The 72,089-nt window shown below is 42.0% G+C and overlaps 1 protein-coding gene, 1 long non-coding RNA gene and 1 other non-coding gene across 7 annotated transcripts; 2 read left to right on the top strand and 1 right to left on the bottom strand.

Moving 5' to 3' along the window:
• The first annotated feature begins 38,522 nt into the window (after nucleotides 1-38,522).
• LOC146701241 (uncharacterized) lies at nucleotides 38,523-39,065 on the top strand. The gene is made up of 2 exons (XR_014922367.1): nucleotides 38,523-38,852; nucleotides 38,932-39,065. It is a non-coding gene; the product is annotated as an uncharacterized LOC146701241 (long non-coding RNA).
• Nucleotides 39,066-41,098: 2,033 nt separating this feature from the next.
• On the top strand, nucleotides 41,099-62,986 carry pfkpa (phosphofructokinase, platelet a). 5 transcript variants are annotated; one of them, XM_085467578.1, is made up of 23 exons: nucleotides 41,099-41,370; nucleotides 43,953-44,026; nucleotides 44,831-44,908; nucleotides 46,012-46,201; nucleotides 46,457-46,622; nucleotides 46,882-46,926; nucleotides 47,013-47,121; nucleotides 47,770-47,865; nucleotides 49,042-49,134; nucleotides 50,823-50,948; nucleotides 51,551-51,615; nucleotides 51,865-51,934; nucleotides 52,876-53,022; nucleotides 54,161-54,231; nucleotides 54,445-54,532; nucleotides 55,255-55,407; nucleotides 56,404-56,556; nucleotides 57,961-58,125; nucleotides 59,303-59,364; nucleotides 59,617-59,728; nucleotides 60,052-60,151; nucleotides 61,953-62,058; nucleotides 62,182-62,986. In XM_085467578.1, the coding sequence occupies exons 1-23, from the start codon at nucleotides 41,277-41,279 to the stop codon at nucleotides 62,336-62,338; spliced, it is 2,520 nt and encodes an 839-aa protein (XP_085323704.1). In that variant the 5' UTR covers nucleotides 41,099-41,276; the 3' UTR covers nucleotides 62,339-62,986. The 5 variants fall into 5 exon arrangements, with proteins under 5 accessions (XP_085323704.1, XP_085323701.1, XP_085323703.1 ...); XM_085467575.1 differs by lacking the exon at nucleotides 55,255-55,407; XM_085467577.1 differs by lacking the exon at nucleotides 56,404-56,556.
• Nucleotides 52,199-52,271, bottom strand: trnat-ugu (transfer RNA threonine (anticodon UGU)). Its single transcript has one exon. It is a non-coding gene; the product is annotated as a tRNA-Thr (tRNA).
• Nucleotides 62,987-72,089: the final 9,103 nt, after the last annotated feature.

Here is a 72,089-nt window from a genome sequence, read left to right as displayed (position 1 = left end):
AAACTAGACTCTATAAAATTTAAAATATGCTCATGCACATGTGCATTGCGCACTTAAACTCCCAGAGACCAGCCATTTGGCTTTTCTACCTATAAAACCCGAAAGCAGCTAAATGGCTGGTAGGCTTTTAGCTAAGCTTTAGCTTCAGCCAAGTGGAAGCTAAATTGGCTAGTCATTCATATGTATATTAGGTTGTTACCTGGGAATTCTGGAGGGAGGGGAGTGGGGGTGTGTGATTGAGGGCGTGGGGGAGCTGCTAAAAGCTGTGCACTTCCTTTTGTGTTTCATCTTGATGCATTCTCAATCATCCAGGGAAATAAATCTCCAAAAGTCACCAACTTGGAGTGTTTCAGTTTGCCATCTTAGGGAAAAATCAACACACATGGGTGTATGTCCTTTGTTGCTGAGATTTATTGATAAAAACAGTACAAAAAACCAACCATTTGTACACATATTTACAAATAATTATAAAAAGTGAGTGAGTACATTTCAACATTTTGTTTTGTTGTAAAGGGTGACAGGGCTTGGCTTCCTTTTGGTAGTGGACCATTGATCAGGAAGCCAAGCCCTATATATATGATACAATCTCACTGGACTTAGCCTAATCCTTCATTGCCCTGAAGAATTCTGTGGTGTACGGACCTCCTCTCCAAGGAAAGAAAATGCAGAGAAGACTCACCACTCAGCAGGCCTTGGAAATGATCCTGAGGGAAGTCGACCCTTGTGACTCGGATGGAGAAGACCTAGAAGTTCAGCCGGATTCGGACTCAGAGCTGTCTGATCAGTCTTCCGGTTAGTTTCATTTCATGTTATTTCCTATTTCATTTCAAACAAGTAAGTGGATGTAGTTAGTAAGTAAGATATTTCAGACATTATTCTGATACAGAGGAGGAGATACTGGAATTATAATTAGTATCTATGCATGCATTTGTGATTTTGTTTGACCTTCCCATTTTGCTCACAATTTGAATTTGTTCACACTGCAGATGAGGAGACTGCTTCTCCACCGAAAAAGAGAGCTTGTTTGGGGACTGAGACAGCGAAAGATGGCACAGTGTGGCGTGAAGAACATGTGGGGACCTGTCTCCCTTTCACCCCAATAGAAGCGTACGCTGCAGATGGAGAGCCAACGGCTAAGGCCAGGAGAAGTATCTCGAGCCGCCTTCAGAGCTTCCTGTGTTTCATCACTCTTGACATGCTTCGTAGCATTCAAGAATGGACTATTCAACATGCACAGCAAATGGAGCATGTTCATTGGTTCATGGACCTCCCTGAACTAATGGCATTTATTGCAATTGTCATCTTGCGGGGGGTTACCAGGGTTCCATCTCTAAATGACTGCTGGTCAGCAAACCTGGGAAACCCACAGATAATTGGAACTATGGCACGAAACCGCTTCCAAGACATCATTTCCAGTGTGTGGGGATCATTTGTCACCAACTGCATCACGTGCTACAACCCTGGTCTACATATCACCGTTGATGAACAGCTTTTCCCATCAAAGACTCGGTGCTGTTTCCTGCAATATATTGCAAGTAAACCTGACAAGTTTGGGACACAAACAGACAAATGCAAGAACAATCATGCCACTGTGCGATGTGTTCACTGCAACAGATACACATGTGGTAAATGCAGACTACAGATACCATGGCAGTGCCAGGATTGTGAGTGATTGCTGAAAATGTTGAAATGTACTCACTCACTTTTTATAATTATTTGTAAATATGTGTACAAATGGTTGGTTTTTTGTACTGTTTTTATCAATAAATCTCAGCAACAAAGGACATACACCCATGTGTGTTGATTTCTCCCTAAGATGGCAAACTGAAACACTCCAAGTTGGTGACTTTTGGAGATTTATTTCCCTGGATGATTGAGAATGCATCAAGATGAAACACAAAAGGAAGTGCACAGCTTTTAGCAGCTCCCCCACGCCCTCAATCACACACCCCCACTCCCCTCCCTCCAGAATTCCCAGGTAACAACCTAATATACATATGAATGACTAGCCAATTTAGCTTCCACTTGGCTGAAGCTAAAGCTTAGCTAAAAGCCTACCAGCCATTTAGCTGCTTTCGGGTTTTATAGGTAGAAAGGTAGAAGCCTGGCTTTGCAGGTCTTAACCAAAATGAGCAGTTTCCAAACAGCTCCAGACATAGAAAGCACATTTAGATCAACACGGGGTCTCCAATGATTCTGATGTGGGAACACTTGGTGTACTAATGAGCAAACAGTATGAAATGGGACTGTAACCTAAGAAGTCACGTGTGCAGTACTTGTATTTTGAAGAGACATCATCAACTAGTGGATTCAAGCAACATCCTATGCTTTAGGTGAGTTCGGGGCTCCTAGTTAACCAGACTCTGTGCAGATCCTGCTCCATCACCGAGGCAGTGCTATCACTCTTGATGTGCACCAGCACATCACTCGAGTAAGCAAAATCCCCCGAGACGGGTCTTTTTTCAGCGCTAACATGTGAAATATTGCTTTCCTGGGTGTTCACTCAGGCGAGCAAAAATCATTGCCTCTCTCTGGGTAAGGTTGACAGATGGCCATCCACACTGTGAGAAAAACAAAGGCTTGGATGGCAGAGTGAACAACCAGGTCGGCCCATGTTTTATCCTCCTTCAGTCTGTAAAACGGCCTCCAAGGTTAACCCCAGCTGGCTTTCTTTGGTTTTGTTTAAGAGGAAAAGCACCAAAAACAGCAGGTTGGCCGGACATACTTTTAGTCTTTAGATTAAAGCTCTCTTCCCCGAAGGAAGATAAAAATATTAAACTTTTCTTTCATGTTTCTCATTTAAAAATCCACATGAATACCTTGAAAGATATCTCTGACAGATTCTTACTCTTAATCAGCACGCTTAGAAATTAACAACTTCAAAATGAAATGCAATTTGCATGTGTTTGCTTGTGCAGAATAATCAAATCATGCGGTATTAGGCCACGCATCAAGCACTGGAGACAGTGGTTTTGTTCAGTCTGAGTTAATTGAGCCCCTCTGCCATCTTTTTTAGAACAGTGCCCGACATAACCACTGGTTGTCGACATTCTGACAAGTATCAGATGAATAATTTTAATGCTAATTACAGAGTAGCAGAAATACATTACAAAATCCTTTCATGACAGGCAATGAAGGAAGTTAAAGACGTCTATAAATGTGGTTCGATGGGATATTTTTAAAAGAGGACATGGGAGCAAGTGGATGTGATATATAATGTGTAATCAAGATGAAACTTTCTTTCTTTTAAAAAAAAATTATAATACGTTACAGTTTCTTCTTTAACCCTGAAAGTGTCACTAGTTCTTGGGTACCTGTTGTTTATTGCCTATAACCATTATGGGTCAACGCAACTCCTTAAAAGCGGAATCGGGAATGATTTAAAATGACATGAAAAATCATACAATCGGCCAAATAATGGGAAAGAAAAAAGCTTAAAAAAGGCCATTTATAGATGAGAGGCTGCCTCTCATTTTTTCATTGTTTCCTCAAGTGCAGAAATGTAATCTTGGCTGCAATGATGCTGGGATGCTGATATTATTTTTCATGGACATGATTCATGCTTAGTTTCAGGAATATAAGTTATCGATTTGCTAATCTGCCTGCTGTGATCTCGTCTACATAACTGCAGATGATCTCATTTTCAAACGCTGTGACATGCTGAAGTCTCGAAATGAAATGGAAGATTGATTTAGAGGATGTGATGAAAATCTTGGGCTGATGACTGGAACGTTTCTTCACGTTTTTGCTCTGCCTTGCTCAGTTTTTCCACGACCCCGGTGGCATCAGTAGCATACAGCAGTGCATGACAGTGTTTTGTTATGTTTCTTTGCATTACTTTAAAATAAGACAGCTTTTCTGTCAGCAGCTACAATGTATCTGACAATACTGATCATCTTGCCTTGAACACAATTTATAAATTACTTATATAGAAAGCCCCAGTGAATGATTTGTTTACAGTGACTTCACCAACTAACTATTAGAAATTCATAAATGAATTTCACTTGTGATAACTGCTGCAGTGCAGTGTTTTCTGTAAAGATCCATAAGACAGTGTTTCACAACCTTTTGGAGCCCGGCACATATTTCACATTAGAAAAATCACACGGCACCACATAACAAAAGTGTCACAAGAAGCATATTGATCATTTTCCCCCTGTGCACCAGATATAGTGGAATTGGCTCGGTTTGTCCCCAGTATACCTTTTTTTTGCTTTCTTCTCACCACTACTCATGCTAGAGCCTTCATGTGGGTTGCAATTTTCTCCAGGACTCAGGTCAGACTGACTACTTTTTCTTTTTAAATATTTATATTTTGCTATTACGCGCTGTTGTCTCACACTTGGACTATTATAATTCCTTCTTCGTCTTCTTCTGTTTTACTGACATTTGACGTCCCATTTAATTAGAGCAGGTAGTTGTACTGCCCTCTAGTGGAAGATAATATAATTGTTCTGCCCGTTACTCACGCTTAGAGTACTAATCAGGTGGAACCAGATAATCAAATACCCAGATACCCTTGAATAAGCAAATCTTGATAAACTAAATAACTAAATATCCACCCTGAAATGTTCACTGTGCTGTTTGTACAAACAACGTTAAAAACATTTTTTTTATTCACATAGTGTAGATCAGATCTAGGCATTGAATGGCTTACGGACCACAATCCCTGTGCAGCCCGTGTGAAGTCAAAGGAAAATTAGGCTCCAAGTTAAATAAGTGTATATGGTGCAATTTTCCCATTTCATCCACTAAACATTCAAATAAACTCTCCATCAGAGAATGGCTTACTGTTTTTGATTTGCAATTCTGTGAACTTCTTTCACTTTGGTCCAGCAGCATCAGCCAAACATTCAGTAAAAGATTGATCGTGAGTTCTGGTGGCTGCATAAAGATGACCAACTCTAGCTTGGCAGTGATGGAGACGCTTGGTCGCTTTGATGTGACTCGCAATATGGTGTCAGCAAAATGGACTGGATGGCTGTAAACGGCGGTGTGAGGCTGTAAGTCTGCATATAGACAGGGTCACTTCACCTGGTTACCGAGGGCGAGAAGCTGCTCAGTCAAGCCTGAAAGCGTGTGCGCGCAGGGTGATTCGATCTGCTGAGGCTGCACAGAAGAGGAAAAATTCATTCAGCTGGATAGCTGAAACTTGGAGAATGAGGTGCTCGAAACTCATTCAGGATTAAAAATAACATCGCGGGCTGCCGCAGCGCAGAGGTATCACTGTCCCGCTGGGCGCTTGCATTCACTGCTAACCTCATGTATCTTTTATTCTCGTCGTTGTGCTTCAGTGTCCATCACTCACAGCGGTTTTTCTGGGTGGTCATAACTCATGTAAAGTTTTGTCACAGAAGAAGCCTCCAGTCCTCTGGGATCAAGCTCCATGTTATCCCCCTCAGCATTGATTAGCACTGTGTTACAGTGACACAGACAGAGACAGATAAGAGTCTCCTGGATCTGTCCACCCAATAATACCCACTGCCAAATGAGGGGAGGATGTTAAACCAAACAGGCACAACGTGTTCCGACATCTCTGCGGCTAATGTCAGGAGAAGGCGTTTCGACGACGAGGAAATGAGGAGGTGACCCCGCGAGGCTACGATGCATATTGCTTTGACCCTCCCTTTCGGCCCCGCCATTGTTTTTCAATTAATCGCAGCCACTTTGCGGCAAACGACACTGACAGATGGCAAGGTCTTTGTCTGGGTTCATGAGGGTGCGAGACAGATAGTGCTTACTGGTGGGGAAAAGTGAATTTTGGGGCCAAATGATGCACGCCCCCGAGCAGAGCCGCTGAGGCAGATTTCTAAGTGCTGATCTATTCAAAGTGCAGGGAACCAGGAAATAAGGTGGAGGTGTCTCTACAGGTCTGGAGGATATTACACCACCATGTCAAGGGAGAGTTTTGCATGATGAAGTATCATAGTTAGTCAGTTAGTCTTTTGAACTTTTACTGCAGCACACAGCCATTTGTCAGCATCGCACAATGTCACAAGCCGTGCACACTTCTTAATTTATAAAGCTTGTTCATGCTGACATCAAAATGACCACAGTTACTGTTACTGTAATTACTCTAAACAAGTAAGGTTTCCTCTCAGTGCTGTTTTGCTGCCAACAAGCACTGCTTCCCAATTTTGCCTTCTATGCCTTCTGCCTCTATGTCTGCGATTTAAAAAATAGAAAGTAAATAAGGACGACAAGCTTTTTAAACTCAATACATATGAATAAGGAAATGTCAATGTCATTTTGCATCGTGAGCCACATGCAGCTTACTTGAGTGGGCCGGGGCAGTGAAACTCCCCTTTCCTCTCAGTGTGCAGATGTTTAACTACACATTTAATCCCTGAGATATGTTAATATGAGGAAGAGAAGTGAACAGCATGTCTCGGTTTTTCGACATAATAATAAGAAATGCTGCTGTGGTAACTGACAGAAATCTGCCAGCATTATAAATGATAAACTCCGGCTTCCTCCCACAGTCCAAAGACGTGTTAGGCTACGTCTACACTAATCTGGATAAATTGAAAACGGCGTTTTTGTCTAAAAACGCACAGACTGATATTAATCTTTAATAGGGCTGTCAAAATTGAGAGCAAACAAAACAACTGCTGTATAATGCCCTCCGCTATCTTTGTTTAATTGGTCACATGACTGCATCATATGACTAAAATGCATCATCGTTTCCGAAAGCCTCCGTTTACGCAGTCTACACTATTACGCAAAAATGGCGTTTTCAAATGTATCCGCTTTGGAGAGCGTTTTCAAAAAGCTCAGTTACCCTTGGCCAAAAACGGCGTCTCAGTGTGGACGGAAAACCAAAACGGAGAGAAAAAGATGCGTTTTCATTAGTGTGGACATGGCCTTAGTGGGGATACGCTAATTGGAAACTCTAAATTTCCCATAGGTGTGAATGCTTGAGTCAATGTCAGCGCGAATGGTTGTCTATGTCTATGTGTTAGCCCTCCGACAGACTGGCGACCTGTCCAGGGTGTACCTCGCCTCTCGCCCTAAGACAGCTGTGATAGGTGCCCCCTGCGACCCTGAAAAAGGATAAACAGAAGCGAAAATAAAAAGATTTTATAAATGTTTCCTTTAACTATAAAACCACTGTAAAAATCAAATATTTCTTTAGTATACTGAGAAAAAACAGGAACTTTTCTGTCTTTTACTTAATTACTTAACTTAATTAATTGTTACTTAATTACTTTGGTGTGGTATGAATGGTAACTGTTGAGGAAAAGTTTTAAAACATGCAGTTAATAGTCCAAACTTATTCTCTCTGCCACACTTTTCAAAGACATTCAGTGGGCCAGATTGGAGTCTTTGCCAGGATGATTTCAGTCCCCGGGCCTTATGTTTGACACCCCTCAGCAGAACCATGACTTGCAGTAAATGAAATCCTTTATTTTTAGCTGTTTTTAAAGTTCTCAGTTACCATTAGCCAAATCAAGAGTGAGTGGGCAGTGAAGCTGCTACCATTCATTTAAAACAACAGGTCATCTAAATTTAATGTCCAGACCTCTATAGCAACCAAAAAAGTCATAATATGTCTCTGTTGAGGTCAAAGCTTGTTTCTGCTTCCTTCGAGTATCTAAACAGCAATAAAAAAAACAGTTATTATATCCATGTTAAAGGATTGTTAGACGTAAGAGATGAACGCAGCCACCCCTCTGCCGTGTGAGGACACCACACTCCAACACCACCGCTGAGGCCAGTCGACGACAATCCCTCTCCTTTATGGCCCACTAAAGCGCTGGCAGATGTGCCGTTAAGTAGCTCTCAGCGATTGTTAGTCGAGCCCTAACTTCTCCCTGGTGCTGAGCTATTGATTTTGCATTAGATAAACATGAATCTTGTAAATAAGAGGTGAGTGTGGATCCATTGACCTTAACCATTGTACTGTGTGCGAGAAAAGAGGGAGCTTTGAACATTAGCCAACACAATGAAGGGAGCTTCATTTGAAGCGTAATTATCTTTCCCACTGAAGTGCAGTGAGGGGACAAATGGGAGTGCCAGAGGTGACATAGACTCTCTACTGGTGTGCTGCTGAGGTCAAAGCTTTGAGTGGGGTTAAGACTAGTGGGGTAAAAAATCGAGAGTTATGACTAACAAATCAACTATTTGGATGGAATCAAAGTTACTTTTCAGATGAAGGTACTGATGAATACAAAGAGTCAGTGTGATTGACCTTTACAGTTCAAGAGGCAGAAATTAGCGCTGCGTATGAACATTTTCAATGCATGACAGAACAGCGGTGTTTACCGTTTGCTATTGTCTATAAGCAGAAAGTGGAGCCTGAGCTTTGTTGTATAAATTGTAAATCAATGTCTTTCAGGGACTGGAGCCTCACCGCAAAGTCAATACAAACTGGTAGGGATCCAGTACTTTAAATCTACTGTATGGACATGAAAACAATAGCCAGGTTTCATGGCTCTTGGCTTACTACCACAGATTTTCAACAGCGCTTTAATGATAGCAATAATGTTCTTAACACTGCCAGGACAGGAATTCATTTCAGAAAAGCAGAAAAAATAAAAGTAAAAGCCTCGACGGCGTTTGATCCATCGGTTAGAGCTACTTTCTTCTATAGTGAGGAATTTATGAAAAAGTCTATAACAAGCCTGATTTATGTTTATAGGCTTCTAAACAGACAGGTAGTCAGTGGAGCCCGGGGAGTGCTAAACAGAGGTACATAAAAACAATGGAGAAGGGATTGGATCAGCTCAGCTGAAACACATTTGTCCTGAGGGAAAAAGCCTCTTCGGCAGCGCCGAGCCGGCAGAGACAGTATATCTGGGAAATGGAGTCCTTTGACCGTTTATTAATCAATAAACACATTGGGTTGCATCAAAGCGTGACGCATTTTGGTCTGTTTTTTAATGTCACTGATTAATTTTCGCAGGGTCCTTTGGCGCTGCAGAGGGCTGACAGCTAACAAATTGTGTGCGAGCCCGTGTGTGGTTAAATCTGATGCAGTAAATACTTCACTGCTGTACAGAACAAGCATCAGTGGGCATCGCATTATCAGCTTTTCTATCACTTTCCTCATTACAACGAACAGTTATAACTTTCATTCTGTCTGTGTGGACGATATGCGACACTACCGTACTAGTTTACTCTCCTACGAGCTTCTGGAGCTTGTGGGCTGGTGATATATACATATAAGCATTGTGTTTCTGCCTGAGCCTGTTCACGTTCTACTTAATACACAGACTTTGTATACGTTGTTTGTACTTTCTATATCTGTGGTATTATGTGGGGTGACTGGTCTGCGTATCTCTAAAAGTTAGTTTAGGTTATTCAGATGCCCACATGCAGTGTGTTGTCTCTGCGCATTGACATCCAAAGGCCCTCTATCTCCCAGTCTTTCGGCCGAGGCATGTAAGTTGGAGGCTGGATGAGATTGAAAGTGAAAGCCTTCCAGTTTTATTTAACCCTGTCCCTCTGATTCAATATGAAGCCTGCCTGTGTGCAGATGATAACTGAGAGCAAAAGGTTGACATCAATAGGTCTGACTGACTGTCTGTGCCTGTGTGCGTATGGGCGTACCGCTCTGTCTACATGGATGTTTGGGGGTGTCTGTGACTGTAATTATACATGAGCGTCCGAGTGTGGCCTCGTGGGTGCGCGTGTGCGTGCCAGCTAGCTTGTCTGTCACTGAATGATTAGTGAAACCTGCTACACTAATAATCCTCCTGTAATAGTTTTCTCCGAAGATGGCCCATTTGATTATTGGAATTCATTGGGGCCTTTAATTACATGCACTGAGCATTTCCAGGCTAATTTGTACCTCCGTCTCGTTTAGCATTTCAAAGAGGCAAACTGTTCACAGCAGCTTATTCAACAGCTACTGATGCAACATTCTCGCTGCGGCGATAAATAAAGTTGAAATTCAACAACTGACACTGAGGCAACACATTCAGGGCGCATCAGCGAACACAAAACTTTCTCCTGTTAAACTACGTCCTGATTGAACTGCTGGGTCATTTTAAACCCTCACAGTAGCATTTTATGTTCATAAGTCTGTTTTTTAATTATCCGCCAGTCTCCAACTCCTGAAATATTTTGGCATTAATGTCATAGTCACACCTTCACTGCACTATAAACGCTGCTTTAGTCCACATGTTAGTTTTGGCTATTTTCTGGGAAAAAAAAGAGAAGAATTTTGGTTGTGAACTGTACCTTTTTATGATTTTACTTTTTTACCAGTTATTTTGCCCTGTTGCTTATTTTTGGATGGGTAATATTTATGTATTTATTTTATCAGCAAAAAGAAGCATTCTAGTTTTAAGTCTACATTTTAGCAACGTAAATGAGGACCTTTTCACAAATGTTCTTGTTTTCCAATCAAACAGTTGCACTGACTTCTGTTTTAATAAATGTTTTCTTTTGTAATCATTTTATTATTTTTCTGTACAATTCTAACACTCTTTCCTTTTAGGTATTTCTCGCATGCATTATGTTAAGATAGGTGGGGATTATGTGTGTGTGTGTGTCCCACCGTCTCTATCGTTAATGGTTTAGTCCAGTATTTACTTGAGCTGTGACTTAACCAATTAGCCTATTAACCAATACCAACCTGTTATAATTCAGCTGGTTTGCCTATGAAGATGTGATTGGTGAATCTGAATTTTTTTTCTCTTTCCTGTCCTTTATTTAAGCATAAATTGTATTATGTTTTACTATGACCCTGATGAAGGCCAGTTAATAAAGTTTTTCCTCTTTACTTTTAAGTGTTCCTGGAGTTCCTGCGTTGTTAGTTTCGGCAACTTTCCCAGATTTTTCACTGGCTTTGAATGAAATTTGCCACAATATTCTAGTTCCCAAAAGGTTGATTCTGTTCATCTGGACGTTTTCAGTGGGAGAAATGTTTCGTCGCTCATCCAAGTGTCTTCTTCAGTCTCAGCTTATAGTTGCTAATCTCAGACTTGAGTTTTTCCCCTCTGGCAGAACACAGCAAATGTTTTCAATGGTGGTAACAAAATAAAACGTGGTGTTCTGCAAGAAAGATATTTAGGACTGCTTTTATTTTCAGTATCTACTATATGCTGTTAAAATGACAAAATAATCATGTATGCTGTGGATTCCACTTTGGTTTCATGGATCAATTAGTAGTAGCATACATAGCATTACCGAATGGGTGAAAATGATTGAAATTTAATGCACTTGGATAGCATGGGTGTTCTTGCTAATGCCTCTGCACTCACCTGTCTGTAAATGTGAGGTTATAGGAGGTCACTAAAACTAAATTACTGGCTTTTAAATTCCTGTCTTGCACCGATCATGTTAATTTAATTGTCTCCAAGATTGGAAACATCATTGCTATGTCAAGGAAATTTTCTTCCCATTTCTGTTACAATTGTTCTGTCACATCTGGATTACCGGTTATCTTTAAGGAAGTGTTTGCTGTAAAGCATCAAACAACAAACTCAGAGCAGTGCAGCCATATTGATGCTTCTTTCATCGCCATGTGAGATGCACGAACTGCTATCCTGGCTAACTGTGGCTGGTATGTGAGTGTGGCTTTAAAGTCTTCTGCCGTTCACAGAAGGATACGTCACACTTGTTTGGTGATAAAGTATTATAAACTGATTTTTGTAATGAATAAACATTAGGATGGATTGCTCGTTTTATGACGACAACTGTGCTTTCTTGAACAAGTTACACAAAAAGCTACGCAGAATAAAAAAAGAGGTAAATTCAAGAAGTCACTAAAAGCCTGAGATAAGAAGGTTATTCTTGGGTGAGATGCAACCAAAGCAAACTTACTGGGATCTGATGGGGTCTAATTAGGATTACCACACTGTGCCAGCTAAGAAAAACATGGAGGTGGAGGCTGGTGTGACATGGGATTGACTAATGGCTCCATGAAAAACTTGGCAGAAGAAGAATTTTCTAACATGACAGGGACACTGCAACAATTTTAAATTAGAAGCAAGTAAAATCCATAACTTGGTCAACTACGTCCCTGAGTTTTCTAAAGGGACACATCTGAAGTATCCTAATGTGTAAGGAAGAGCAAGAAAACCCCTCCAGCAAAGAGCAACTCAAAAGAGCCAAGTATGTGAAAAGCATCTCTCCAAAAATACTGATTTACAGAATATTAGCAAATAAACATTTTCTAGCCTTTTCATTTAATGAGAAAAAGTGCATTAAATGGAAAGGCTTTGTGACATTTTAGTGATATTGACTGGTTTTGTAGCACATTGGGAGCATGCATAATTGCGTGTGTGTGTGTGTGTGTGTGTGTGTGTGTGTGTGTGTGTGTGTGTGTGTGTGTGTGTGTGTGTGTGTGAGGAAAAAATGTTGTACTACTTTGTGTTTAGTCATCTGAGCTTTTATATTTTGGCAGAAAGCAACATATGTATTAACATCTTTTTCAGGTCGCCAGTTACATAAACATGTATTTATAATGCGTATAGGAAACTGCTGGTGGGCTGGGATTATGCTCTAGGATAAAGTAGCACAGTCTCACAGCAGAAATGTGTTCATTAACTTGGTCTTGTTGTTGACTGTTTTCTGTATTTTTTGACATATACATTATTTATGTGGGCAGTTCGTGCTCATCGGAATATGTCTTATGGTTTTTATGTCTTTAGTTTTTTCAATCAGGGAACAAAACCAAAGAAATTGTCGCTGTCTCATTTACTTGTTCTCCAGGGACGTGCAGAGGGGGGGGGCTAGAGGGGCTTGAGCACCCGCCCCTTTCCTGATGAGTGCCCAAAGTGCCCTTTTGTTGAGGCAACTTTTAAATTTTTTTTATTTATTTATTTATTTATTTTATGTGTGTGTGCGTGCGGAGTCCTGTCTGTGCCCCTCAACAATAATATTTAACTATTAATCATAGTTTTGCTAAATAAAAGGATCTGGCTTGCATCAGTCACATGATCACATTTAACCAATGATCGCCCTCGACGGCAGAACGCGCTGGTTACGAGCCGGGAACGAGCTCACAAAGAGCACGCGCATTTTTAGCGGTCCGGAGCTGTAGGAGAAACACAAGTTAACTCAGAGACACAGACTGATGCGACAAAACCAGTAAGTAGGTGTACAGCGTACACTGTAGTGTGTAGCACACAGGAGTATTAGCTTATTACGTACACGTTGGTAAGCTGTCTTGGTGCTGTGTGTGCAACAGCGCGACAAACATTACCTGTCCTTTTATTAACTGCACAAGTAGTGCTGGTCATAGCTGCTGGCTACCTGTGTAAGGCTGTCATGGGTCTGTAGCTCTGTCACCGTTTTAGGGAACATATTTAGTTTTAAAGTAAGTTTCTGGGCATTTCCTGCCTTTCTGGAGGGATTATATTTCACTAAAAAACGATCTAATATGCATGTCCACATAATAATTATTATAATTATAATATATTAAAAAACACACGCTGTATTTTAAAGAACATACATTAAGAAGCAGATTATATTAGATTTATATTTTAAATAAGACAAAAGTTGGATTTTACAGCAGTAAAAATACAGTTTAAAAATGTAATAAGCTTTGCCCTGCACAGAGTGGATAGTGAAACAAATGGAATCATCATAAATACATTATTTCATATTTATTACTTCCCCCTCCTCATTGCTTTATTATTGTAGCTCTAGTAATAAATAATAATGTAAGGATGCCCATAGTATATACAGTATTCTGAAGAAGGTCTAAAATGTCACTGTGTGTGCATGTGTGTGTTTTATTTAGCTGGATTTAAAAAAATATTACTCATGATATAACATTGTGCAGACATGGCTGGTAAGGACATGAGGAGGAAACAGTAGGAGCTGTATGAGGCTACTAAAGGCAGTGCTATAACATTTTTCTGTCATCATTTTATTATAGATTAAGTGCAAGAGTTGTTAGGTGTGGATAATTAGATTATAGTTTATTGCAATAGCAAGTTGTGCCTTGTTCTCAGATAGACAGCAAGTGGAGAGTGATATATGAAATGATGGGAAGGAAGGAAGAAGAGAAGCAAAGAGTGATTCACAGGCAGAGCTGAGTTTATGTCACAGTTTTTCGTTGCCTTATGGTTCCAAGCGCTGTCACCAATCTTTGCATTTTGTTATTATCTCATGACACTTGTTTAATCAGCTACCATCTCTCCTGTGGACTTTTTAATGTCTACAGTCTCAGATCAACACAGCCCTGCCCTTCCCATATTAGATTCTTGATGAATGTGTGTTGTTGTTATTCAGCATGGTTCAATGTGCCCCTTTTTAACTTTGAGCACCCGCCCCTTTAAACCTCTCTGCACGTCCCTGTTGTTCTCTAAACCTTGCTAATACAGAGACGTTCCTTCATATCATCCATGATAACCTCACATGGTTGCACTAACTTTTTTTTTTTTCATTTTCATTCTCTTTACTTCAGTTTTCAGTTACTACCTGTCAGGTTTAGGCATCAAAACTTATTTGTTCTAAGCAGCTACTTGGTTGGAGTAGAGGCGATTTTAAACATAATCATCATATGACCAAGTGATCACCAGGTGATGACATTTGCTATGCATGTTTGCCCTACCCTTATCTGTAATGGGCTTGGTAGCACTGGCATAGTTCTTGCATATTGTTTCAATAGACTCACAATGGGTCATTTAAAGTGACACTGGAAATAAGTCTTCTAAAAAATATCCCCAATATTACTGCCTCATCATCACTACTGCCAAGGAACGCTGACTGCAATGCTTTTTCCCTCAGGACAAACATATCTTTGTTAAATATTTGTGGCTTCAAACAGAAGAAAGTCCTGAACCGCTGTTCGGTGGAGCATATTGCACAATTAGGTGATGAGCTTTAAGTGTGGATGTGCAGAACACTACCAATAACATCTCCTCCTGAACATGCTGGCATTAAAGATTTTATCTTTGGAGGTGTTGACGTGGTAAGTGCACTCCTTGACCATCTTGTGCCCCTCAAGCGCTGCTGTGACATTTCTGATCTTACAGTGGAGTTTGAAAAGATGCAAGGCTGGCTTTTCCACCTCGTACTCTCATGCTCCATCATTACTGCTTAGCACACAAGTACAACTCTGGTGTACTCAGTATATTGGGTCTGTGTTGTTGGGCATACACATACACTCGTGTTTTGTTGGTCACCCAACAAAACATGAGAGTGAATTAATTCAAGTCAATTTTATTTATACAGCACCTAATCACAACAACAGTTGCCTCAAGGCGCTTTATATTGTAATATATACAGAGAAAAACCAAACAATCATATGACCCCCCCTAGCCCTTTGGCGACAGTGGGAAGGAAAACCTCCCTTTTAACAGGAAGAAACCTCCGGCAGAACCAGGCTCAGGGAGGGGCGGGGCCATCTGCTGCGACCGGTTGGGGTGAGAGAAGGAAGACAGGATAAAGACCTGCTGTGGAAGAGAGACAGAGATTAATAACAGATATGATTCAATGCAGAGAGGTCTATTAACTCATACTGAGTGAGAAAGGTGAAAAAGACAATGCATCAATGCATCATGGGAATCCCCAGCAGCCTAGACCTGTTGCAGCATAACTAAGAGAGGATTCAGGGTCACCTGATCCAGACCCAACTATATGCTAAACTTATTAAATTAAACTTTTTTAAACAATTTTAAAAACTCTGAGATACCAAAGTAGACCTTTTTATGTTTTAAAAACACCAGTATTTACATGATTTGTTTTTAAACTCATGATAAAATACCACAAATCAAGGTTTCATTATAAATTCATTATAGCTGATATCAATGCAATGAAAATATATCTAGTTGTATTACCTTTTAGTCTGATAAAAGGGAATCAAAAAAAATCTAATAATATTCATCTTTAAACAGACTTACTGAATTTTAATGTTCTCCTGACGAGGACCATGTAACTTAGAAAGAGCTCAAATCAAAAGCTTTTGGACAATCCGAGGAATCAAACAGTCTTTCAAGGGCTTATCCCCTTCATCTGCTCTTGAAGTCTTTCCTTGTTTCTTCATTTCCTCTTTTGCCTTTTTTTTCCAATCACAAAAGCCTCCAAGGTGTATTTTTGTTATTTTTTCCCCACTTTTTTTCTCTAATTGTTGAGCCTCTGCTATTACAGCCACGAATTACTTTTTTTCCTCCCTCCTGAAATGATTCCTTCCTTCCTACACTGATAAGGTGTGGGAGCCTATCTGATGTTGCTTGCTGAGGAAGCATGATTAGATCTAAGCTATAAAGTCACTTTAGTCTTTTCTAAAATAGCCACAAGGCAGAAAGTTCTCTGGGTAGAAAAATGTAATCTGCAGGACAAAACGGTCAAACATTGTTGAGTCTGCCATGATCACTAAAAACGTGGCGATGGCTTTTCTTGAAAAAACATACATGAATGAGAAAATCAAATCACAGTATACCTTTGATTTTTTTTAGATGACAACAGAGGGAACCCTGTGGGGAGGGACGCCTGTTTCGATTGGAGGCATAAAGAGACAGGTATTTTTTCTGTAACAGAAAAACTGTAGAGCATGATTCTGAAAAGTACTTCTCATTATTATTAAGTCTGATTTGCTCCGAAGCACGTCCCTAAACTGTAGGTGTGAAGTTATAATGGAAGTGCCCATGAGAGACCTAAAAAAGTGAAATTTGGTTGACATGCCATGCTTTTGAATGTGTTCCTTTTACCGCTGGTTTTCATGTAGAATTACGTTTTTTATTTAACAAAGCAGTGGATTGTCTTGTAACAGTTCAAGAACCCTAGTGAGACTCAAAAAAAGACGATTTCAAGTCATGTTGAGTATATGCAACCTGAAGAATACGAGAATACAAAATAAAAACATTGTGGTTGAACACAACATTCTGCCTCCATATATTTATCCAGAAATATTTAGCAGGAAAACTTTCTCAGAGCTCAAAGTTCAGCAAAAAGTTTGAACGCTCTTTGCCTCACAGTGCTTGAGTGTGAAAACACAGGCTTGGCTCCAAATAAACTGTTCTCACATGTAAGAGAAAATATTCAGTGTTTGTTGTCTTGCTGATGCCAAAGGTCACAGGAGAATGGCCAGGCTGTTTTGAGCTGATATGAAGACAACAGTAACTCGAGGTTTGCACAAGAACATACTTGAAGAAAAACCTTGAAGAAGATGAGCTCGAGCAGCAGAAGACCACACTGGGTGACACTCCTGTAACTACAAACAGGAGATTTGGGCCGCAGTTTAAGTAGGCACGCCAAAATTGGACAATAAGGGATTGGAACAACTTTCGTCTGGTCTGAGGAGTCTTAATTTCTGCTCCGATATTCAGATGTTAGGATCACATGTGGTGTAACCAAGCAAGGAAACCTTGGAACCATCCTGCCTTGTATCAGCAAATCAGGCTGCTGGTGGTGGTGCAATGGTGTGGGGCTCCAACTGAGGAATGCCCCAGTCTATGTGAGTGACCATCCCTTTATGACCACAGTGTATTAATCTTCTGATGACTTCTTTGAGCAGGGTGGTTTGTTGATGTGTACTCTAATGGCCTCTACAATCACCATATCTCGATCCAATCGTGCACCTTTGAGATCTGGTGGAGTCCCATCATGGATGTAGTGGGTGTGAAGCTATCATATCAACATGAATCAAAATCTCTGAGGAGTTTTTTTCCAGCACTTTGTTGAATCTTTGTCAGGCTGTTCCCAAGGCCAAAGGAGGTCCAACCCGGTCATAGCAAGATGTACCTAATGAAGAGTCCGTGAGTGTACGGAGTGTAAAAACAGGTTTGTGTAGCACTGGTGTTTTTTGTTCTTCACATTAACTTTGGCTAAGTTCCAGCTTGTATTTCTGCGAGTGGACACAATGCTTGCTGTCTTGTGGCCGTGGGGGCAGAGCAGCCAGACTCTGACTCCTGGTTCAAGGTTAATGCCTGTTGGCTCACCTCTGGACACACACTGCTGTGATTGATGCATGCTCAGTCGCTATGCCCGAGGGATTAACACTACCCGAATAACAGCAGCGTTTACATTCAATGACCTCTTGCATCACCTCCCACTCCGGCATGGATTACTGTCACAAACGTTGCCATTGGTGTTTCGTGTCTACCTTTGTTTTTCCTGCAGAATACAAATTTTTAAGAAGATGAGAGAGCTGTAGTACAGATTGTTTTATTGCTAAAAAGAAACAAGGGAGCCTCCTACCTTATAAATAATAATTAGATGTATGCAACTTTTTGTATGAGTAAATTATTTTACTTTGGAACTTGGAACTTCCTAGATTAGGGATTCATGGATACTATGAAATTACATAGTTAGCTTATTTACCAAGGGAAATACTCCAGACACAGTTACCCACAAGGTACTGTGTTATTTTGCCTTATAATGCATGTGAAAAGTAAACTGGACCCTTGGGCGATGGACGCGTGTGTATTGCACCACACGAGAGTCGATCACAGGCCATCTGGTCAGGCCCGGCAACAGCTCTGCCCTAGGCAAACTGTACAAGCAAGTCATTTATAAGTGTCGCAGGTGGTCCCCCGCGTCCTCAAACACTGTAATGAGTAATGAGGGCTCCACCATTGAGGATCTGTCTTCCAGCAGGAGCTGCAAATGCAAGGACACCAAATTCACCAGCAGGTAGGAGTGAGATACTGCAATTTGTGAATATGACCAGCAGGCTATGCATTAATGGACTCTGTGACCTTCATTTATGTGATTTATAATGCATGTCCCAGCAGTTGTTTCTTATTTTATGACAGTGAAAATGTAATATTAAAGAATTGCAGCATTTCGTATGATTTAGTCTTCAACCGTGGCGCCCTTGTGGTTTTTCCTTGGTACACCCTCATTCACACACGAATGTTTCAGCTAAAATAACACCGTAAATGAATTATGTAATACAGTTGATATGATTATTAATAGTGACAGATAGCCTCCTCTGTAGCAGCCACAAAACCGATCTGTGTTAAAAAAAATCCCCCAAAAAACTCCAAAACAAAAAACTAAAGATTCTTCACCCTCATAAACATGAAGCAATCGTTTTTAACAAAAAGCAGTTGACTTATATATTCAAAGATGTATTTATAAAAAATTAAACGTAATTTAATTGATAATAAATTACATTATTTAATCACTCTACAAGACTAACAGTACAACTGTACAAAAGTCTTTATTGTTAGTCAGGAAAATTAGAAATGCGTTAGATGATCGCTTGAAACATACAAACATACATGGAAATACAATATAATAAGGCAAAAAAAAAGAAAAGAAAAATAGTTTGTAAAATTCGAAGAAGCTTGAAAGTGAGTATTTGGTTTGACCACATTTTGTTCTTCAACACAGCCTGGCCTCTTATGCAAGTAGTTCTCCAGGCTTGCTGAAGGACATTCAAAGCTCTTCTTTGAATGTTGGTTGGCTTTTCTTCTGTTCTTTGTCGAGATGATCACACATTCCCTCAATACTGTTAAAGTCCCGGCTCTGGGGAGGCCAACCATTGACTGATAGTCTTCTGTTGTTGAAATATGCTGAAAAAATGAAGCCTTTGCCAATTAGATGCTTTCCAAAGCGTATTACATAGTGTTTTGAAATCTGATGATGCAAAAACACAATTTTATGTCTGTCAAACTGTGTTACTTTTGGTTTTCTTTGGCATTTTTCTGCAGCTTCAGCTGCAGAAATGGAAGCAAATTACGTTTTTGTGACAGGCTGCTCGTAACAAAGTGCCTAAAGACAGGAAGTAAAATGGGTTCTTTGCTAAGTTTTCTGTTAGTTGTTCTTCCTTTGGGTTAAGTGCCTTTTTTATTCTTGAATGATTCATGGGTCAGGTACAAGGACTGGATAGACAATGAGTAAAAGATGCAGTTTCAAGAACTTCACAAAGACCGAAGAACTATTGCTCAAGATCACTTTTAAAAAATCCAAGAAGCTTCTTGCAAGCAAAGTATCATAAACGAATTTAACCATACCCTAACCTGCCCTCACAAAGCCCTATTATTCATTCTATACTCTTCCTCCTAAGTCTTGGGGACTTGAATCATAGCAGACAGAATGAAAACAGCATGAAAAACTCCAATCTGCCTATTACATGATAAAAAAAGCCAGCCAGAACTTGTTTCCTCTGACCTTGAATTCACACCATAGAGGCAGACAAATGTGCAGTTCAATTTAAATAGAACTCCAGTAATTATATCAAGCCAAGCTGTGCACTTGCACTGCAAATAACAAACTTGTTCTGCTCGATGTCACACGTTGTGCATGTGGTGTGAAAAAAAAAAAAAAAAGGTGCCACTCAACAGAATCCAAGGAAAAGAGGTCACAGTGCCACCCACGCTGTTTGACTGACAGCTGTGCAGAAACTCCACAGCATCTTCGGCTGCTTAACTCAGAAGACTGAGCCAAACATCGCGGAAAAAGCCACACGGACATAAAAGCAAATGACTACTTCACTGCTAAATTACCACTCCTAAACTACAGATAAAAGCCCCTTTGTGCCACCGTTGCCACGCAGTGAAGAAAGTTCTGCAGCATAGATCAGAGTAGAGTATGTAACCGGGCAGTGTCCTTCCCTTCTCTGCCACAGTTTCCCACTCTTCTATATCTGAGGACCTAAAGACTGCTGTCCCCGGCCAATAATTGCTGACACACCAAAGCCAACATAGCCCAGTGAGCCTTTAATAGTTTTCATTTTTCTTCCTTACAGGATGGCCTCTAAGGTGCCATCATGAATGATCAGCACACTGCAGCTCCCTGTGCAGGCTGCAGTGCACGCACACACACCCACACACGTATGTGCGCTCCTTCATCTCTCTGATCCTATAGCCATTGCAGGCATCTCTCAGCTCTCTGCCCATTACTCCCTCTGTTTCCTGCTCACCTCTCATCTCCGCCCCGTACAGACAATTTATATAAAAGATTCTCCTGCCCACATCTTTGATCACAGGGCATATTTTCATCACAGGGCCCATTTCGCAACATTAATACTCTCCCTCTTACCAAAACCATCAAAACATTAGTTCATAAACTTTCCAGGCCAGTCCCTAACAGAGAATTTTGGACAAACGTGACGACAGCATGGTGGCTGCTATATCACACTGAGCTGAGCTCCAAAGAATCGACTCTTATTTAATCCAAAGACATCTAATGATGACAAATAATGACTAGAATGAATCACTGGAAATCTGTAAGAGCCTACAAGGGTAAAACGATCAATGTGAGGGGGAGTGTCTGCGAGGAATAGAGCGCTGGTATGTTTGGCCTTGCAGGTCATTAGCAGGGTGGTATGCATGGGTGGTGAACAAGCAGAGCACGAAGTCTCAGCAGAGGCTGACATTTCCCACATCACTGCTCAGTGTCCAGTGTGCAGGCAACCTGCAGCACTTCTGATGTTACTCCTAATATTACTGCAATTCTGAGCCCTTTTATTAGAGTTAGTGCACATGCAGCACGATAAGGGCTTTGAAATACAGCTCAAAATAGAACCTGTTAAGTCCAACAGTTTAGTCCAAGTAATTCTTGGACTGAATGTTGAACTTTTTAAATTTTGTCCAACAGGCATGTGCTGCTTCTCCCCTGCTCGTTTCCATCGCCAGTTCAAAATCTGAAAATTGCCACATTCAGTCACATTCTGTGGGTCTCCGCAGCTTCTCAGTGTATTTTATCAGGTCAAAATCAAAGCCATAAATATCTGCATGAAAACTGAAGAGGCAGTCTACTCAAAATGCCCCTTTCATAGGAGATGTCGATGACAGGTGGATGCCTTTAGCAAAAAGTTCAAACTTGCCATTTCCTTCTGCACAGTGGTAACGATGGAGGGATGCAGGCTGCACCCTGTAGACGCCGAGCCGCTCCACCTGGCCTCCACCGCCCACTCACTGGCCACCAGATAGCGATAGCTGTGGTTGCAAAAAGTCTTCCAATAGAAATCTATGGGAAAATTGCTTTCTGTGTTCACCAATGTAAAGACTTTCCTGCTGAGTTTATGAGCTCAGTCACTCTGTTGTTGCTCAAACTGAAAAAAAAAAGAAAAATATTCTGTTTTAGAAATCTTGACTGGAGGATTATCTTTGGTATTAAACTTTACCCTTATTAGCTAATGAGCTGTCAGCCACAAGTCTTTTATCATCTCATCCGATTGTCTACAACCAGGATGGGAACGGCCAAAATGGTTATCTCGACATTCCAAAACAGGACTTCCTAAGCCAGTGGGTGACGTTACAGTAGCTACATCCGTCTTTTATATTGTCTGTGGTTCCAGCCAACATGCTCTGTAAGTTTCTTTTTCAAAGTTTCCGTTATTTTCTTGGCATGTATTGTGTAGTTTCCATCACACTTCTTTCCCACTGCATTTTTTGAACATTCCCACAACTAATGAAGCATTCCTGCCAACAAGAGTTACATAATGATAAAAAATAAGTGAAACAAAAAAAGCGAGGTTAGTTTGAACCGCCAAAATGACCACGACAGTGCAGCCGCTTAAATTAGACATAAATTAATTATCGAAAAACTCACCAGATCCCAAATGTAGTCAATTCCCAAATTTTAATGTGAACATATCTAATCAAAACGTGTTGCTCATATGATCGTCTGCCGTTTTGTTTTGCTTCATCAGCTTCACTTTGTCTGTTTGTTTCTTTCCTCTGTTGTTATTCGAATCAGAAGAGCTACATGTCGCAGCTTCAGACTCTTAATACCTCTGGCTCACTATCAATCAAACATTCCCAACTGTCAGCTGTGACAAACATTTGATTATTTATGGTGACAATTTGCATCTTGTTTGTCATGATTGCTTTGCATCAATATTTTCCCCTCCAACCCTCCCGGAACACCATAGCCGACACATTCCTCTCCACCCCTCCACCATCAGCTCCACTTCTTCGCCTTTCCGGGGCTTCCTGATCTCGTCCCGCTGCCGCTCCCGGCTCTGCCTGCTCGTGCTCTGGGGCTCTGGCTGTCACACACGGGGAGGCTGGGAGATAAAACTCCAATCTTTTTTTAGCACTCGATGCTGTTTGTTGCTGGTAGGTTTCATGTCTGACTGGACACAACAGGATGTGCTGTGAGTTAGAATCAACACAAATAGGGTGTGTGTGTGTGGGGGGGGAGTGGACACGTTTGAGACAAAAAATGACAGATTACTTTCACATCCTGTGTTTACCTGCTGCAGAAAGAGCTTTAAAAAATCCACAATGGCAGATCATGAAAGCGTCTCATGTTATCTGTCTGGGAATAACATGGGGAATGTGCTCCATCTGGTTGAACTAATAGGACAGGAAGTGACTGCGTTCTTACATCAGGGAGAATACTGGGGCGTTTCATGCTGGAGCACATACTCCTCCGTGATTGATCACTCTGCTTATAATTTCCTAATTTCCAATCCACTGGGGGACTTAACTGGAAGTAGCCATTTTTCCTGAGCACCGACCAGCTTCCTTTTATTTCCGCACAGGGCTAAATGGGAAGAATCTTCCAGCCCATTAAGCAGACTTTCTGTGTCATAAAAGTTTGGTGGCAGAGTCTCTCTCTCTCTCTCTCTGTCGTGCTCTCTCTCTCAGCAGCAGCATGGAACAGTCTGTTTGATCTGCAGGCTGCAGGTTAATAGAAATCAGCTTGTTCATCAGCAATAGTGGATTGAACTTAACCACCCACCTCCGCCCTGTCAATTCACATTTGGAAAAAACCCACTAACACTGGCCCTAGTCTCATTTCCCTCTGTCAGGTACTAAGTATCTCACTAAAATGCTTTTCATGAAGAAAATTACAATGACTTGCACTTGATTCTTACAGAACAGAGAGCTGAAATCTTGGAAACACCACCCAGGTGGTTTAAACCCTGAAAACACGCTGTGATGCTCATATGCTGATATTACATTGCCATCACAATAATTCTCCCTTTAGAAAACCCCCAAAAGAAGTGCAAAGTTGTTACATGCATGCCTAAATGCTAACAACATGACACTTCCTGTTGGGTTTATTATTATGGATTTTCACTTTGTGAAACATCCTGCAAAAACAAACTAAGCTATGCTATTTTTGTTTTATTCAAATTTGAAATGAAAAAACTGTTCAGTAGTTATGTGCAGAATAAACAGGTTAGCTTGCATTAATGTGGTGAATTCACAGTAAAGGTCTGTGTTGGACTGATACAGAGTGGCTGTGGTGGTCAGTGTTAGGTTACATCAAGTGTAGCAGAGATTAATTATACTGTTAGTGTCGTGTTAGCTGTGAAACATCTGCTGAAATCCACAAAAAGTAGCAGGTCAGCTGATCACAGCATGTACACTAACCTACAGAAGCTCACATTACAAATGATTGTGAGCTGTTAGTATTTTCCTCACGTTAAGCCACTACAACAGATCTTCGTGTTCCCCCACTTGCCGCATTTCACTTTAACCCCTGACTCTTCTCATTTTTCTGTTTAGGTGTGGAGGTAAAGTCGCCCTCTGCCATGTAGGCAACACAAAATCATTATTTTTAATTCTCTTTTACTGCATGTCTCCTAAATGAAAGGTTCAAGGTGAGCACATTCATTACAGTTAGAATTTAGACGTGAATAACATGTGTATTCTCATGTACTGATATTATTTTTGTTTTACATTAATATAGTAGACGGTCCAGTTACCTGTGCATAAAAATAGATGGAAGAATTGTCCTTCAAGGAGATACTCTTTACTTTCTTGCTTTGAGTACATTTAATAGTCTGTACTTTTTCACTTTTACTTACTAAGAAGTTGATTCAGTACTTCAATTTTGTATTTTTTGTATCCTTACTTCTGCTTAACTACAGTTGTCTGTACTTTTGCCACCTCTGTGTGTTACAAGCACAAACAATGGGCAAGTTCGAGTTTGATAAGGCCCTCGTTGTGATGCCTAGATAACTGTGTCAGGGCATCTCCAAAACTGCAGCTCTTGTGCGGTGTTCCTGGTCTGCAGCGGTTAGTATCTATCAAACGTGGTCCAAGGTGGGAACAGTGATGAAGCAGTGACAGGATCGAGGCTCACTGATGCACGTGGGGGAGTAAAGGCTGCTGTGTGGTTCAATCCAACAAACAAGTTCCTGTTAATAACAAGTCAACATAGTGACGGACAATAACAACTTAATCCTGGTTCTGATAGAAAGTTGTCAGAATCAGAGTTACCCATTGTTTGTTTGGTTTTTTGGGGGCCGTGTGTGTGCATCACTTACCTGGGAGTCACCTGGCACCAGGATACACTATGAGAAGAAGGCAAGCAAGCATGGTCAGAGTGATGCTTTGGACAATGTTCTACTGGGAAACATTCATGTGGATGTTACTTTGACACGTACCACCTATGTAAGCGTTTTTGCTGATCATGTACACCCTTTTTTGGGAACAGTATCAGCTCATGTCTGCGGTCTCTTTTAGAAGGATAATGCACCTGCCTTAAAGCAAAAAAGGCTCATGAATGGTTTGAGGAGCACAACAATAAGTCTGAGGTGTTGACTTGGCCTCCAAATTCCCCAGATATCAATCCAATCAAGCATCTGTGGGATGTGCTGGACAAACACGTCCAATCCATGGAGGCCCCACCTCACAACTTACAAGATTTAAAGGATCTGTTGCTAACATCTTGGTGCAGATACCCCAGCACACCTTCAGGGGTCTAGTGGAGTCCATGCCTCAGTGTATCAGGTCTGCAAAAGTGGGAGCAACACAACATTAGGCAGGTGATCACAATGTTATTCCTGATCGGTGTAAACCTTTGGTTCTATCCGTACCTTTGCTTCTTGGAGAAGAAGCTGGAATGGTGGCAGCTCAGGTGGTTCTCTGTATATTGTGACAATTTTTCACTGTATTAACTGCAGACCGAACTGCACAGGCTGGATTTCTGCCCATTTTTGCAGTCCAACAGTTTGACAGTTATTTTACTCCTCACAACAAACACAACACACAACAGCTGGCAAGCTTGAAGGAAAACATGAATCTGCTCCACTGAGCTCTGTGGACGCGTTTTCTTCTGCTCCTTCAGTCTCTTTAAATACTAACTGGTCACTTGGACTGAGGGTGTCTGTTTGTTTGATGATCTTATCACCAAGGTACACCAGAAACAGAATTTGCATTGGAAATCTATTAAGTGGTGACTTTTTAACAGAGGAAGTCAGTATCACAAAATACTTTATTTAGAATTAGGCTGCTCAATCTGACTTTGTGTTTATATTGCGGTAACAGTAAGGTTGTTTTGCACAGTATTTTATATAATCCTCGCATAAAGCTGAAGTCTAATTTGCTGTTTTCCTTTGAGTGATGCTGATTTTACTGTCAGCACTTATTGTCGAACCTTGTCTTTGTACGGCACACAAATAACTGCAGGAGTATTTTTGCTGCAGGATTTTCATTAAGCTCCAGGTGGTGACGGTCAGGGGGTTTAGCTCGTGGGTTAGTATTTTTAACACACCGTGTCAATCACATGTCAGAATTTGGACTTTAGGAAATGTTTTATCAAGAATGGTTGAAATAAAACTCAAGAAAGAAACTAAAACAATGTAAATCTTGCATGAGTGTCATGATGCAACAGGTGCAACAGCCCCTCACAGATTTAACTTAACTAACAGCATGATTCTTTTAATCAATAACAAGCACTCCAGTGTGTTTTCACTGCAATAGCCATTATTGTTACCTGGAGATACAGCTGCAAAATGCCGTTTTTGTGACCAAATTAAATCAACTTGTGAGTAAAAAAGATAATTAAAAAAAACTCCAGGCTGCTGATAGTTTCAGCTTTCTTACATTATCTTTGTTGGTGTTTTAAGAACTCAAAATGACCAATATGAGTGTTTAGTTAAAGGTCTTGTTGGTACAGGCCAATATGCTATCTTATCTTTGCAGCACTTCAAGGTCCTGAATTGAGCTTTAGGGTTACTGTTAATTGGATGAAGCCAGGCTAGCTGTTTCCTAATGCTAATCCTTCTTGGTTCAAGCTTATTGAGAACTGTATCAATCTTTTCCTCTAACTCTGTCAAGACACCAAACAATTGTCTATCCAAAAAATACGCTTAGATTTGATGTATACTTACACAAGCAGACAACGATACCCAAAAAGCTCTGTGTACAGAGCCAGTAGTAACACGTGTCATCCCTGATTTATGTAGCTACGCTTCTTCTGCTTGTTTAAAGACTCTTGACTCACTATTGTACTCACAGCATTTGCAGGTAGCAGTCAGGTCTTCTGCTTCCCTGTTTGACATTAAACACAAACTTGATGTCACTCATTTGAATGTCCCAGAATCTAATCTGTGCAGCTAGTCATGGAAATACCTTTTTTTAAACCCATCTTGGATGCAGGTTCACTTTATCTGGGTGTTTTACAGCTCTCACTGCTCCTAAACGTCACCATTAGTCAGAGACAAAACATGTTGGCAAAGAGACCAGACTTTAACTTATTGCTTTAATCTGTCTGTTGACGGAGGGATGGAGCAATGATGGGTTGGTTCAGGCTCTAAGGACAAAAAGGGAGTCGAAAGAATGGGAGGATACAAACGGTAGAACAGTTGCCAACCTTAACACCATTAGCTGATTAAATGAAATAAATGGAGAGATGATTTTTAGGATGCGAGAGGGGGGGAGAGTCCCACTGTATGTTTGCATGTTATAATCAGGTGTTGATTACAGACTTAGCTACTGATTGAGAGACTTCAATCAGCAGACTAAATACATCACCATACGCAGTCAGGTGAGGGATCTTTCAATCATCATTTAATCATTAATTAATGGTGATGAGAAAAAGATGCGACTCCACAAAATCCTCTTTTAGTTACCGGGTGAAAACAAAAGGACTGTGAACTTTTAACAAGGTTAAAATACATACAGCCAGGGTTTGGGATTTGTTATTCAGCAGCCTTCATTTTTCTGTTTAAGGTGTGTATTTTTGAGTACATACGCAAGCTCCTAAATCAAACATGGCCAAATTGGTGAAGGAGGGGGAACGTGTTTGTTTAACAGTGTAAATTCACTTTGAATAGAACTGGGATCATGAAGAATCCCGAGGCCACAGAATGAACTGCTTTGTAGGAAAGTGAGTACATCTCTTACCTCAGATATTTCCTTATGTACCATCCTGTCCTTTCTAAGCTTGTATCACAGCTTAGAAAGGACGGGGTGTTGTCTCTGAGGACAAGTAGCCCATTGTAACTGGGCTCCTGCACAGTGGAAGGAATTCATAATCAAAGTCTTAAATCTTTCAATCTCACTGGCCCGGGGGTCACAGGAGCGTCACCTCACAGGCCTCATACAGGTCTACACACCGCCATGTCACATGATTTCACCTTTAATAGCGTATCATGTTTATGTTTAGTGGTAATCAGTTAAGTATACAGTTGGTTCAAGCAGGCAACAGTCCCATCAGATCAGCTGATCTCAGGCAGTGGCTCAGCTCTACACCATTCATTTGACTCTCTCACATAAACTGTTTAAGCCGTTTGAGCCTGCCTGCTGTTGCTGTGCAACTCCAAGCCACTTTGCAACCCGTCTCCTTTTGTCTTGAATTTGATTTCATCAGTGTTGTGTTTGTTGGGATTGGTAGGTGCTCTGTTTTGTGCTGGTCCCACCTTACACAACCCAAGAGTCCGGTCCTGGGACACCGCCGCCGTGTCAAACATAAATTAGTGCAGATGGAAACATCAGTCTGCTTTTGAATATGATTGTCCTCATCGTCCGGTCAAAATTTTATTGGATAAGTAATTTACTTCTGCATACTTATTTATTTAATTTTGTTTAAAGAACTTATGTTGGTTAGGTGGGCTGCTGGGGCACTTCTGGAAGTCCATGTCACTGTCCAATCCGTACAGAAAGAGCCAATTGTTTTATGAATGTTCAGAAAATGTGGCTAGTTCCTTTAGTTTTTTTAATCAAAATGATGTATTTGTAGGGCCTCCAGCTCGCACTGGAACGGTTCGCAGCCGAGTGTGAAGCAGCGGGAATGAGGATCAGCACCTCCAAATCTGAGGCCATGGTTCTCAGCCGGAAAAGGGTGGAGTGCCCACTCCGGGTCGGGGATGAATTCCTGCCCCAAGTGGAGGAGTTCAAGTATCTCGGGATCTTGTTCGCGAGTGATGGGAGAAGGGAGCCGGAGATCGACAGACGGATTGGGGCTGCAGCTGCAGTAATGCGGACGCTGCACCGGTCCGTCGTGGTGAAGAGGGAGCTGAGTGTAAAAGCGAAGCTCTCAATTTACCGGTCGATCTACGTCCCTACCCCCACCTATGGCCACGAGCTGTGTGTAGTGACCGAAAGAACGAGATCGCGGATACAAGCGGCAGAAATGAGCTTCCTCCGAAGGGTGGCTGGCCTCTCCCTTAGAGATAGGGTGAGAAGTTCGGCCATCCGGGAGGGGCTCAGAGTAGAGCTGCTGCTGCTCCACATCGAAAGGAGCCAACTGAGGTGGTTCGGGCATCTGACAAGGATGCCTCCTGGGCGCCTCCTGGGTGAGGTGTTCCAGGCATGTCCCACCGGGAGGAGGCCCCGGGGTAGACCCAGGACACGCTGGAGAGATTATATCTCTCGGCTGGCCTGGGAACGCCTTGGTATTCCCCCGGACAAGCTGGAGGAGGTGGCTGGGGAGAGGCAGGTCTGGGCCTCTTTGCTTAGGCTGCTGCCCCCGCGACCCGGCCCCGAACAAAGCGGATGAAGATGGATGGATGGATGGATGGATGGATGGATGGAAAATGATGTATTTAATCCTAAAAAAATATAATTTTCAGATGTGGGTATAAAAGCAAGAAGGGTTCAGGGAATTCAGTAAATCTGAGTTTTAAACAAGTTTTTTTTTTTTAAAGATTTCTAGATTATTTGTGTTTTCTTGTTTTTAATACATTTTTTAAGCAGTGGTTATTATAACAATACTAAGAAATGTTTATAGCATTGTATTCAAACCCTAACAAGCAATGGAAATATCCTAATTCTATCAGCATAATATCCAGACTGCTTTGAGAGGATGAGAGGCAACTGTAACTCAGATAATCATGTGTTGTGAAAAGAAACCGTGTGGTCCAATCATCTCAATATGAGCCAGCAGTGTTTCCAGCAGCTCGTTAAATCTGTGCCATGAAGAATTAAGGCACTTCTGAAGCCAAAGGAGGGTCCAGCCTAGTACTTGCAGGTGTACTTATTAAAGTGTCTGATGAATGCATGTTTTTATCATGAAAGTTATGGAATTAGATTCAACTGTGAAGCTCAAACTTAAATTGAACCTACCATTTTTCAAATTTGATTGGTACTTGCTGCACTTGAAGCCTAACTGTTGTAAAGATAAAATGTACAAACTTATTTAATGTGGAAATCATGATACAGATTAAAAAAACAACACATGAAGATAATAAATTGGTTAAGGACTTTACACACCTGTAAATTATAAGAGTTTCCTGCAGCAGTAAACTTTTTTCGGGTTTTGCCAACAACAGAACTCTTGCACTGATGAAATTTATTCATATAATAACGCCCTGGAAAGTCTGAAGTGTAAAATAATAGCCAGAAAATTTAAATCTTTTGAAACAAAGAGTTTATTGAACCTTGTGAAAAATTAAAGAAAGGAAATTACATTTGTACAATTTTGCTACATGTATTTCAAAGAACAGCACTGATAGCACAGCTGATTTCACATTTACTCACTAACCCTGTAATCAAGCCCAGATGCTTTGAGGTTACTGTATCATATTTTTGAGAAACAATTGAAAACGTCTGCCGTCTGAAGTGCTGAGAACCAAGCAAACACAAAAGCTCCTCTTTAATCTTAGGCTGCAGCACCACCAAAGAGTAACATAAGCTGTGAAAGAAGCATATTTTCTATATGTGCACACGTTTGATACAATTCAACCACACAAACACAAGAGGCACACTGTGGAGCTGACAAATGGTCCATATGCTTTCTGGGTCAGTGCGAAACACCGAGGCATATGCTTGTGAATACTCTTGTTGGATTGCATTTGAGAAATTAGATTTTGTTAAACAACATTATACAGCTGGAAAATTCCACTACAGCAGAACTTCAAACATGAAATCTAGTCTTAAATGATACCAGTAACCAGCTGTGTAAATATGATTTTCAAAAAGGCACTAATTGATACAGGAGTGTCTGCGGTTACAGTGAGAGGTGCACGACAATAGCATGCTTGTTTGGTTCGTGGATATGAGCGGTGAAATGCGTGCGGTTGGGTGACAGTGACATGTTGCAGGGAAGCAGACAGGAACACCAGGTGCTGACAACCAGAGAACTGTGATTGTTCCAGAAGCTTCTCCAACAAGAAGTCACGGCAGATGCTAGTGATGACAGAGCGCTCCTGGAGCGCAGTGACAGACTTCAGTGCACGTCAAGACCCAGCTGCAGCACACTGCACTCGACATTGTGTCTGCAAGCTGTGCTGCTCCGCGCCACGCAAGCATAAATCTGTGCTGATCGACCCGGCTCGGTCCTCAGGGAGAACTTTTTTTGTACTTTAAGATCTCTTACAGAAATGTTTCAGCATATAGGCAATGCTCTTATTTTAAATGTTAGTCTTTTTTTTTTTATCATGTAGGCAAAACCCTTTATTTCTATCCATTCCTTCTCTATGACCATGCAAGCATGCAACTGTCTAATGTTAAACTTTGTACACAGATCACTTTCCGTAGGCCATAAACATTCAAGTCATACAAATATAAGGAATATAGTTCAGCTGCATTCATTTTTAATTAGTTTGTTCTCTGTGTTGGGTATTTTTATATAATATTTTTAAGCGTGTTGTATTTAAGAAGGATAAGTTACATGAACTTAACATATTGTTGTGCGCCAAACTTATGACAGAAACACATAATTTTAAGAAAAACCACACAACACCACAGGTTAGTAAATATTATTGATTCGATTCAGTTCAGTTTTATTTCTAAAGTGTGAAATCACAACTCAAGCAAAGTCTGTCCAGCACAACACAACAGAGACGGAAACTTAATGTCAGCTTTTGCCTCTTTTTCAATGTCACATTGACATGGTTTGTTTGAATTGTAAGAAAAATAACCACACTGTACTTAAGATACTAAGACTGCAGTTCTCGATAAAGCAGATTTGATGTCGTCGTTCCAGTTTGGTCTATTTCTTGAAACAAGATGATTCATCTTTTACAAATAACACAGGAGCTTAAAAACAAATGCATGAAAACTAGAAAATGTTTGTTTTGTGTGAGATATGACTCAAAACGATATGTTTTCAAGACTTTTTCACTTCCTACACTGCACTGAAATGTTACTGTGTAGCTGATTGTGTCCCTTTTTCAAGTGTGATGATATTTTGACTAGAATTTAGAAAAATATGATTTATTTAGGCAAAATTTTGAGGTTTTGCATCTACATTAATAGAGAGAAAATCTCAACAACTCATCAGACAACTCTCTATGTGCAGCATTTGGTGAGAGTGGGAAGGAAAAACATCCTTTTAACAAGAAGAAATTAGGCAGAATTAGGCTCAGGGAGGGGCGGCCATGTTTCGACTGTATGTTGTTCATCTCACATATAAACATACCCTCAAGAACCAAAGTCTAAACACAACATGACTGAAATAATGATCACAGTCTTGAGTCAAATACGTGTGATAAAAAGTAAAAAGGCAAAAGTATTATATTTCGTATGGATAGCTCAAGTTTCAGAAACTAGTATAAGTTAATCAAATCCACAAATTTAAATAAAGTAATTATATTGTTTGCATGTGCAGAGCAATTTCATGTTAGAGACCAAACCAACCTCTGAGAATCAGTGCCATCTATTACCTTTTCAGCAGGGATGTACTACTCTCTAGTGGCTGCCTAGCATCATTGCAGCCATGCAGAAGCATGTAGGCACTCGAACAGTCACAGCTGCTGTGCTTTTTTGTATACTTTCCCTTCATTTGTCAAATCTCTCAAGCTTTAATGCCAAAACTATATTTTCAAATATTTCTTTGAGCTCTACAGACAAGTGTGTCCAGCTCTAATTTCAGTTTTTCTTGCCAGTACAATGGAAATATTGAGATTTTCTTAAAATAGAGGCAAACACAGAATGAGCTTTCTGCGTATTTTGCTTCAGCTGGATTCGAAGGAAACGACCTCACACTCGGCACCAGGCTGCTCTGTCCATTATGTGTCCTAATAGCTTGCTCAATGGTGCAGTCCATTATGTGGGTTGACTGGTCAACCAAGACACACGCCATTAGCCCGAGCAAATGTTGCCTTGCAATGCTACACAAACCATACCTTATTTGTATCACATTAGCTCTTTGATGTGGCATGGCGCATTATATCAACAGCTGCAATTTATCAAACAATTTTGGCACTGGATTTGCCTCACTAGCGGCAGCAGCAACTGTAGCCGCTACACCACCACCAGCAGCCATCTTCAATTCTTTCCCCTCTTTCCTCTATGAGAAGCTGCTGCAGCAAATAAATTAAACATGTGTCATTGAGCATGCTAAATGGCTTGCAACACATAATCATCTAAATAATTATGAGGCTGCCATTAAAGTGAGCTAGATGGATGACACATGAGGCGTTATGGAAAAACTGGAGGTAATGGTGCAAGATTTGATACGGCAGAAAGAGGAGATGGTGGGAGGATTTGGGGGAAAAAGAAAAAAGGAAATGCAGTTTTCTGTGTGATTCCTTCAGTCGCTCTTTTTCTTCTTGCCCTTAAAAATCCCAGACTCGGAGCTCTGAGGGACAATGGGGTGATTAGCCCAATCAGAAAAAGCAGTGAGGGATTGTGGGTAGGCGCCGCTCACAGTCGTCTTTTTGTCCTCCCACATTTCATTAATCAGCAACCTGAGGCCCCCCGAAATCAGTTCAGCAGATTGGCAGCTCACTCATTTGTTCCCATGTGGCAATTAGAAAGGGAAAGAAATCAGTTCACCACCTTTACGCTATTACCTAACATTATAAACCATCTCTTTGTATTCTTTTTGTTACTTTCACGTCTTCTTCTTTTTTTATCCTGCTGCAAATGTGTGCTGATGCCAAACGTGACCTCTATTAACCCCAGATCAGGTATTTTTTTAATACATGTGGTGGTAACAATATTGTCAATTGATTTCTTTTTAGAAGAAGAAATAATCAGCATGGTTAAGTACTGCTCGTATACTGTATGTTAGAAAATCAGCTGTGAAATAGGCTGCCATTAGGCATCTCAGTACAATATCTTAATGAGTCTCATGCATCAGCCTAAATGATGCATCACGTCACCAGACAAGGACGACAAGCACAATCATATTCCCCTCTTAGAGGATATCGTTCATGGCTCTCTACTTTCAACAGACCATTAGCTCACAATGTCTGTCCGGTGTGCTTTACATGATCCTGTTTTAAAGTAGAAACAAGCCTTTCAAACGAAGAAGAGAAGAAACACAAACAGCATCCGTGTTGCATGTGTCTGTTAAAGGCATCCTTGCCACATCATAAAAGCAGGAAGTGCATGACTGCTTTATATAGGGATGCAATAAGCTGAATTCATTAGTGGCAGAACTGTTTTAACACTTTCAATTTCAACCCGTATTATGTCATTTCCTGATGTACTGCATACGGTAAAAGCTTTGGTGTCGACCAAGCACAAATTAGAACCAAATCAACCAGATTAGTTTTGCATATTACTATTACTACTACTGTAACTATTACTATTACTATGTAAATAATGTAAATAAAGCAAGAAAACAATTCTGGGAACTTGGACAGTCACTAGCTTCTCTCCCCAGACGAATGTCTAAGGAGGGACCTAACCATGACTTTTTAGTGCCAATGACAGGATCCAATAATATTTAAATAAGAAAAAAAGTCCAGCAAATGGTTTAAACCAGCGGTCCCCAACCCCCGGGCCACGGACCGGCACCAGTCCGTGAGCTGTTTGGCACCGGGCCACGAGAGTTGAGGCTCGGGTTTGAAATTTATGATTTTCAGGGTTTTTATGGTTAACTCGGTTTTCCTGGGTCTTTTCCTGTGTTGTAGTCGTGTGTCTTATTTTGAAAGAAATATTTATGCGTTACCATAGCAACCAGAGAGCATTAAGGGGGCAAGAGGAGGACGTTACTCTTAATGTTGTTGGAACATTTCAGGAGGACGCTGCTAATAAAGTTACACAATTACACAGTGAATGTGTGTTTATTATTATATTTACAAAACACCACAGTTTCTGTCTTGGTCCTATCGTTTTATTTTGTTGTATTTATCCGCGACACTTTAAAGGCCGGTCCGTGAAAATATTGTCTGACATTAAACTGTGGTGCAAAAAAGGTTGGGGACTGCTAATTAAAACGGTTTAATGAAGTGAATTTTGCAGTGAAACTAATCGTATATTTTTAAATTTTTTAAATAAAAAAAACAACAATGAACTCTTTCCATGGAGGCAGTGCAGTTTTGGAGACTGCAGTTCGCCTCTTGGGATGGAAATAGATTGAGCTCTGTCTCTTTGGGTCACAACATCTGCTAAAACCTCATTCCAACAAAAAGGACCAATCTGAATGACAACCTGCAGCCAATATACAAACAATCAATGCGAGCCTATATTGCACAAACCTGTTCTAAATTGGCACTGGATTTCCCTGGGGATCCGTGTGGCAATAAGGGATGAGGTTTGTGGTGTAAAATTACAAGGAGGAAATGTAATTTGACAGAGAGTGAGTTTCTGTGTGAGGGACAGACGACTGCTGAGTAGGTGTAGTGGTGTCATGAGTGACTGCTGCTGGGGGGGATTACCGGATAGTCCCGTTAAATTGTATATTATTGCACATTTTAATTGGTCCAGACTGGAAACATCTCAGACACCAGTAGACATTTCACAGTGATTTGTCAAAGTGATATTCATGGTCTCCTGAAGATGACACCACGTACTGTCTGTAATGTTTATGGTAGCTTTATGCTAATAAAGAGAAACAGAATATCATCCAAAAATTCTGAAAAAAGTTATAAATATATATTATAAATGTAAATATAGAAGTTACAAGACTGCAAGAGGCTTGGTGAGAAGGCGACAACTGCTGGTGCGATTATTCAGAAATGAAAGAAATGAGCATCAGTCGCCTCCTGGGGTGAGGATGAGCTTAGGAAAGCTAGTGGATCAGCCCAAAACTACATGGGAGGAGCCTGGGATCATGGTAACGCTATGTCATAACAAATTCCTCTGCTCAATAAGGCACATGTACAGGCCTGCCTTAAGTTTTCCAGTGAACTTTAAAATGATTCAGAGAAAGTGCTGTGATCAGAGGAAACTAAAGTTGAGCTTTGCGCCAGTAACTCGATCCACCATGTTTGGAAGAAGAGGAATTCTGAGTATGACCAAAGAACACATTCCACATAGTCAAGCATGTGGGTGGAAACATTATGCTTTAAGGCTTTAAGGGTACACTGTGTGCTTGCGCGTGTGTAACAGTCTACATCGACTCTACAGCAACTGCTTTTTGTACCATGTAGCATGGTTGCCAATCTAAAGTGGCCACTTGCAGCTTTTTGTATGGTGGGCATTTTCCAGCTGTGTGTGTCTGCCTGGTTTTCAGCGATTTAGAAATTCTTCAGTTATACGAGCTATAATCTGATCAGCAAGAAGAAATGTGGAGGATCAGCATTAGTTGTGACTGAAAAGTGCTGTCTTCTTGAACCTGTTAGTGCAAGGGAACCCTTCTGTGGCCTGAATACTGTAGTGCTAGCTGATGAAAAGCATCCATATTACTCAGTGAGGCAGCGTGTCACTGAATCTGTCTGAATCAACACACTGTAAAATTCCTCTATCAGCTGATGCAGAGGTCAATAAAATGACTGGGCTGAGCTGAATGGATGTGGATAATTAATGGTTCCAGAGCTGAACACTTTCTCTAACATCTGTTTGAACTCTACCAACACAAGGACAGGTGCAAAATACATTTGACCTCAAAACACAATACCTTTATTTACGTTACATGTAATCTCACTATTGTATCGAATTAGATTATAGACTGAGTTCTTGACTTGTTATCTTATCTTATCATTCTGAGCATAACATGTTACCATCAAATTCAATTGGGCCAAGATCATTAGCGTGTCATGTTTCAGACAATTTCTTGTCTATGAATTTAGTTTTTAAACATCTCTGTGTTCCACACCCAAATAAATAGCGCATTTTTACATTTCTGTGTTATGTTTATTAATATGTAAAAATAAAAATGTCTTTTGGCTCTCTCTCCCCGTGCCCATGCAGGAAATAAATAAGTCAATCAAGAGTAAATCTGTGGTTAACCACAACTTCCTCTTTGGTGTCGTAACCCCCCGGTGTCTGGTTGCTGCTCTTGGAAGTAGAAAATGAACTGGTAATACAAGAATCACTTTTTTTCAGCACAGAATACACAGAAGTGTAATGGCTGCTACGCAACAATGATAAGAAAACACAAGAAACTACAAATAGATGTAAAATTCTACATTTTAAAAAGAAAAATGAAAAATCCAACTTCTTTCAATTCTTTCATTTCTCTTGCTTTTCTACAAGTCCCGTCTCCCAACACTTGCAGTGACGTTTTAAAAGCAGTCTTTTCCTACAGTCTGAGGAGTTTTACCTGCAGGCTGCCTCTGACAAACCAGACGTGGACACATTTATGTCTCTTCGGCTCAGTTTACTCAACCATTCTCTTTCCATTCACTATCAATTCGCTTACATGCTTCTGGGATGAAGCTAACAGACTTTAATGGACAGCCCCGGTTTTCCTGTGGGAGTGAGTAACTTAAGTCCGCACATGTACGGAAAACAACACCAATGGCAGCTTGCCTGCCAGCAGGCCTTTCTTTAGGCTGCTCACATGCACGACTGATAATGCTGGTGTTTCTCACGCTTTTCCAAGAGATTAGCGTAATTGAAATCTTGGAAATTCTACATGTCACTTAACGCCCTAATGGATACTTACAGTAGGCTGTACTCATGTTACCTCGCACACAATATGATGTGCTGGAGAAATGAAAACGACAACATTTGTTGTGTGTAAGAGTTGCACTTATTTGTTACACAAATTAAGCTCTTTGTCGTCGTCTGCTTCATGCTACAGCTGAGGCCTGACGATAAACCAATACTGTAGCAGATGACATAATTTGACGGATACAGAGCTTTCGTTGTTATGTGAAGCAAAAAGCTGACGGCAAAGAATGATGAGTTCAGATAAAGGATCCACATCGGGCCTCCAGCTGGCAGTCAAAACAGTATACACCAAAGTCGCCTCGACAGCACGTGGAGTGAGACCATATGATGGTTGTAAGTGCCTGAGGGCAGAGAGGCTTGGTAATGTAAAGGAAGCCATTCTCTCCACTTGAAGGTTTAAAAAAAGGAAGATAAATGAGAAAAGTGAGAGCTTGTTATTTGTGTTTTTTCACTGGGATACTTTTACTGTAACATGTACAGATGGTATTTTTAGCACAAATAAACTGTGTTTGGCAATTATGCCATGATGAGACCCAACAGAATGACTACTCAGATGCATAATTGATGCCTAGAGACTTTCTTTATACTTTAAGTCACTGATCTGCAGTTCCACGGGAGCACCCTTTTGGTTTTCAGCTCACTTGTAAATAAAACTGACAGTTCCAAAATGTGCTGTTCCTTGAATGGCCAATTAGACTGTTGCCAGTCATCACACACGACTGTGTTTAGTCTCAGAGTTATGCATGATTTTGGGCACATCAGCTATAAATGGTTAGTTTGTGCTGATTTTGATTTATTTTAGTGTTAATGAGTTATGTAATGCTCCCCAAGGATCTTGGAAGTGAGCCCTTCCTTTCATGATGTTGTCATGGTCCCCGTGCCTGCTCGGCTGGCCCTGTGTGGCTACATGTTATGTTTTGTCTTTTCTCTCTCTCCTCTCTCTGCTCGCTGCCTGGGCGGAGCTCATTGTGAGCTCCCGGCCTCCACCACCTGTAGGCAATCACCTGTGGCTCCTCACCTTGTTTGCTCCCGCTACTTAAGGCAGTGACTGAGAGCACCTCGCCGCTGGACTATTGAATAACGCTCGTCAGTGCTACTTTAGCCTCAGCCAGTTTTGAGCTCTGTCCGTGAAAGTTCCGTGCTAACCCTTGTTCTCTGTATGCAGATTTCTCGTGTTTGGTTTGGAGACTCTGGACGCTTTTCCCGACCCCGCTCTGCACCCCTGGGAACCCTGGCCCCCTTCTCCTTCACCTGTATATAGTGCACCTGGAGTGTGTAAATAAACCTGTTTTTCTGAGATTTCAGTCTGCGCCGAGTCCTCCCTGCTCCTCCGTGACAGATGTAGCATGAAAGGAGGGGCTGAAATGGAGGTGGGTTGCTAAGTGGCTTGCAGATGTGCAGCAGCTTAAATAGAGTGCTTTACATGAAATTTGCAAATTGGATGTGTAGATGGGTATCAGCTAATGTACACTGGCACTGAGATGAGCTGATCAGGAGAGATTGCATCTGAGTTTGGCTTTGTGGCCTGTCTGAACTAACACTATGCTGGATTTGTTTGAATATACCTGCAGATGCAATTTAAGTTTAACCTCCTAGGACCTGGTTTCCACATATGTGGACATCACATTTTGGGTTATTTAGACCAAAATACTCAGTTTTGCTCTTCAAGGGCCTGATATCCATTTATGAGGACATTATACTGCTACTGTTCTATCAAAATTTTAAACGAATATCCTCATATGTGGCTCTGATTTTTCATAAAAACAAAAATGAGGTAAAAAAGAAAATCTGGTAATTCTTTGTTTTTCATTTATCAAGCCCCAATATGCCCAAATATCAAAGAGAAATTAAAAATGCATGTCGTGGAAGAGTTTGGGTCTTAGGAGGTTAATAAACTAAATGTTTTTTTTCTATCTAAAGACTATTTAACTCAGTATTTTCTTTACTTTTATTTGACTTTTCAGGACAGTGAGTGTGATCAAATTGAGACAGTTCTCATAACTGACTGGAACTAACACAAAAACAAACAGTGTCTTCTCCGGGGAAGATGTAGGAGTGTCTAAGGGGACTGAGGGGACACATGTGAGGCAAGAAGGTGCACAACTATCAGTGATGTCACTAGCAGGATCACTTTATATGTCCTTGTATGTAGTTCCTGAAGCTTAAGGGCTGTCATTCATGCATATCAGAATGTTATTTTCTTCTGAATCGATTTTGAGTTTGCAGGAAAAACAGTTCTTCTGATAATAGGGTGATTCTGGACTAAAAGCACAGTAGCCTCATTTGCTTGTTCTAAATCATATTGCAAAGTACTCTATAATTGAATTAGGTCGTTCAGCGGTGTCTGCTGTGTGATGAGAATAATTCAAAATGACTGATTTCTTTTTCTTTCTGCTGATGACTCAGGTTTTGATGTTATATGTTACTAAACAGACCTTTACTCACACTTTTTGTTTGAGACCAATACAGAACATGCACAGTACTTCCGTTTTATAGCTTTCCACTTGTAGTTTGGCCTTAAGGCCACATGATGGAGACAACGATCCAAAGTGGAACCTTCCTCATTGCGTGTTTCATAGTTTTACATTCTTGTGTTTATCTGTGAAAAATCTTAAATAGTCAACGCTAACTTACTCTGTGTAGTGTTAGGAGTCCCATACACATAAAGGTAGTAACAAAAATCAGTGGCTCATAAAAAACGACCTTGAACGGAAGTCATAGCTCCAGTGTAAAAGGATTTCGGCCTGAAGGAAAGCGCACAGTTTCAGTGATGCAAATGTAAATATGATATTTAAGCAGTGATCAAAACACAATAATACACTTCACAAAAGTGTCAGCCTGGGCCGTAAACGATGCATTTTACGAAGAATGGCATAAGGTAGCGCATCTGTGGAAGGTTTGTTTTACCTTACACTGTTGGGCAAATACATCAGCAACAGTGAAAGAATATAGATTTAGAATACTATATAAACACAAGGATTACCAAAATGTTGATGATAGAGCAAACCAGTTACTGCAATAAAAACATCTAGGCCTAGAAATAGAAATAAAAATATTTATATTGCTATTACTACTCATAGTATTAATTTAAAAATAATAGATTTATTCGTCTTTACACTGTATGATTCAGGTGTTTCTGTGTGTAACTTTCGTAGCCTGTTGCTTCCTCCTCACTAAGGTTCACTGAAACCTCGCCGGCATCCTCTAATGATAGACCCGCCCACACATCTCTTATTAGTTTGCAAGCGAACGGATGCTGCTGGAACTATGATTTGATTGGCCCGAGCTTCTGCCAATAACTGTCCTCGCGCTCGGCCTATGCAAATCAGCGACCAGATACGGAACAGGCAGGAGAAGGAGACCAAAGCGGGCATACTGTACATAGGTAGAGGGCATAGATTGTTGCCCTTCATCATTTCAGCACAGTTCCGTACTGTCGGTGTTCTCTTTTATCGGCTTGTGCCAGGAAACACATATTTATTTATATTTATATATTGAGTTGCTGTGAAAATGGCGCAGCCGGACAGCAAGAAGATATTTTTTGAGAACCTGTCGGGAGCGGGCAAAGCCATTGCGGTGCTGACGAGCGGAGGGGATGCTCAAGGTAGAGTATCGAGTTACACTTTTTGTGGATACTTGTGTGAAGCATCGTATCAGTGAGGAAAGGCCCGCAAAGGGCGAAGATACACAGCCGTGTCATAGTGGCTGCCTGTCAAGTCAGCCTGGCTTTTATTTAAAAACGCGGTGGGGCGGGGTGGTACAGTAAGGCTGTGATGTTATGTGCCATTTACACGGTTAGCCGGCATGCTAACACCGCGCACCCTGCTAAGTCGCTAACAGCATCATCCTGTCATTGATTCAGAGGCATGTGTGACATTACCCAGCGGCTCAGACAGATGCGTCAAGGTCGAGCCGCGCGGTTTGCTTTCCTCCTCACAGTTTATTATTGCATTATAACTGACGGGCTTGTGTTAGCATTTAATTAGCGCAGATTCCCAATTAATTTAGGTTGTGCAGAAGCCAGATACGCAGGAGTGCAGGGCGCTGTGTAACCATTAAAAGCTGGTTCTGGTGGATGCGTAGGCCACTAGCGCACAGGTTGGAAATTCTTACACAGCGTTTCTGTCGTGTTCAGTTTTAGCGAGACTAGAGACTTTGGATTTTTATTAGCACAGTGGAGGCCAGCGGTTGTGGGATGCCGGCATCCTGTGTACGTGATGAGCAGCATATAACTCATCTACGTCTCTTCCAGTCAACTATACGTCACAGAGGAAACCCGGGTCATGTGCTCACCGGCTCATCTCGTAATTTCGCTTAAGCACATGTACATCTACTACTGCCGTGTAACACCACATTGTAATGGCAGCCGGCTGATCCGAATGAGTTACATCATCTTATAATTAAACAACAAAAGTCGAAACTATGATTTTATTTAAAGACAGGATGTGATTATTTTTACCTGTTATGTAACTTATTATTAGGCCTACACGTGACCAGTGTAGTAGAGGAAACATAAAGAGAGAGTGAATCCATCCTGATAGCTTTCAAGCTGTAGAAAGTGAAATATGAGCAAAACATGAATAAATATGGATATTTTAAAACACGTTTTCTTCTTATTGTTTTCATGCTGCATGGAAAGTTATTAACAAACCAACTGTAAATTGTAATTTGACAAAAATAGCAAGAAGCTTTGTATCTTTGTGGGGAAAAAACTTCTTTATCCTGCTTTAAAAATAGTCAGAAAGCACTTCAGCTTTTTTTGGCTTATTGATCCAGATATTCTTCCAATATTACCCTGAGAAGCCATGGTCACATCAAAGTTGTGTCCACTTTTAGCATTGGATTGTGATACAAAGGGCAGCAGCACTAACACTGCTCTACAGCATTAAAGAAGCTTCTTTATTTTCTAATGTTGTTTATGTTAAAATCTTCTGCTAAATAACCACCCTGTTTTAAACTTTTCAATACATAATTTAGACAAATGTTGACCTTTTCTCAGAAACCACCTGTTGTTGTTATGTAAGTGCATTTGTGAAGAATTATTAATAATGCATTATTATTAATTACACCAGGTATTCTATAGTGTAACCTCCATCCTCCAGGAGCTCAAAGAGTGAATGTGGTTATTCAGAAGCAGTGAATTGATCCACTTAATTGCAGAACAAACACGCAGCGCTGGCCCCAGAGTTAAGCAGTGAGTCTGCAGCATGCTAGCTGAGACCGTGCATCAATGTCAGAGTACATTGTGTAGCCTTGGCTGAGTGCTTTCAGTCAGTCAGCAGGAGAAAGAGTCAGTCACGCAGAAGAAGAGATGTTCTGCTTTGATAGAGACTTTGAAACCTTCAGCTGAGATATCTACGCGAACATCTTTTCATATATTCTGCCTCTGTTTTCACCACACTCTGATGTCTGATGCCCCTGTGATTGTAGTTATGTAACAAGGACAGCGTGCCATGGATTATACACTGGGTTGTATTGTTGGTCCTTTTCTAATAATTCTGGATGCTTTGCCGGCTTCATGAGCAGATCACATTGCAGAGGCCTCCTCCTAATTTGTTCCTTCCCTCACTGCTGTGTCCTCTGCTTCCCGAGTGGGCTGAGCCTTTGTGTTGCAGAGTAACAGTACTGCTTGGTTCACAAGGAAACCCAGTCCTTTCTTCCCTTTGTTTACAACTCTTCCAGTTAGCCAAGTTCCCGTTCTCCTCCTTCCTGTGGGTAAAGCTTTACGTTTTTATCCCATCTGTGTTGAAGCTAACCCTGACGTTGACATTAAAGCCACAGAGCATGGTCTTACTGGTTAGTATTTTCACTCAGACTCACAGAACCTGTAGGAGGAGCTAGGAAAGCCTTTTGACCAAACATGGCAGGGCTTTCTGATGGGGCAAAAAAATCCACAAGTGACACACAGACACTATAAACACGCAAAGGCTGGGCTTACACACATTATCTCCCACATCCAGGACATAGAAATACTCATAAAAAAATAAATAAAGGTTTACAGCTGCACCCAGATTAAATAAATATCCATGTAGCTTAAGCCCTGGGAGAGCCATGCAAATTGGGGTTTTACAATGACTTGGTGCAGTTGAGACACATGTGTTTTCCCTCTCTATAGTTTAAAGTTTGACCTTGTAAAACAAGTTGTTTTGTGATTAAGATTTCTTCTTTTAACTCTTTCTCTTTCAGGAATGAATGGTGCTGTGCGTGCTGTGGTTCGAATGGGGTTGTACGTGGGGGCAAAGGTTTATTTCATTCATGAGGTGAGCCATAAATTTATCTTTAGGACTATAGTAGCATTTTCAAGGAAAATCACTATAAAGTATTTGGAAGACATTTAAGCCCAACTTTAATGGTTGGATTTGTGTACAGTACTAGCCAGGGGTCCGGTATCAATACAGGGATGTTTATTTTGTTTTCATGAAGCAGATGTTAAAAGAGCTTTGGGAAGAGCCATGCTCTGTCTGCTCATCCTGTGATCCCAGCACATCTGTGTACGTGTGGCTTCTGCTCACACACAGTGTGATGTTACATAACTGAGGCTTTAGATGCCTCATATGAATACCCTGCACCCAGCTAAGGTAGCACAGTATGAGGATGCACCAGTCTTATAGTTAAAAATTTCATTGGTTTTGAATTATGTGGAAATATTTTGATTATTTCAAGTCATGATGACAATAGGATGTCGTTGCGTTGTATTTTGGGCTGTTAGCCAGAGGTTATTTGGAGTGTGTGTTTGTTTGCTTAGCTCGTGCAACACTCAGAAAGATGATTCTTTGGCCTCATAACCATGAAGCAATATTTTGAAATAAATTGCAGCAGAAATCAAATGGTCATGTATTCAAATAAATAATTAGTAAGGAAAATAAACTGAATGTATACTACTTGAGTAAATTTTATTTGCCCAGATTCCATTAAATGTAACATTTCATGTTGTACTTATGTAACAGAGTTACATGGGCAATTTATATGTTTATTACATGTAATTTATATCTAATTAAATTAGTTACAGCCACAAGTTTAGGCATAAATGTTAAATGTATATTCTTTTTTTTCTCTGTAATCAGGGATATCAGGGTATGGTGGATGGTGGGGATAACATAAAGGAAGCCACATGGGAAAGTGTGTCCAGCATGCTGCAGTTGGTGAGTAATTATCATGGTCTATAGTAGACACATGTAACATACACAGAGTGAGGTTTTTATAAGCAGGTGTTCTCTCTCCTGTGGGCTCCCGGCTTATATCGGAAACATTCGAAAGTAATAAATACTTTTGCAGTTCTTGGACTGCAGTGTGCAGTGTTTCCCACATGGAAACATTACTTGGATGGGCTGGCAGGTGTTTTAATAACTGTCCAAAAACTCATTTAGCTTTTTATTTGTGTGGAGGAACGCCTTGATGTGTGATTGATTTATGATCTTCTCACTCTGCAAGTTCATCATCTTCCAGTAAGCTAACTCTGGCCCTTCCTGTATCGTTTTTCTTCCTGGCTCTCTGACCAGGCTACTGTTGTGATGGTAATCAGCGTTATTCAGCTGCTTTCTCCAGAGAGGATCACGTCCATTTAGATGTACTCCAGTTCCACTGTTTTGAATTGCAGCTGGGGATAGTATCCTTGTGCTACTCCGGTTATCCTCTGTGAGTTTGAGGAACCATTCTAACTAGAACCTGGAGCAAGTGGAGACCCGTTTAATGTATTGCTTTGAAGTCCACCGAGGCGACTTTGGAGTATTGTCACCAGCTGCAGTTCAAGACAGTGCAGTTAGAGTTCATCTTAATAGATAAGCAGCTTATTTTACTCAAAGCACTTTGCAGAGGAACAATCTTCATATCGACGTGTTTAATAATTAATAAATAACCTAACCTCACATCAGATTTATTTCTTGAGACGTTTGCTATAAATTGGAATTATTATCCTTTTTATTATGGCGTGACTAATGCATCCACATGCCCTCTTTACCCACCATAAATAAAATATAAAAGTGTGGAAAAACACTGAAATATGTATTTATCAAAGTTAGGTTTATCTTGCAGGAAGCAATGCACAAAGGAGGAACATGTAAGTCATGTGACACAGACGATAAGGCTGTTTAGTGGTGAAACATTACAACCTCTAACATCGCAGTAGGCGGTGTGTTATCAGTAGTGCTTTTCCTGTTGAAGAACAAACGCAGGAGTTCAAACCAAAAGAATAACCATGTGATATGGGCCGGAGACACTTTTAAAACGTTCCCATTATCGTCACCAGGGAGGGACTGTTATCGGCAGCGCTCGCTGCAAAGAGTTTCGCACTCACGAGGGGCGCCTGAAGGCTGCCCACAACCTGGTGCAGCACGGCATCACCAACCTGTGTGTGATCGGTGGAGACGGCAGTCTGACGGGAGCCAACCTCTTCAAGGAGGAATGGAGCGGGCTGCTGAATGAGTTGGTGGAACAAGGTAGTGGAGGCTTTATGGCTCTGTGTTTCCTATTTCCAGTCAAGACAAAATGCAGTTTATATATTCTGAGGACGTGGTTACACTGTTGAAAACAATTCTGCACAGCATGTGGAGCTTGGAGTCATTTGGTGCCATACTGAGAAACCGTATCTCCTGCCAGTAATATCAGAGATTTGTGTTTGTAGGAACAGCTGTGACTCAGAGTGGTTACTCAGACAAAAGCCCAGTCCTGCTCTAAGCTTCTTTTCCTTTCAGGTTTGATTGAGGCCGATGCCGTCCAGAAGTACTCTGCCCTTCACATTGTGGGGATGGTCGGCTCTATCGATAACGACTTCTGTGGAACTGACATGACAATTGGCACTGACTCGGCTTTGCACAGAATCATCGAGGTGGTGGACGCAATTATGACAACTGCACAGAGGTGAGCAGTCAACATAAGCACCTTTAGCAGCTTTACGTGTGAAAGCTGCATATGTGACAAGTCAGTCGCTAGTTCAGGCTTTAATTATCAGGGTACATTTCAAATATAATAATCCTTCACTCTTACCAGCAGCTGTTTCAATCACTCGCCTTGAAGTTGAGAAAAGTTTAACGCAGGAAAAAACTATCATGGTATCTTCTACACCTGCTCTCGGGTACATCAGCGTTCCTACATCATATTTCCTCTCCTTATCTTTCAGTCACCAGAGGACATTTGTTTTGGAGGTCATGGGCAGACACTGTGGGTAAGAATAGATAAACCTTAGCAGATCCAGAACCATCAACTCTCAGTCAGAGACACAGGCCTTTATCACCTGTGTGTGTTTCCCAGCTACCTGGCCCTGGTGAGCGGCCTGGCTTGCGGGGCAGACTGGGTGCTGATCCCTGAAATGCCTCCAGAGGATGGCTGGGAGGAGAAGATGTGTCAGAAACTATCTGCGGTAACACAGTCAGACTTACTCAGTGAAGTGTAGTATTACTGGGTTGTTCTATGAGATGTAATGTTATATTTACTCTGATAACATGTTGTTCCAAACCTTTCTTTGTTTTTCTACACAGACTTTAAATCACGAAAGACTTTTGTGAGATTTTGTGTTTTTTCTGCTTTGAAAAAAAATGCCAATGTTCTATGATTTAGACCCGTTCCAGGGGAACAAGGCTGAACATAATCATAGTTGCAGAGGGAGCCATTGACAGGCACGGGAAGCCTATAACCTCTAGTTTTGTCAAGGATGTGAGTACCTGAGTGTTAAGAAAGGGGAAGCCAGAAGCACGGAGACCTGACTGATGCAAGCCAGCCATCTGAGCTACACACCGCCAAAATCTTTGGTTACAGTTTTCTTACAGTATCCACATTCAGTCCCGTAATAACAAAGTGTGGACAAGCAGCAATAAAGACAGGATACACCTGATAACTAAGTGTGAACACAAGCCGTGGTGACACCAGGCTTTTATTGTGAACAAATCTGTCCTCGGCTCCCAGGCTGCCGCCGTCGTCCGGCTCCCTCCCCGTGCTTCTGAAAGCCCACGTCACAGCCACAGTCTCAGTTTTTCTGTCATGTTGTTTCTCCACCACGCCCTCCTTATAGAACCGAGCAGGGATGAAAAGGCTGAATATCATAATTGTAGCCGAAGGGGCGATTGATCGTAACAACAAACCCATTACCACTGAATATGTTAAGAATGTAAGTACAGAGTGTACCCAGTTCCAGCTTTGACTCCCTCCTGAATGACCTCTACTACTGTACTGCTGCCCTGGTGTGGCTTTGTTGCTGTGTTTCTGGAATGCTCTGTAAAGCACACTTGCTAGATTGGTAAGAGGGCTTTCACCACACTGTACTGCCAAAGCACTGCAAGGCACCTTTTCTAAACCTCACAGCTATTATAGGTCTTATAGCATTTACTTATAGCTGCTTCACACATAGCCTTCTTTTTCCTTACAAATTGACTTTTTAACTGTAAATTGTGAATCATGATGATATTATTATGTAATTATTACTAACATTTTTATTTGGAGACTCTGTTTTTATTTAAAGTAGCAGAGTAATTATTTTTGATTTCAAATTAAAAGCTCCTTTCTAACATGACTGAAAAATTAGAACGGCTTGCTTGTGCTTTGTTGTTTCCCCTTCTCTTCAGCTTCAGATCGTGTTGATGTTCAAGTTTGTGATGTGCCAGTTTGTTTACATGTGTTTTTGCATATACCTTTGTTTTGTATATATTAGTGACACAGTTATACCTTTATTAGTGTATATATAATATGCATTAGATGAATTTAGACAACAGTAAAGCAACACTCACCCATAAATCACATAAACATCTTTTTCTCTGGTCCTATTTATCTTGTGCTGTTTATCCATCTAGATGACTTTGCCGTCTGCCTTCTCTTCAGTCGATTTGTGGTGCTCAAAATCCATTTAAAAAGCTCAGCAGGAATGCTTATTTAAAAAAACAAACACTGAACCCCCCCAACACACACGCACATTTTTTAATTTATTTTGTTTAACCGACTAACAGTTGTATCGTTATGTGGAAGGAAGCCTGCATGTACCTGTGAGGTTTATTTTAAATGCATGTATTTATTTAATTTTTGCTTCTCTGATCAGCACTAGGCAAACATCATCTGATTGCATTATATTCAAGAGAAAACAGACTTACCAATTGGAGCTGAGCGACTCACACCAAAGCAAATATAGGTGATAAACAGCAGCACAGGCCTGAGGAAAGTACAGACATTTGATTTTAGGGTGAACTGCCTCTTTAAGGATCCATTACCTAAATGAACAGCTGTTATTTTCATGAGAATGTTGATGATGTGATGCCAGGCCATCTGCTCAAACTTGTTTTTCTTTTCCTCGCAGCTCGTGGTCAAGTGCTTGGGTTTCGACACACGAGTGACAATTTTGGGACACGTGCAGAGAGGAGGAACCCCATCTGCCTTTGACCGTATCTTGGTAGGTCCACCCTCCTGAGTTATGAGCCAGTGCTCTGATGTTTTTTTGCTAAATGTTGAATTACTTTAGGGGCCAAAATATCAAACATTTGTTGGGTTCACGTGCTCAAAAAGCAGGATTCATTTTTCTCTGTCAAACTACTTTGCCTCTGGCCTGTTGGTTAAATAAAACTTGTTTTAAAAATAAGGAATTAAATGATGCCAGATCATTTGATGGAAATGAACTTCAACCTCCAGAAGACACCCTAAAAATCAAATTACTGCAGGCTAGTAGTTAAAAATGGTTCTCAGTAGTTTGTGTGACCCCCACAATCTCGTCAGCATTCCTGACAACGGGGCACGCTCCTCATGAGACAAAGGATGATGTCCTGGGGAATCTACTCCCAGAGCTGGACCAGAGCGCCACTGAACTCCTGGACAGTCTGAGCGTCCGTCCAAGGATTTCATCCTGATACCTAATGGCAGTCAGGGTGCAGTTGCCTAAGCTGTTGAGGTCTGTGTGTCCTCCCATGGATATGCCTCCCCAGCCCATCACTGTCCCACCAACAAACCAGTCATGCTGAACGATTTTGTGGCTTCTCCAGATCCTTTCATGTCTGTCGCATTTGCTCAGGCTGAACATGTCCTCATTTGTAAGAAGCACAGGGCAGCGGTGCCCTGCCTGTTTTAGTATTTATGGCAAATGTGAGTCGGGCTCCACGGTGCCAGGCAGTGAACACAGAGGGGAAGCCAGAGGGCATCAGGACCTCAGGCCCCCATGAAGTCTGTTTCTGTGTTTGGTCACAGACATCGACACAGGTGTTCTCCTGGAGGTCATTTTGTAGCTCTGGCAGTGCTCATCCTGTTCCTCCTCGCACAAAGGAGTAGACAGCGCTCCTGCTGATGGATTAAGGACCTTCTACGCCCCCGTCCAGCTCTCCTAGAGTAACCAAGCTTCTCCTGGGATCTCCTCCATGCTCTTGCGCCTGTTCTTAATTTGATCAACACCGAAGCAGCTGAAACTGATCAGCAACCTCCTCTGCTACTTAACTGACCAGATCAGTGCCCACAACTTTAACTGACTTGATGCTTTACTCTGATTAAAAAGGATTCCTTTCATTTTTTTTCCAAGCAGTATCTTTTGCTTTTGGCCTGTCAAATAAATCATGTTTTTAAATTTATCACGTGAGGTTGTTGCAACTGACATTTTTGACTATTTTGGCAGTTTATAGGCACATTTATGTTTTTGAGCAGCATATTTATTAGTGTTTAAAGTGTTATTCCTAATTTTAAAAGCCATTATATTATCAGAAATGATTTCATTTCATTTCAATAGATGGTCTTTTGAGAATTTATAGTAAATGTTCCCTGTCCGCAGTATTGTTTTGAAGAGTTGTCCAAAACATTTCCTGTTCAATCCCGTGTGTGTCTGAGGAGCGCTGCCCTCAGGTTTTACGTTAAGCATATTAACAGATTTGTGGCTCTGCACACGTGCAAGTGTATCCCAGGAACCCTTCCCGTTTACTACAAAACGTCTACAGATGAAAACAAAAAAATGATGGATGTTTAAGAGGAGAATTAAAACCAATTTTAGATTTAAAGTAAATAAAACTTAAAAGAACAAAAGAAACCCTGAGCAGGGGAAGAATGTGTTGGCATAGAAACGATGAGTGAGGAAGATGCAGTTTAATCTGTGCGTCTCACATGCAGGCCAGCCGCATGGGTGTCGAGGCTGTTCTCGCGCTTCTGGAGACCACGGCCAACACGCCGGCCTGTGTGGTGTCTCTGTGTGGGAACACATCGGTGCGCGTGCCTCTGATGGAGTGTGTGCAGATGGTAAGTGCTGCTCTGTGCTGGAAACAGTCCAAGACCCTCACGTATTCAATAGGCATGCACACACACATATTTACAAAACCAGAGAAGCCGAGGAGAGACAGAGTCCATAAAGACAAAGAGCTTAAGTAATGATTTCAGACAGCACAGAGTCTGGAGTGGCAATAGTGTCCACAAGAGAAGTGCATTGTTTGAGATGGAGCCACTGGTTAATCATTATCTGTTTATGATGATGTGTACCGCCATAGAAATGCACAAAAAAGCTTTGTTGTCGTTCTCGCTCCTTGTTTGGGTTTAACAGAGCTCACAGTGAAGACCTCACTGACGTTATGTAGCAGGAAATGTTAGAGGTGAAGAGCAGGTTACGTATTAGTCACCTTTTTTGCCCAAACACACAATGACACGTTATTTTTTCCTCTGTCCACACTTCAGGGCAGTTTCTCCTCCATGCAGCAGTTGTGACACTTCAAAGATCACAGACCTTGCATGCAGATGTTTATTCCCAAATCGTGTAGATTAATCAAATTGAAAAGTACTTTTGTGCTGCCGTGTCTAAATGCAGATTTCAAGCAATGAAACAATCTCCTTTCTTTTTTTTGCCCCAGACTCAAGAGGTCCAGAAAGCTATGGACCAGAAACGCTTTGAGGAGGCCGTTAAGCTTCGGGGCAGGTATGACCGACAGACCTGAACTTCACTCAGTCCGGTGTTTCTAAGTGCACACAGGGAAAGTGGATCAAGGTGCTATTTTAGAACACCATCAGTCTGTTGTTTACACTCAGTGTTCAGCAGGATGAGGAAAGAGGGGAAGAATCAGGATCATGGACTTCATTTTCAAATACACCTCCCTTAGTTTTGAAGTGTTTACTGTGTATTGAAGTGTTGGAACAGATGAACTCACTGCACTTGGTTTGTCTGCAGGAGCTTTGAAAACAACCTGAAGACATACAAACTGCTGGCTCATCGTAAACCAGAATCCGAGCTGCCGACTGTAAGTGATGGTGTCAGCTTTGCTTGCTCACACTTAACACACACACAGAAATGAAAAAGGACAGAGCCCCCCCCACAGAATACCTGTAGAGCAGGTTGTTTTTAGGGAGCCAAGTCAGCCTAAGGTTCTGCCCAACAAATAATGACTCAGCTGTGCCTTACTGCTGCTGCTATTTTAAGAGCTGTCTTTGACAAAACAAAGCCATATACTTTATTTATCTAGAGGTGGAGGCAAAAACAAATAAAAAAGTATTGTCCAGGCATCAGGCCCCAGCGAGGATCGAACTCGCGACCCCTGGTTTACAAGACCAGTGCTCTAACCACTGAGCTATGGAGCCTGCGCTGCACACCTTCTGAGGGAGTGACCTTATTACCATTGTCCTGTAGACGGGTGTGTGACATCAGGCTGAGGGCATTAGTATTCAGCAGTCATATGCGTCAGTGGTTCCCTGCTGTTCATTATAAAAAGATGAAAAGTGCACATAATAAGAACAAGTATTGACTTCTAACCATGTTGTTCTTATTTACTCTGAAGCCTTAAGGTTTAGTGAGCGTGGGCTTCATATGCGGCCCGGGTGGCCACTGTTGCTGTGCAGTGATATTAGATCACACCTGGCTCCCCTCTGAGGGTTGGACTTGATCATCCCTGCCAGGAGCTGCAGCTCCATAGGAGGTAGCTTACACTGAAAATCAGCGAAGTGTAGAGGCAGCCTGACAGACTCCATGCTGTGGACCTTGCCTTAGGGTCTGACTCCACCCTCTGCCTCTGTGATAATGACCACTGTAGGCTCAGCATGTGGCTGAGAGTACCCCAGAAAGCATTTATTGATTTCTTCTGTAGAGCGTGATCATCCATGTTCAAAAACACACTTTATCATTTGGTGGGATTATTCCAGAGCCAGAATGTATGATAACCTGTTGCTGTGCATTTTATGTCTTCAGAGCAACTTCAATGTGGCAGTGCTGAATGTCGGGGCCCCTGCAGCGGGCATGAATGCTGCTGTCCGTTCAGCTGTAAGGGTGGGCATCTCTGAGGGGCACAAGATGTTTGCCGTCAGTGATGGCTTTGAGGGATTCTACAAAGGACAGGTGAGACTTGTAGCACTGCTGCTGCACTACTGCGTGTCATTATAATCGGCCTGAAACTAATGAGATTTCATGTTATTTAAATGCATTCATAATTTCCAAGCTTAATAAAAATCTTCTGTGTGTGTGACTCCAATTTTTTAATCAATATCTCAGAGAGAATTGGCTTAGCTTGATGAGAGTCAGACAGTGCACAGTCACACTAAAGCATAATCAGGGAAACCCGGGGGATAATCTGTCCAGATTAATGTAAACCAATTTCCTCACGCTCACTCTCCCTGCTCTGCTCGGCTCAGTCGAAACGATGCAGTACCACAACTATCCAGTGGGGGGAAACAGACTGTTCTCCCTGGGCTGAGAAACACAGCTCTGTACTGATAAGTCAAAGACTTTCTCACATTACCTATCACCACAATATCACGAGATTTATGAATACAGGGTAAAAGCAAGCAGCACCTGTGTGACTTTTAACAATGAAAACTTGTACTGATATGTAATCTGAGGTGATACCGTTTCTTTGTTGCATGACTGGTATAACTAGTTTCTGTCCTCTAGCCTCCTTTGACGAAACCGCTCAGAGTGTGGGGTCGGCTCAGTGAACAGCACTTAAGAAACAATCGGATCATTTATCTCTATCAGAATGTCTCCACTGTCACTGCTTAGTTAAACATCCTCTGTGAGACCTGGATTCAGACTGTGCCTACTGACCCCAAGAAGATTAGAGCAGAGGGAATAATGGATTTCTGTTATTCAGGACTCAAGCACTCTCTGCTACACGCTTTGTTAGTTTCCGCTGCTACATGAAAGAGATTGTCCAGCAAATTAACTCTGGTGTTTGCTATGTCTGCCCTGAGAACCAGGAGGATAGGACAGAAAATACACAACTGTGAGAGAGATGCAAACTTAAGAAAATAAATTGGGGAGAAAACAGCTTCCACACTGGGACTCATTAGTCTCTGTGCAACTCTTAACACAACAAAGAAAGAAAAGCACCAGCTTTTGGAGCTTTTCAGCTCGTTGCAGGTTAGAAGAGCACTAAATTAGAACATTTAAAACAAAACAAAATAAATAAAAGCATCCTGTGAACAGCTCCACTCATCAGTAATAGCTAACGTATATGTCTCATCCATCTACCCTTCAGATTAAGGAGGTGAAATGGGGTGATGTTGGAGGTTGGACGGGACAGGGTGGCTCCCTGTTGGGGACAAAAAGGTAAAGAGTCTTCAGTTTTTCTTATAAAATGATGATTAAATTGAGATATCTACAAAGGTGATGGAATCTGTATCAGCACTGTACCAGTGTATCCAGAGAATTTCCTCATAGACGGCTTTAAGAAACTAAATTCCCAGCCATACACTTTGTATTTCAATGATTTTGTATATTTGCATAATGTTTTTTTCATAATACTCATTTTGTAATCCTCAGAACACTTCCTGCAAAACACGTGGAGAAAATTGCTGAGCAAATGCGAAAGCACAATATAAATGCTTTGCTGATTATCGGTGGATTCGAGGTAAGTTTCACACTCAGTTTTTGTCTCTGCTCGTTTTGCTTTTAACTTGTTGAGTCTGTCAGTAGATGCTTCTCATCTTTAAGTCTGTGTACAAGCTTAAAAGCTTTTAAATTATGAATATTTATGACATGTTACAATAAACAGTATAATGTTTCCATCAGCCTTATCCCGCTTCATTTCAGCACACCTCTGTATGGTTCCATGCATAGCTGTGTACAAAACTATGCTTTAAATTCAATTCTCTGCCTAAAAGCAGAGCTGCAGAACTGCAACATTGGAAGCTAATATTTAGCATTACATGTTAAATGGTATATGATATATATGTATAGCTATATAGTGAGAAAGAAGACTCCTTAACATGATGTTTTTGGATTATTTAACTGAAGTTGACTCGATTTGATCTGATTTGGAAACAGAGAACACCTGCTTTTCTTCAGCCATTTCACGCACTCCTGTATAGATGCTCACCAGCTTTACTTTTCCTTTGATGAATGCAAGTAAATGAGTTATCCTGTGTATGATGTACGTGTGTGTGTTTTTTGAGGGTGAATGTGGAGTGGTACCTGTCTGTTTCGCTGCTGTCCGTTGTGATAGACCTGGCTCCTCCCCTTGGCACCCTCCACTTATGTCTTACCCTTTCCTTTGTGGCAAGTAGCACCTCTCTTCCAGACCAACCTTCCAAACCCCTCGCAGACACTAAAGCACTTGGCTCTGCCCTGCAGGCCTTCCTGTCACTGCTGGAATTGTTAACGGCTCGTGGGAAATATGACGAGTTCTGTGTGCCCATGGTCATGGTCCCAGCCACTGTCTCCAACAATGTGCCGGGCTCTGACCTCAGCATTGGCGCTGACACGGCTCTGAACGCCATCACTACTGTAAGTGATGGGGCCTGCCAACAGGAATAGACAGACATGACACAGACACACAAACACATCCGCTCACTTTACAAGCCAGCCAGCTGTGTTTCAACAAGGGGGAAAAACCCACAGTGTTGTGTTTTACCAGTCACCAGCCTGTCAGGGGATCATTCGGAAGAAATCCTTGTAACGGTGGCATCTGTCAGCCACACGTGGCACAAAAAGCCTCCCTAAAAACTAGAAATTCAGACAGACAAAGTGAGTCATGTCAGCACCGTGAGGCGTGACTGGTAAACGTAAAGCTCCCTTCAGGTAAGTAAGTGAGTGTCAACATGGAGGCATGCTGTGAGGTGCACACGTGTTGTGGCCGCCATGTTTTGCTCTGCTTGCCCTTCTCCCTGTCTGTGTGTTTGTGATAGTGTCCTCTGACACGTCATGACGAGTGGCTGGCTGCATGCAGGTTTTGACGTCTACATATCGCCAGAACACAAGCTTAACAGCCTGTAGTTCAGGTAACGTGTGCTGTTTCAAACTGGAATCGCAGCTTGGCCATCTTCATGTCCTCCTGCTGTGTATGCAGACTCGACTGGCCCTGCTTGTCCTGCTGAATATAAGCAGATCTGGCTGTCATGTGGTTGTTATATGCCGCGTCACCGTGGAGCAGATTCTGAGGCCAACAAGCACACGTCTCTCTGTCCTGTCTCTTCATCTGTTCTTTGTCTGTCCCTGTTTATCATCCTTCCCTCTGCTTTCTCTCTCTGCACATCAACTTCCTGTTCTGATTACACGTTCCCCTCTCTGCTCTGCCACTCTTTCTGTTCTTATTTTCTTTTCTCCACCACTCTGTTCACAATCCCATCCTCCCGTCCTTTCTGCCAAAGGGAAGCCATAGCCGCTATCACACGGAACATGCCGGAATGGCGGGATACTCTCTTGCAAACTGAGAGAGATTCACCCCTCTCTCTCTATAAGTGACCGGTCGTCTAACGCGTTTTCTGTATACTGCTGCTTCAGGCGTTTGAGAGTCTGCTGCAGCTGTATGAGGCTCGCGCCAGCTATGAGGAGTTTTGCATCCCGATGTGTATGCTGCCTGCCACCATAAGTAACAATGTACCCGGCACCGATCTAAGTATCGGGGCAGACACGGCCCTCAATGCCATTGTGGAGGTAAGGCAGTCAAACCGCCGCCAGCAGAGCTTTGAGCGCTTTGTTCAAGATGCTTGTGCAAAGACACTGAACGTGAGGCATGATATGAAAGTGCAAGAGAGAAAACTGGTCCAGTGCTAATACTCAGCAAACTGTCCGCTTACAGAAGGTGCTACACTATTTTCTCTGGATTTAGGTTACAGTAAAGGCAACAAAAGTCAATGAATTAAACTTAGCCCGAACACTAACTCAAACATAAACTGTGCATTCATGTGCTGCTGCGAAAAATTGGAAAAAAGTGTTTTCCTACTGATCCCCCTCACATCATCAAAACAACTGAGAAAGATGGAAAAGTTTGGTGCACAACTTTCTCAGTTCTTTTAAATCATACACAAAAGCATGAAGTAAAATTGTGCACATTTAAGTACATCAGGTTTGTTTTCTAACATTAAATATATGATATGCTGAAGCACTTTGAGGGCTCCAGGATAGTGATTTACAAAATTGTTAGCTTGTGTCCATGCAGAGAAACAGATTTGTTACAAATGTTACTTCTTAGAGCTAACCCTGTTAAAAGCTAAAGTAACAGTTTATTTATTGGATGGCCTGTATTTATATAGCGCTTTACTAGTCCCTAAAGACCTCAAAGCGCTTTACACATCCAGTCATCCACTCATTGGTGATGGCAAGCTACATTGTAGCCACAGCCACCCTGGGGCGCACTGATAGAGGCAAGGCTGCTGGACACCGGGCCCTCTGACCACCACCAGTAGGCAACGGGTGAAGTGTCTTGCCCAAGGACACAACGACCAAGACTGTCCAAGCCGGGGCTCGAACCGGCAGCCTTCCGATTACAAGGCAAACTCCCAACTCATAAGCCACGATCGCCCTGTGCTGTTTCAACACATTCTCATTTAAAAGCACAAGGATACACTATAGCACGATTTCCCATTTTTGGGAGACGGGCTCTCTGCAGAGCACGTGAATTCACAGTAACACATATTTTTATATTTTTACCACTGCTGCAACTTCTAAACTGACGCTAGATTATCTCATATTTAGCTGATTGTCAGCACTGGGCTATCAAAATAAAAATCTAGCACAGGAAGAAAAATGTTTCCACATAGAATTTAACCAAGTGTTTGCATATGAATTCTGAATTTCATGTTACCATCTGACGTGTTCTGTCGTCTTTCGCAGGATCCAGTCTGTCTGGTGAAAGCAGCATTTAGATGAATCTGTTGTTGAAATGTAGCTATTCGCTAAATAAGCATGCTGTTGTTCTACTGTGTGGAAAGTCTTAAGTTAACACTAATCTTTATGTTTACCTTGATGGGCAAATATGAGCTCAGGGTTACAGAGGTTAGCTTTGACACATTAGTGCTGAATGTGTACTGACTTTGTGAGCTCATGTGCGTGTGTCAGACCTGTGACCGCATCAAGCAATCAGCCAGTGGGACCAAGAGACGTGTGTTCATTATTGAGACTATGGGAGGCTACTGTGGCTATCTGGCCACGGTGGGGGGCCTGGCTTCAGGGGCCGATGCTGCTTACATCTACGAGGAGCCGTTTGACATCAAAGAACTGCAGGTATGACGCAACCACAGAACCAGTATGCATTCATTATTTAAAGTAGACCTGTGATGGTCATTTCAGCACCAGCTTTTTATTCTTGGACTGAAGTAGCTTTGCATGAGTCACAGTTCCAAAATAAACAAACAAACAGTTTTGGCTCCTCTCTCTCCAAGGACATTCTCCCTTTATTACAGTTATTTTCGTAATTGTCCAATGAACAACAAACAGTGTTATATAAATGCTCAGAAATAAACACTGAAGTAAGCAAGCAAATAAAACATTCTAACAAAACAAACAGCAGCAAAAAGAAAACTATCCTGTATGAAAACAAAAACATTCAATAATAACTTTAATAATGATGGAATCTGTTATATTTATAGTGTATATACACTTAATGCCCACTTTTGTAGGTACACCAGTTTAAATTCCTTTTAATCCAAATATCTAATCAGCCAGTCACATGACAATTACTCACTGCATCTGGCATGCAGACACTGCTGATCTACTGGGATTTGAACCCACAACCATCTCTAGGATTTACAGAGATCGATCAAAGAATAAGAAAGCATCCAGACAAACTGCAGTCCTCTTGGTGAAAGGGCCTCGTTGATGCCAGACGTCTGAGGTGAATAGTCAGACAGCTCTGAGCTAATAGGAAGACAGCAGTGACTCAAATAACCACTCGTTACCACCGTGGTTTACAGAAGAACACCTCTGAATGCACAACAAGTCAAACTACAGCAGCAGGGGACCACAGCAGGGTCCACTCCTGTCAGCTTACAACTGCAAGCTGAAGCAACAGTTAATGTTGCCTGGGCTGTCGAGCCTATTTCTGCTGCAGCTTTGGGACTGCAGGGTGAGAATTTGACATAAACGGCATAAAAGCATGGCTCCATTCTGCCATGCATTAACTGCTGGTGGTGTAATGGTGTCGGGGGATTTTCTTGGAAAACTTTAGGCCCCTTAGTACCAGCACTGAAGGCAAACGAGGTGTACCTAAAAAAGTGGCCGTTAGTGTATATGGCAGTAAATAAGGTAAAGCAACATAGGTCCCCTTTAAGTTTCAGGCTCAGTTCTTTACATGTCATTCCTGGTTTTATCCACTAGATGTCACCCTACTCTAGTTCTAAGGCAGACCTTACAGAGCCACCTATGTGTTAACATCAGCCACATGCACTACTTTGTCCCACAGGCCAATGTTGAACATCTGACAGAGAAAATGAAGACGAGCATTCAGAGAGGTCTGGTCCTCAGGTAAGAAAATGACAGTCACCTTAAATTTCCAGCCAGCATCTCTTTGTAATGTAAGTGTAAGTGTAAACATGCATTTCCATCCCTCGGTGTTTGAAGCTCCTTGTATAGTAAACAAATGTTGTGGTGAAGCCGACAGTTTTGACAGTGCTGACATTTTACGATCCGGCTCCCACTGATGACGTCCAGCTAGCGTGAGCGTCAACTCACATCGTGAGTGTGCCTCTGCTAACACTTTCACTGTGTGTCTGTCAGGAATGAGAACTGCAATGAGAACTACACAACAGACTTCATCTATCAGCTGTACTCTGAAGAAGGCAGGGGGGTGTTTGACTGCAGGAAGAATGTGCTGGGACACATGCAGCAGGTGGGCTGATTTCCCATTGTATAAATAATCAGTGGTAACGTCTCCTCCAGAGTACAGAAGTGCCAATTTTCCATATTTGTATCATGAATATGCATGTTCTCAGTTTACATGGCTGGTCTTTGTTGTATTTTGGATTTGTGTATCTTGAGATTAGCACATAAAAAAACTGGAACACACAAAACTTTGATGATCTCTGAGGAAAATCTAGTTTGTAATGAAAAGATAGCACAGCTAGCAAACCACATCAGCAAACATGTGTTCAATTAAGAAGAAAGGGGGGAAAGATCTGGTGGATGAGTGAAAACTCTTAATTTTTTTCAAAGGGAGGAGCGCCGTCTCCATTTGACCGGAACTTTGGGACCAAGATCTCAGCCAAGGCCATGCAGTGGGTCTCCAAAAAGCTGGTTGAGACGTTCAGACAAGGTAAGGTTAATGTTCCCTGCAGCCTGTAATTAGACCCGCGGTAGCCGATCCTCCCTCCCTGCAGAGGCGTGGCCGTTGTGAAGCAGATCTGTCATGGAGTCACTCTGTCTGACATTTTGATGTATGTTTATCCTCACAAAGAAAATGAATTATTGATCATTTACACTCATCAATGTAGCATTTTAATGAGGACCGACACGCTTCCTCATCTGATACGACACAACCGACCTGTACACTGTTTGTGTAATAAGGCCGCCATTAAAGTTAAAACTCCTCTTTTTGTTTTGTTTTTTTGTGTCCATTTCTCTTACACTCGGATGACATAAGATGAAGGTAAATCCTCTTCTTCATGCTGGCTCCATGACCATCTACATATTTAGCTCCTATCTTGTGTTTTCATTTTAGCACCATACTCCCAGTGTGTGTGTGTGTGTTTCTGTGTGTGTCATTTTCACTGTTCTGTTACACACATGTAGGATGCAATCTGCCCATGCCTTCCAAATTTACCGGCAGCCACCATGCAGTGCTGTTTCCAGGTCCTTTCTGAAATGGAAATGTGCAAGCATGGGCTGTGTGAGCGACACGCACATTTCTTTTTCCTGCTTTTCCCACATTTTCTTGGTAGTGTGCGGTGCTTTATCTCAATTCAGCTGCTTTTGTTCATGGCTTCCATATCAACACCTCTTTGTGCTTCAGTTTTCTCATCCTCTTAAACCACACTGCAGCTGTTTCATTTATGATGATGTTTCAGATAGCCACTAGCTGGTAGAAAGAAATCACTGTGAACCACCCCCACCTCCCCAGATACCTCTCAATGTGAAAGCCACTGGGAATTTAGCCAAAAATCATAACAATTACAAATGGTATCAAAGTTGAGAGTTTAGGTGAGTCCTTGGCCTTTTTGATGAGACAAAAAAGTCCAAAAACATTAAAAACTGAGCTCAGTCACTGGGATTACACTTTAACAAAAAAAGGACTAATTAAAAAACAGAAATTATTTGTGAATTGAAAAGTTCAAAAGTTCTGATTTTTTTTTACCGTATACAAAATAGAGACTTAAAAAAGAAATTTGACTACTGATAATACAGAAGAAGTTTCCCTTCTTTTCTTTTTTTCTTACTGTGGCGTACAAGCCACAGTAACAGGCCTGTAAAACTGATTAAAATACAGTTAAAGGTGCAAAATGCACGCCCTTCTTTGAAAGCTATCAAGCAGGTCAGGATGGACCCTTTGGTTGTCTGGTTCTGGCCATCGGGTCGTATGTTTGCTGATCCATGTGCTGCTGTGATTGATCTTCTTAAAGCTACCGATCACAGAGAGAGGCAGGGTGGGGTGCTGCTGCCATCTGCTGGTAAGGCAGCTGTGGCTGTTGGTGGTTGGCTACATAGACGCAGCTTCAACTCTACAGTTAACTCGCTTTATACATTAACAAAATATTAATAATGAAACGACTAGTTTTTCTGGTGCCAACTAACAAAATCACCGACTTTAAGAAGGGAAGCAGTTATCCTTTGCTGCTGATGTGAGGGTAACCCTGATCACCAGTGTAGTCCACTGTTTCTCCTACAAAAACAATGACACTAGTCATTTTCACCAGTGGGCTTTTAAATCACTGACACACAGAGGTGTAGGAAGTTAAATCTAGCGATCAAAAAGTTCCAAAATAACGGCACTGCATAGACCCACAGCTGGAACGCTGTTGTAGGTTCGGGTTTCCAGTGGCTTTAATTCCACCCTAATGCATGTTTGTAAGATCAGGGACTTCCTGTGTTTGCACCTTTGATTCAGTGTTTGTGTGCAGGCCGAGTGTTTGCTAACACCGAGGACTCCTGCTGTCTGCTGGGAATGCGCCGCAGGACTCTGGTCTTCCAGCCTGTGGTCCAACTCAAGGATGAGACTGACTTTGTGTATGTATCACAGTAGCTCGCTGGCACACAGGGAGATTAGTCCAGAAGAGAACTCGGGAGTCCAAAATGAGAAAGAAATGCCGAAATAAACGCTGACACTGACGTTTCTTCATCTGTGTGCAGTCACAGGATCCCCAAGGAGCAGTGGTGGCTGAAGCTGCGTCCTTTGATGAAGATCTTGGCTAAGTACAAGACGAGCTACGACGTCTCCGACTCCGGACAGCTCGAGCACGTCGTACACAATCGACCAAAAGACTCGGACGCTTCGGTGGCCATGTGAAGGCCCGCGCTGTATGACGGTCTGAGTTCAGTCTTTGTGTATGATGGAAATTTTGTGAGGTGTCAGTCTTTGTGTTGTAAATGAGCTCCTGTTACAACATGAACACTTTTTTTTCTGGCCACATGCTGTGTTCATGGTCTGTTACTGTCATTCCTTTTAGTGGCGCTCCTCTCAGTTTTGTTTTAAAAAAACTCACCAACTGTAGTCTAGCCTCTCTCCTCCTCTTATCAAATGCACACACACACAGCTGTCCTGCCATGCATCTGTGTGTCCTCGTCGCCCTGGATCTTTTTAGTGTTTTTAAATTGCACTTTCTGTGTCTTGAGTTGCTTCGACATTCTCTGACTGCAGAGCTGCAGAGTAGGCACTTTATCTGCAGCACAAACCAGTGCGTATCTTCTTAGAACGAGTGTGAGGTTAAGCATATTTATATGAGACTGATGCAATATAGTTTTGCTGCAAGCCAAGAGAACTCCATTCTGTGCTTTAACAAGGAAACTAATATTTATCTTTTAAAAAGTATTTTTGCTTGTAAATGTGGATATATTAAAAATGTAGGCACTGCTGTACTGAGTAGCTGTCTGTTATATTGCACCAACAGAGTTAGATGTATATGAGACCCACAGAATAAAATCATACTTGAGATGTGCCTGAGTCACGATTGTCACTTTCCATCAAACGATGTCCTTTTATTTCATCTGGGATTATTACAGTTCTTCCAGTCATTTAATTGACATTTTTGGGGTTTAACTAGAGCTTGTATAATCAAAATCGCTTTCAGTTGACTGACTCTTGGTGAAGCCTGAAGATTAGTGAAGCCAGTTAGCAGGCTCGTGGCCCCGAGTGTCAGATTAATGAGCCATTCATTAGCTGTGTAAATATTTGTTGTTGCAAAGTTAACCTAATGACAAACTACTTATCCAATTCATGGTCATGGAGGGGCTGAAGGGTGAGAGGCAGGACACACCCTGGACAGGACACCAGTGTGTTGAGCTAACACAGAGACACACGGCCACATTAAGCCTTTATGTCCAATTTAGATAAGCAGTTCCCCTCACCCCACTACCTGCATGTGTTTGGACTGTGAGAGGAAGCCAGAGCACCTGGACAGAAAGGCCCCAGGACCTCCTTCCTGTGAGGCAATAGTGTCGACTGTATTAACTAAATTAACACGATGTCTGCATCCACTTCTCAGTCACCCAGTCGCCTTAACGCCCACTCACATCCTGGGTCATTTGACCTCAGGAAATCACATGATAGGGTGGGGCTAGGTTTCACTATGGGCTCACCCGAAACCTTGGCTGATTGTGACCTACACCCGTTTTCACACCCTGGCGTGTGTGATTAGGTAGAGGATCAATAGGGGGTCCATGTCCCTCTCGGGGGACACTCCCACAGGGTTTAAATGATAAGGAATGGGAAGGACAGCTACAGGCAGAAGATGGAGAACCAGCTTCAGCAAAACAACGTTGGTGAAGTCTGGAGAGGCCTCAGAACCATCTCAGGCCACAAACAGCAGAACTCTCTGCCTGGGAGGGATGTGAGATGGGCAAATGAACTGAATCATTTCTTCAACAGATTTGATTCAGCCATGAGACAGTCTACAACATCGGCTGCAGACTCACCCACCCCCACTGCTGCTGTTCCACCTCTGACACCTCAGACACTTCACATCTCCTCTATTCACCCTGCTCACTCCCCCCCACCCCCAACAACAGCATCCAATACACACTCAACACAAGGCTCCAGCCTGTCTCTCTCAACCACCCAGGTTAGGAGGGAACTGAGGAGGATTAATGGCAAGAAGGCAGCGGGCCCAGATGGCATCAGCTCGAGGGTCGTCAGGTCCTGCGCGGACCAACTGTGTGGGGTGATGGAGCACCTCTTCAACCTGAGCCTGAGGTTGGGAAGAGTCCCACAGCTCTGGAAAACCTCCTGTGTTGTACCAGTGCCAAAGACTTCACGCCCCAAGGACCTCAACAGCTACAGGCCGGTGGCTCTGACATCCCACCTGATGAAGACCCTGGAGCGGTTGGTCCTGGCTCAGCTTCGGCGCCTAACAAGCTCATCACTGGACCCACTTCAGTTTGCCTACCAGCCTGGCATTGGCGCGGATGATGCCGTCATTCACCTCCTACATCGTTCCCTCGCTCACCTGGAGACCGCTGGAAGCACTGTGAGAATCATGTTCTTTGATTTCTCCAGTGCCTTCAACACTATTCTTCCCTCGGTTCTGAAGGACAAGCTGGAGAACTCTGGAGTGGACCATCACCTCACTACCTGGATTTTGGACTACCTCACCGACCGACCACAGTATGTGAGGACTCAGGGCTGTGTGTCGGACAGGGTCGTCTGCAGTACGGGGGCCCCACAGGGAACGGTTCTGGCTCCGTTCCTCTTCACCATCTACACTGCAGACTTCTCCCACAATTCCACCCAGTGCTTCCTGCAGAAGTTCTCTGATGACTCTGCAATAGTCAGCCTCATCACTGATGGGGACGACAAGGAGTACAGAGGACTGACTCAAGACTTTGTGGACTGGTGCCAGCTGAACTACCTCCAGATCAACGCCAGTAAAACCAAGGAGCTGGTGGTAGACTTCCGCAGGCACAAGCATTCTCCACTGCAACCACTGAACATCCAAGGTATGGACATTGAGGCTGTGGACAGCTACAGGTACCTTGGTGTTCATCTGAACAATAGACTGGACTGGACTCATAACTCAGACGCCCTCTACAGGAAAGGGCAGAGCAGGCTGTACCTGCTGCGGAGACTCAGGTCGTTTGGGGTGGAGGGCCCACTCCTGAAGACCTTCTATGACTCTGTGGTGGCTTCTGCTATCTTTTATGGTGTGGTCTGCTGGGGCGGCAGCATCTCTGCTGGGGACAGGAAGAGACTGAACAGGGTGATCCGAAGGGCCAGCTCTGTTCTAGGATGCCCTCTGGACCCAGTGGAGGTGGTGAGTGACAGGAGAATGGCGGCTAAGCTGTCATCCCTGTTGGACAACGTCTCCCACCCCATGCAGCAGACTGTGACAGCACTGAGCAGCTCCTTCAGTGGGAGACTGCGGCACCCACGGTGTGGGACGGAGAGATTACGCAGGTCTTTCCTCCCCACTGCTGTCAGACTCCACAACAAAGACTTTAACTGAACAAACACACACATCCACACATGTGCAATAACACTAAGTGCAATAATCTTTTCTGGCATCGTTGTATTTTTACTCAGTTGTATATAGCATTCGTATTCTATTTTTATCTTATTGTATATTTTTATTCTATTTTATTCTACTGTATATAGTATATTATTTTATTCTATTCTGTACAGTTGTGTACTGTATTTATTCTTATTGTATTCTAATTTTTGCGTCATAACTTTTGCACTGTCCACTTCCTGCTGTGACAAAACAAATTTCCCACTTGTGGGACTAATAAAGGTTATCTTATCTTATCTTATCTTATCTTATCTTATCTTATCTTATCTTATCTTATCTTATCTTATCTTATCTTATCTTATCTTATCTTATCTTATCTTATCTTATCTTATCTTATCTTATCTTATCTTATCTTATCTTATCTTATCTTATCTTATCTTAAATCTGGGACTCTCCACCATTTGACCCCAGAACTGAAGAAGCTTCTTGGATGAAGGTGAAACGTCTTCAAGCAACTCAAAGAAGTCCAGACGCTTTTCTTTCTAAGCTCCTTAGACTAAATTACACAAAATAAACAAACAATACATAATAAAATCAGCACAAATAGAAAAACAAGATAAAAAAGAGGCAAACTGTAAAGAGAAGCAAAATGTTCAAACACAATAAAGGATGCAAAGTAACAACAAACTACAAAGAAATATGAAGAAAAGGAAAAATCCACCATAATCTACAGAGAAGCAAATATAAGCATGAAGAGAAGCACAACAAGGGAGACACAAAAAGAGCCAAAGTAATTCGAAACGATAGTGCACACGTGTGGTTGCACCATACATCTTCAAAGAGACTGAAAACAGTTACAAGGTGCCAACTAACGGACCAATCGTTGTTATGCACTTTTTCTCTTCAGTAAATGCAGGGATGGCAGGCATGGAGGAGGTAAACAAAAACTCCTAAAAGCCCTCTGTGCTGCACCAACCATGATATATGTTACAGCCAGCAGATGGCAGCAGAGGACCGTCAGGCCTGCGCTGTGCCCCGGTTCATTGAGTCCACTATGACACGGATTCCCTCCATCAGCTGCTGTCCACTTCTCTCTTCACTATTTCAGTGTACACTAGCTTATTACTAAAGTAGATTAGCTGTGTGAGGCCTTGTGTGAGTGTGCACGTGTGTGTGTGCGTGTGTGTGAGGCCATAATTAGGAATTAATCTTATCATTTGAAAGAAAATTTCTATTTCCCATGGGTGTATTAATTGTGTATACATGTAATTGGGCTTCTTTTTCCAGCCTAAACGGACCTTTTTTCCTCCAACTTAACGGCAAGCAATTACATACATATATGGCTGTGCTGAGGCCATCGCTTAGCGACAGTGCCGTGACGTGAAATGCAATTTGAAGAAAAAGCTACCTGAATCACCTTTACTCCCAACAGACCCTCCCAGAATAATTATCATCCATAACTTAAAAGCGGTGCGTTTAATTCAGGTTCACGCCCACGCCTCTGCACAAAAAGACGCCTTGTTTCTCTTCACTATAATTTGCTCAGACCCCAATGGGCGCATGGTTCATTGTGGAGGCAGTTTCATGTTGCCGGCTACTTCTCTCTGAGCATGAAATTAGAAAATTCAATAATTTGGGTTGATTTAAGAATGCAAGAGGAGACTAAAGGGTCATATGCACATAGGTAATCAATACTCATTACCATTTCATTTCTCTCCCCTCCTTTCTTTTCTCCTACAATCACACGTGAATCTGATCTCACTGGACTGATTAAAGGCTGCAAATGAAGGGTCCTCACTCCCCGATTCTCATCAAAGGCCAACCACACGCTCGGTAACTTTGTCTTCATTTAATTCCAAGTTGTCTTCAGACAGGCCTCCAATTATAAGCTCGCAGTGAATCTCCAAAATAGCTCATGCACATTGACCTTTTTAGATTAAAAGTGCATTCTCCGTCTCTCATGGAGTCCCCCCCTGCACTCCGGTTTCACTACTAATGAACCGCAGCGGTTGGAATTTCTACTGCTGTAACAACTAGCATTAGAGGTGCAATGCTAAAATAGCTTGCTATAAAGGTGCCTCGGTAACAGTAGCGACAAGAGCCAACAAATCCAAGCTGGCTGGTGCCGAAAAAGCCATATTTTTGCTTTCAGATAAATCACCTATTTGACGTTGCGGGGATGAATATTTATGAACCAGAGGAGCCATGCAAAAAATAGATGAGCTCACAATACATTCGCTGCGAGATGAAAAAGCACAGAAGAGCAGAAGTTATAGATTTTTGATATGAGCCTACTGCAGTCCCCATTGGCTGCATGGGCAGCTCACACTGTGCCGGCGCTGGCTGCAAAATAAACAGGAGTGAATCACAGGAACCGTTTCCAGACATAGGATAAGGGATTTGATCCGCCTCGCACACACCAGAGAAGCTCTGCCTTAAAACAAGTCCAGTCAGTCGCACTCCAATTTAGGCTTCCCACAATCCAGCGGGCGAGGGCTGAAATGCTCATCTGAGAATCTCTTTTTGACAATTAAGACACCCATGGAGGCATGGAAAGCTCTCAGTTCCATTAGCCTCTGTGCCGTGTTTCACTCTATCTGTCCACTGAGCCTTAACTTACTTATTAGTACAAGTCTGCCGTATTTTGTTAGGGAAGCGATTAGTGAAATCTACATGAAAGGGCAATTCTCCCCCTCTTTTCTTTCCCCTCACTCTCTCACACTTCATTGAGATCAGACAGATATAAAGAATGGCATTTGCGCACTAATGAAATTCGCTCTGCATCATTTCGGATGTTAATCTGTGGACGGAAGTGACTTGTGTCTTTATTTACTCGTTTCTGTGTGACAAACGGTCAGAGCTGGCAAAAATTACATCGGCGCTGGTGTGTGGTGCCCCCCCCCCCACCTATTTAACCAAAAAGGCTGGGAGCATCGGCTGGCAGTCAGCTCAGAGACCGCAGCTCCTCTTTGATGTATTGGAGTTAATATCTTCCTGACATTTCTCAGGACAGATTTTCATCACTGGATTCATCTGTACTTTTGGGGCTATGTGATAAATGAGTCAGGACATTCATTTTCTTCTTCTCTGTTGCTTCTGTGGAGAAAAAGGCGTGCGCTGGATACAACCGTGTGTATCCAGCGTTGAGTTGAGTGCACGAGGTTGTACTGTGGGTGTGTGTGGGGTGTGCCTGGGCCCGGACGTGCTCGTGACGTGAAATAGACGGCGGCATTAATGGAAGTGACATAAATTTGAGAGAGAGCGCTCACTAACATGCGAAGTCACTCGCAGTTCATAAGAATAATATTAACTCGGCATTAACATGCAAGGCTGTCTGTTGCACCAGATGCCGAGCGTTTTGGAGGGCGGGTGCTGCAAGCCTGTCTTTCTAGGCCACGAGTGGATCGTGGCTCTGGAGCGTGCACAACGAGAAAAGCCTCATTCTTATTGAGGCGGTGCTGACACACTGACACTGCTGCGGCGGGGAGATGCTTTGCAGTCCAGAACACTATCCAGCAGCATTCTCAAAATAGCTAGAAGCAACCTGATGGTGTAAGTTTAGGGTTCAGGCACAGACATAAAACCTGTTCGTCGATGCAGAGCAGATATAGCTTTGTCAACCTGATGAACTGCCAGCATGTCCTTGAGCTGAGCTACAACACACAGACACACAACACGCACACACATTTACGCGAATAACAAGCATAGCTGCTGGAAAAGCTGAACGCTATTTAGTCCCGGCCATTAACACTAATCAAAAACCACTTTACCTGATAAGAACTACAGGGGTCTTCTACCTGCTGCCGGCATCCGCATTTCTCTTTGCTGATACTGACTGGGTTTAAACAAGGTGCCACTAGCAGGAGCCATGAAGGTGATGAAGAGACACAGGTGAGAGTGCTAATTCGCAGCTAAGCGATTGAGAGATCATTATTTGCTGACCTGAACGATTACTCTACGATAGACTGTACAGTTCTGTCCCGCATTAATGCTTTTGTGTCTGTCCATGTAGCGCATGTGAGTCTTTGCTTTATGGGTCACAGCGAGACAAAATATGTAGCGCGTGACCAGGAGAGAACGTGCAGGCGTTCACCTGAACACACACACACACTCCCATACAGTATGGATTAGGCATTGACCAGAGCTCATGAAAGATGCAGTTATGCAGATGGACTTGGGGTGAGTGAACACAGGCCAAAAGGGGGCTGATGTGGAGCAGCCCAAAGCTTCCCAGTCTGCTGAATGGGCAGCTCTTTCAGGCAACATAAACTTCCTGATATCACACTGGGTCACACTAAAATACAATAATGCCTAGTGCTCATTTCTAAGAAATAATGACACTGTACACAAGTCCCAAAAATCAAATAATTACGATAGATATAGATATATATATATATTGCAGTGCCTACAATAAATATAATATGTGCAAAACAGTTGGTGATGGCGGGGAGGAAGAACTCCCTGTTAAAATATATTTTTGAAATATCTTCTAACTGCTTTCATAGGTCAGTGATAAGGCTCTTAAAACCCACTGTGCACTCGATACCCAAAATCAGACATCTGGTAGACAACTTTAGCATGTAGCTAATTGGAAAATTTGAGAATTTAGCAGTTAAAAGTCCAAATATTTCCCTCAGTACTTAACAAAGGCTTAAAATTAAGCTAACACCTGGCAGACAGAACTTAAACTCAAAAAACAAAGGCATAAAAGGTTAGCTGCTTCCTTATGTTTCAGTTAGCTCTATGCAAACGCAATCATGCTAAGTGCTAACTGCGTTAGCAAAAAGATGGTTTTTCATTATAAAAAAAAAAATAGGTAGAATGATGCTGCTTTTACACAACAGGACAAAATCAGAGCTACTTATATATTTATATATATTTATTTATATATTTATATATTTATTTATAAATAAATAAATAAATAAATAAATAAATATTATAAAAACAGAAAAATTTTACATCTCCTTCTCTTTTTAAAAAAAAAAAACTTTTAAAGGCTGCTAGCTTTTTTAGACAAATCCAAGCTAGGCTAATCAGCTGCTGGCTCATATGCATTAACCCTTCACAAATAAAACTGTAACAGTATCCTCAACAAATCAAAACATAGCTCCTGGTTTCACGCAGCCTAAATTATCTATTTTTTGACTGAGTGAAGCCATTTTCTTTTCATACTGTCACTAAAACGACAGCGTAGTTTTCCTCAACTAATACCAGAATAAAATATCAAGATGATCTCACTACAGCAGCACATCAGTAAACACTGCAGCATCTTCCATAAGAAAGCCCAGACTTCCTTTTCACTGCTGTGTACTGTTTCTTAAAGCGGTTCTTGTTTTATCCTTCAACTTGTGTTGGCTTCACCTCCTACACAGCCTGCTCAACCAGGCTGTTTGTGTCTGCAACGCTTTTGATGTTCTCACTGTTGTGCGCACTCTTTACCGAGGAATACTGTAATTTACCGTGCAGCAGAACAGACACCAGCGCATCAGCACCCACATACGTGCTGGAGTCTGGAGGACGAGAGAGCGCATCACAAGCAGAAACGAGGGGCGGTTTGCCGAGATGATCATGTTTAAAAAAAAATAAAAAAAACAGACAGCACAAAAACTGCAGTGTCCTACTGCAGATTTCCATTACTTCATACATGCATAATTCAGTGTAATATTTTCCCATTTTATGGCCCTTAATATTCATGAGTGATAAGAGCTCGGGGCAAACTTTTCCAAAACTTGGCCAATCTAAGAAAACTCCCTTCTTGGTACGTGTGTTTTTGGCCAAAGCTGGGGGATTTTTTTGTTTTGTTTTGTTTTTTTACGTCCCCCCCGCCTCACTTTAACAAGATCAATATCGCGACGCCGCTTCACCCTCTGCTCCAGCACGTTGCGTTAAGTTACGAACTGTCACCGGCAAATGAAATAATGAATTCACGGCTTGACACAAAGGCAGATGAAGGCATATTTGAACATTCAAAGAGAGAGCGAGGGGAGAAAGAGGCAGAGAACATTCCCAAAATTAATTTTCATCTCCAGGGTTCATGCATATTTAATAGAGAGCGCTTGAATATCATAGGGTAATACTAGCCCGGCATGCATACAGAGGCTGGGCTGCGGAGAGAAAATAAACGACCGTGATCGTTGTCATGAGCAATAACTCTCTGTAGAGCTGGGAAACAAAATAGCCAGAAATGCTTTGATGAAGGAGAGGATGACGAGGAGGTGGAGGGGGAGATAGTACAAGCAAAGGAAAGCAAGTGAGACAGAGAGAAGCTGTAGCAGAGGTTAAACACTGGTGGAGCGATGGTCCCCTTGGATCAAGCTGCTGTGGCTGCCTGTCTCTGTTTTGCATTTGGGGGGGGGCTTGTGATGGCTGAGTGACAGTAGTTGACAAGCCCTGTGGACGGGATCCCAGGAGGCTTTGTGTCACCCCCCCTCCATTCAATGAGTAAACATCACAGAATCAGCACATGCAAGCATGCAACTGTGCATGCTGGTGTCACACCTACACACACACAAACATATACGAGCTGTCAGTGAGGAACACACTGCACTCAAAAGCTACAGCCACTGCTTTTTTTTTTTTCCTTTTTCATCTTTTTTA

This window comes from Copadichromis virginalis, linkage group LG9, assembly GCF_057382275.1.
Source record: "Copadichromis virginalis isolate Kocher_CV1m ecotype Utaka linkage group LG9, C_Virginalis_male_GT1.1, whole genome shotgun sequence".
Taxonomy (NCBI): Eukaryota; Metazoa; Chordata; class Actinopteri; order Cichliformes; family Cichlidae; genus Copadichromis; species Copadichromis virginalis.
The sequence above is the reverse complement of the archived record's forward strand: the minus strand, read 5'-3'. Positions and strand labels throughout refer to the sequence as shown.

What these genes read in the sequence shown, in the direction of transcription:
- pfkpa (XM_085467578.1), top strand. Translation starts at nt 41,277, where the DNA reads ATGGCGCAGCCGGACAGCAAGAAGATATTTTTTGAGAACCTGTCGGGA. An exon ending in TGTCCAGCATGCTGCAGTTG is followed by an intron (nt 44,909 to 46,011) that starts GTGAGTAATTAT and finishes TATCGTCACCAG; the next exon opens with GGAGGGACTGTTATCGGCAG. An exon ending in CTGCCTTTGACCGTATCTTG is followed by an intron (nt 49,135 to 50,822) that starts GTAGGTCCACCC and finishes TCTCACATGCAG; the next exon opens with GCCAGCCGCATGGGTGTCGA.